Genomic DNA, 72,089 nt, shown 5'->3' on the forward strand with positions numbered 1-72,089 from the left:
AATCCATGACTGTTTCTTCTTCTAAAACAACACCAGACCCTTATTCCTTTCTTGACTGGATCTCTATTATTCCTTCTGATTCATCTGTCTCACCCAACCATTCTCATACTACTTCACCAAATCAATCTCATACTGCTTTACCATCACCGTCTACAACTTCAGGTATTCATTTTGATCTTTCTTCATAGGATACTTCTGATTTTGATTTTTCTCTTAATTCCACACCTCATAGTAACAATACTGACAATGTTATTGTCCCATCTTTACCACCTAGACAATCTTCTAGACAAATAAATAGACCCGGTGTTAGAAAAATGGATTTTAGATCATAATTTTTATTATATTCTTGATGATAATCCTAAAATCTAATGATTGAAAGTTGTTCCATAATATGTGAACTTAAACTTTTATATATGGATCTAATTATTTTCTTAGTGAAATCCATAGAGAAATGGAGTTGAAACTAGCAGCTTGTAAAAGTTTGAAATGGAGAATGTGTCATTTGTTCAACATTGAAAATAAATAAAGTGAGGATTTTATTTATTTGTGATTTAATTTTTTAATTAGAATTAATTTATCAGTCGGGCTGGGTTATTGTCTCTGTTGGGCTTGGTCACTTTGTAACTGGGCTAAGTCCAGATTTAATGAATCTGGGCATGTAACTGATAATATATATTCATAATTGAAAACGTTAAAACTGAGTTAATGTGTGGATTAAATACAAAAGCTGTTACATTTTATTTAAATTAAAAATCAGCGGTTTTGATTTATGTATTAAATGAGCAGTTTTGATTTCTGATATTAAAGTCTATTAAAGTCTATTAATGTTAGGGTGGTCAGTTACACTTAGCCTCTACTATAAATAGAGGCCTAAGTTGTTGATGAAAATACACCACACCTATATTACCATCTTCTCCTCTCTGCTTTCTTTTCTCTCCCAAAACACAAGTTCTGAGCTGCTGATTTTTCCGGTGACTGAGGTGTTAGTCGAAGTTGAATTTGTTGTTGCTGTGAACATCAAGTCCGAAGCTGTTTTATCCTGAAGAAGGCATTGCAAGCATCCCAACACAGCAGGTGGGGGCAATTATCTCTTCAAGAGCAGTCAGGGCTTCGAGCAAGGCCTGACGACTCAACTGGTTTTATTTTGGTTTCTTATTGCATTGTACCTATTGGCTACCACTGCTTTTCTGTTTGTTTATCACTGTCTTAAAGCTATGGTTACTGGTACGCTTTCGTTTCTTTCTTTGTTCTTTCAGTTTCTGATATGCATGTTGTTTACCTACATGTTTTGTTTCGTTAATTGTTATCTTGGCCTTGGCTTGCTAAATATGTTATATAACTGCCTCTATGTTGCTATAATAGTGAATATTTCCAACATTCTTGAAGAGATAACTAGTTATATATTATTTAGCATAATAATGGTTAGCGAAACTGAGGTTCCCGTAGGTGGTGGTAGTTTTGGTGCAACTGTTGGGGTCATTGATTGGACCACTTATAGCTTTCCATAAGCTGTTGAATTAACTGGTTTACCGGAGAAATTCAACGGTGGCATCGGCTTTTCTCGCTGGCAGAAAATGATGAAATTGTGGTTGACTATAAAGGGTTTGTGGCCGGTTGTGGAGTATGAGAAACCGGTTGTAGATCAAGAAAAGGCTGACATGGTTAAGGCTTTTGCGAAGTGGGCTGAGAAGGATGGGGTTGCTAGGGCGGCCATTTTGGCTGCTCTAACAAACACTTTGTTTGATGTCTATTCTTCTGATGCCTACTCCGCAAAACTCTTATGGCAGAAGCTAGACCAAACACATAATACTGACTCACAAGGTCTGGAAAAGTATTCAGTGGCAAGGTTCCTTGAGTTCAAGCTGGTGGACAATAAGTCCATGATTGAGCAAGTGCATAAGTTCGAGATGATAGTGCATGCTTTGAAGGAGTCTGGAATGGACCTCCCTGAGAAGTTCAAGGTTATGAGCGTGATTGAGAAGCTCCCAAAGTCTTGGGAAGAGTTCTCACTCTCCCTGAAAAGACAGAAAGGAGAGATCACCTGGACCAACCTTATGTTGGACATCTCGGTCCAAGAACAACACAAGTCAAAACAGGGACATGTGATGCCAACTGAGCACGGTACCTCGAAGGTAAACGTAGCAACTGTAGGACAGAAAAGGAAGGTTGTTGCTAAGAAAGTGAATAGTAATAAACCTAAGAGTGACAAGGACAAGGCCAAGAAACCCAAGGCAAACAAACCATGTTGGTCTTGTGGTCAGGTTGGGCACTGGAGTAAGGACTGCCCTACAAAGAAAGCAAAGAAAACCGAGGTGGTAGCGCAAGCGAATGCTGTGCTTGGAACCGCAAGTGGGCCCGTAGTGAACATGGTCGTTGGTGAGGGTACAGCTTCTGAAACCGACGTTGACCGGTATGTATCCTACAACCCTATAATATTTTCTACCTATCTGTCAAATGAATGGTTGATAGATACTGGAGCTAATGTGCATATTTTTGCTGATATTAGTTTATTTGTATCTATCAACAGAGTCATAGCTTGATTGTAAAGATGGGGAATGCTAGTGCCACTCAAGTACTTGGAATAGGAAACATGGATCTGAAGTTCCCTTTCAGGACATATACTATCTCTGACTAGAGTGCATCATGTTCCCGACATGCGTAGAAATATAAAGTGGAAGTTGGTTAGTTTCTAGTGGTTTTGAAATTTCTTTCAAGTGTAATAAAGTAGTTATTCTTTATACTGGTACATTTTTTGGCAAGGGTTACTTGTCAAATGGTTTATTTGTCATTAATGTTGAACCCGTTTTGGGGAATTTGAATAATAATATTATTCCTTCTGTTAACTATGTTGAATCCTCGGATATATGGCATGCTAGACTAGGTCAGTTAAACTTTGGTGCTCTTAAGAATATGATGAACTTAGAGTTGATTCCAAAATATACCATAGAAAAGAATTCTAAATGTCAAGTATGTGTGTCTGCTAAACAAATAAGGAAACCTTTTTATAACATTGTTAGGGATTCAGACTTGTTAGATTTAGTACACACTGATATTTGTGAATTTGGTGGTGTGTTGACCAAGGACAAGTTTAGATACTTCATTACTTTTATAGATGATAGTAGTAGATATTGTTATGTTTATTTACTTAGACATAAGGATGAAGCACTTAGTAAATTCATTATATATAAAACTGAACTAGAAAAGCAAACTAGTAAGTTACTTAAAGGATTGAGATCTGATAGAGGTGGTGAGTATACTAGTAACGTTTTTAATGAATTTTGTGCAAACAATGGTATAGTTGTTAGGCACAAAACACGCGCTAATAATTCACGCAAGTATACGCGTTCGCAAGTAATATAGAATAATTTCTAGTTCATTCCCACAGAGACTCAGACTAATTATGTTCAATTAACACTTACTCACCAATGTATGAGTACTTCTCATTTTGAGCTGCATTTATATTAGGAGGCATTATATTGCTGATAAGATAGATCACAATATCTGCGAACCATGGCTCTTCCTCCTGAACTGCGAACAACTACTCATCCGAAAAAGATTCGTTGATCAATGTCTTATCATGTGAAGTAGAATCAAGATTCTACAATCTAGAGAGATGGTCAGCTACTTGATTCTCAGTACCTTTTCGATCCTTGATCTCTAACTCAAATTCCTGTAGCAAGAGCACCCAACGAATAAGTCTAGGCTTCTAATCCTTCTTTGAGACCAAATAGCGAATGGCAGCATGATCAGTGAATACTGTCACTTTTGTCCCAAGCAGATAAGATCGAAATTTTTCAAAACCAAAGACTATAGCCAAGAGCTCTTTCTCAGTAGTGGGTAGTTCATTTAGTTCATTTGAGCTCCGTTTAGAGTCTTACTAGCATAGTAGACCACATGAAAAAGATTATTCTTGTGCTGCCCAAGAACTGCTCCCACCGCATAATCACTCGCATCACACATCATCTCAAAAGGTTCTGTCCAATCAGGTGCCGTAATAACTTGTGCAGTTACCAAACTCTTCTTGAGAGTCTCGAATGCTGCCAATCATTCATCATCAAATTTGAAAGGCACATCTTTCTTGAGCAAGTTGCACAATGGATTAGATATCTTCGAGAAGTCTTTGATGAAACGCCTATAAAAACCCGCATGACCAAGAAAACTACGGATTCCTTTCACATAAATAGGTGGTGAAAGATTTTCAATGACTCTCACCTTGGCTTTGTCCACCTCAAGACCCTTGCTAGAGACCTTATGCCCAAGAATAATGCCTTCACGCACCATAAAGTGACATTTTTCCCAATTGAGCACCAAATTAGTTTCCATACACCTTTTGAGCACCGAACGAAGATTATTCAAACATTTATCATACGAATGTCCAAAGACGGAGAAGTCGTCCGTGAACACTTCGACATTGTTTCCAATTATATCAGAGAATATAGCCATCATAAATCTCTAAAAAGTGGTCGGCGCACCACATAAGCCAAACGATACTCTCCGAAAAGCAAACGTGCCGAATGGACAAGTGAAAGTAGTCTTTTCTTAATCTTCTGGTGCAATGCAAATCTGATTATACCCCGAATAGCCATCCAGAAGACAATAATACTCATGACCGGCCATCCTGTCAAGCATATGATCAATAAATGGAAGAGGGAAGTGATCCTTCCTTGTGGCTTTGTTCAACATTAGGTAATCCATGCATACCCTCCATCATGTGACTGTTCGAGTGAGGATGAGCTCGTTCTTCTTATTTGCTACCACAGTAATACCTCATTTCTTAGGTACACATTGCACGGGGCTCACCCAAGAACTGTCAGAAATAGGATATATGATTCCTGCATCCAGCCACTTCAGAATTTCTTTCTTCACCACTTCTTTCATGATAGGATTAAGTTGTCGTTGTTGCTCAACAGTCGGCTTACTACCTTCCTCTAGCAGAATTTTATGCATGCAGTACGAAGGGCTGATCCCTTTGATATCTGTTATAGTCCATCCGATAGCCGATTTGAATTCTCTCAAGATCCTCAAGAGCTTGTCCTCCTCACTACCTGAAAGGTCAGATGCAATAATAACAGGTAAAGTAGATGCATCACCTAAAAAGTCATACATCAAGTGTTCTGGCAATGGTTTAAGCTCCAAAGTAGGTGTTTCCTCAATAGATGGTTTGAGCTTTTCTTCAGCATTCTTGAGATTAGAAGTACCAAGAGATTCAAATGGCATGTATAGATTTCGCCTCCAAGGAGAAGCATTTAGATATTGTAGTTGCTCACTGCCATCCTCATAGTCAGTGTCAAACTCCCCCACTAAGGCCTTTTCTAAGGCATCAGACATTAGCATATGATCAAGTTCTGAAGTGACCGCAGAATCAATCAAATCCACCTTTAAGCACTCCTTGTCTTATGTAGGGAATTTCATCGCTTTGAATACATTGAATGTCATATCCTGATCCTGCACCCTCATAGTTAGTTCACCTTTCTGCACATCTGTCAAGGTACGGCCTGTAGCCAAGAAAGGTCTTCCCAAGATTATTGGAATCTTCTTATCTTCCTCGAAATCCAAAATGATAAAGTCTGCAGGGAAGAAGAGCTTATCCACCTTTACTAACACGTCTTCCACTATGCCTCGTGGGTATGTAATAGAACGATAAGCCAATTGTAAAGATATGTAGGTGGGCTTTGGATCAGGAAAATTCAACTTTTTGAAGATAGAAAATGGTATCAGATTGATGCTTGCTCCTAAATCGCACAGGCATTTGTCGAAAGACAACTTGCCAATGGTGCAAGGAATGGTAAAGTTACCTGGATCTTTAAGCTTTGGAGGTAAATTTTGTTGCAACACAGCACTGCACTCTTCCGTTAGAGCAACAGTCTCAAGGTCATCCAGTTTCACCTTCCTTGAAAGAATACTCTTTATGAATTTTGCATAACTAGGCATTTGCTCCAGAGCCTCGGCGAAAGGTATGTTGATGTGAAGTTTCTTGAACACCTCCGGAAACTTACCGAACTGCTTATCCAGCTTTTGTTGTTGCAATCTCTTAGGGAAAGGTGGTGGAGGATAGAGTTGTTTCTCCCCTGTATTACCTTCAGGCAGAGTGTGTTCAACAGTAGTCTTCCTTGGTTCCGCCGCTTTCTCCTTTTGCTTCTCTTCTTCATGAACAACTTCAGCTTCTCCGTCTTTCGCTTTTTCAGCATCAATAACTTTTCTAGACCTTAAGGTAATAGCCTTGACTTGCTCTTTAGCTTCCTTCCTACCCGGCACTTCAGTATCACTGGGAAGTATGCCAGGTTGACGGTTGAGCACTGCATTGGCTATTTGACCGATTTGATTTTCCAAGGTCTTGATAGAAACAGCCTGACTTTTGCACAACAGCTTGAGTTCCTCAAAATCAGCACTAGAAGGTGGAGCAGCACCTCCTTGTTGAGGATATGATTGCCTTTGAGCATAATGTTGTGGTTGCTGGAATCCAGGTGGATTAAACTGTTTACTCATGCCTTGCTGATATGGTTGTTGAATAGCATTCTGAGTATTGCTCCAGCTGAAATTGGGATGATTTCTGTTGTTAGGATGATAGGTAGCTGGCACAGGCTACTGCGGTTGTTGATAATTGTTCACATACTGAACAGATTCATTCACAAGTGAACACTGATCCGTAGCATGAGAACATGTACAAAGCTCACATACCATAGCTATCTGATTGACTTCATAGGTGGCTAAAGAATCGACCTTCAAAGACAGCGCTTGGAGCTGCGCTGCAATAGTTGTGGTTGCATCAACTTCCAGAATACCTCCTACCTTCCCAGGCATCATCCTTTGAGTTGGGTTTTGATGCTCATTTGCAGCCATAGTTTCAATAAGATTATAAGCCTCAGTATAGCTTTTGGCCCACAAGGCGCCTCCAGCTGCTGCATCGAGTATTGGCCGAGATTGGGCCCCCAAACTATTATAGAAACCAGTGGTCACCATCCAGTCAGGCATACCATGATGTGGACACTTTCTCAACATCTCCTTGTAGCGCTCCCAAGCTTCGCACATAGATTCTGTTGGTTGTTGCGCAAACTGAGTAAGTGCACTCCTCATAGTTGCAGTCTTCACCATTGGATAGAAATTCACTAGAAACTTATGCGCAAGATCTTGCCAAGTAGTGATGGACCCAGCTGGTTCAGAATGTAACCAGTCCTTAGCTTTATCCCTCAGAGAGAATGGGAAAAGCCTCAGCTTGATAGCCTCATCAGTCATACCATTATATTTGAAAGTACTACAGATCTCGACAAAATTCCTGATGTGCATGTTGGGGTCTTCAGTCGCAGCACCTCCGAAAGAAACAGAATTCTGCACCATTTGAATAGTGCCCGGCTTGATTTCAAAAGTGTTGGCCTAAATAGCCGGATGAAGGATGCTTGACTAAATGTCATCAATTTTAGGCCGAGAAAAGCCCATAAGAGCTGGATCTGGCGGAACTATACGATCACCCATGATTATTGGTTCTTTCTGCTCACTCTCTTTATCCGAATCTTCAAAATCTATCTTCTCCGGAATATCAAGAACTGAGTCTGTCTCCTCAGCCGTATCTAAAGTCCTCTTGCGAGTACGAGAACGTGTTTGCATAAACGTTCTCTAAAGTACCTGAAACACAATCGGAAACAATAAGTAACACGTCTTAATCAATGAGTCCTAATGACCACTGATGGTAAGTACATAAACTAAACAAATACGCCGAGTCCCCGGCAGCGGCGCCAAAAACTTGTTAGGCACAAAACACGCGCTAATAATTCACGCAAGTATACGCGTTCGCAAGTAATATAGAATAATTTCTAGTTCGTTCCCACAGAGACTCGGACTAATTATGTTCAATTAACATTTACTCACCAATGTATGATTACTTCTCAATGTCAAGACAATAACACGTAGATTTGATTAACTAATTATTAACTATAATTAACTACGAGAATTAAACACTTAATTGACACTTGAATTAACAATATTAACACACATGAGATCATAACTTCATTACTACTTCTTTCAATAGTTATTGTTATTACCCTTAGCATGTGACGGTGATGATATTAATCGAACAACACGAAACTGATAAAAGCCAACTTTCATTGTACTAATACCATTCTACAAAATATCCACAATTAAGATAGAAGTTGAATAGTCATCAATTATGTTGAGACCCTATATGTCTACAGAATTTGACAACATAACGATTTAAGCACAAGTTATTCCTTATGATTACACAGGGAAAGTAAAACGGTTAGAGTTACCTACTAATCATGCATACACATACATGAACCTATGCTAGCATGGCAAGTTCTAAACCTCAAGATCCACCGTCGCTTCACAAGAGACACCATATCTTATATGTTCGCAACGCACATAAGACGAATAAGTGCAACCTATACTAGATATCATACAATCATCACACACTAAGATATTAAACAACTAACTAAAGAATTCCATAGTAAATCCATTACGACCCCATGATCACGATTAGCCCATGATAGAACTCATCGTCACCATAAGTTCATATGAAAACATGATAATAACACATAAGATAAACTAATAAAAAATACTTATTAAAACCAGAGTACGTCACAAGAGTAATAAGGTTCAAAGTAAAGAAAACTAGCATCCACTGATACAACGAATAAAAGAATCACAAGAAAACGTATGCTTCCTCTTCTTCGTTGCAATGTGCTAAAACAGTCTTCTTCCTTCTCTCCTTGCTCCTTGATTGATACCACGATTCATATGTGAAACGTCTTTGAAAACTACTTATATAGAAGCCCCACAAGACCCAACCATCTCAGAAGTCAGAAGTCCAACAGAATCAGGAGTCTAAAAATCAGTATTTTAATTTATACCCCTGAGCGGCCGCCCAACAATCTTGAGCGGGCGCCCAGCTTCCTGAGCGGCCGCCCAGCCAGGCTGACGGGCACCCATCACCTTACTGGAAAATTCTTCAATCTACTCCCGTTTTCTGCTGCGTTCTGCTCCTAACTTCCCACATTCAATGCCAAACACTCCCCTAGGTTTATTCCTAATGAAATCTCCCTAGAAACGCAAGTTATACCCTGAAATGCACAAACACTAGAAAAATGCATCAAATACACAAAATACTTGATTTCAAGACATCAATTCAAGCCATTATAGGACGTTCTAAGTGGTATAAAATGCCACTTATCAATAGTTCATGAAGTTACTCCACCATACACACCTGAGTCTAATGGGGTTGCTGAGCGAAAGAACGGAATATTTAAAGATATGATTAATAGTATGCTGATTAACTCTGGGTTGCCTAGATACATGTGGGGAGAGGCTCTAAATACGGCTTGCCATATTTTGAATAGAGTCCCTCTGAAACACATGGATAAGACACCCTTGAAGTTATGGAAAGGCAGGATGACTAGTCTTAAGTATCTTCGTGTGTGGGGGTGCCTTGCTAAGGTACTTGTTCCTGAACACAAGAGAAAGAAACTAGATCCGAAAACTGTTGACTATATATTTCTGGACTATCTTGAAACCACTACAGCTATGAGATTTTTAGTATTAAAATCTGACATAGATGGCATAGTGGCAAACCCGATAGTTGAATTTCGAGATGTTACATTCTTTGAGGATGTCTACCCTATAAAAACTAAAATACCTGAAATGACTTCTGAGGAAGATCCTACTCACACCTCAAGTTCTATTCCTGATCATGTGGAAAAGATGACAAATATAGGGGCGGAACCTAGTAGTAGCTCTATTCCTAAGGAAGTAGAGGAACCAAGGAGAAGTAAGCGTGCAAAGGTAGTTAAGGATTTTGGAGGTGATTTTATCACTTACGATGTCGAGGACGAACCTTTAACTTTCCGGCAAGCTATGGATTCTTTAGAGTCTAGGCATTGGAAGGGCGCGGTGAAGAGTGAAATTGAATCTATTATTTCTAATGGAATATGTGAGTTGGTTGATCTCCCTCCTGGGTGTTCTACTATTGGGTGTAAATGGGTCTTTAAGAGGAAGTTGAACCCTGACGGCTCAATAGATAAGTACAAAGCTAGACTGGTAGCTAAGGATTTTAAGCAGAGGGAAGGAATTGATTACTTTGATACATACTCTCTAGTTGCTAGGATGGTAACAATCTGAATGCTTGTAGCATTGGCTTCCGTCCATGGTCTTATCATCCATCAGATGGATGTAAAGACCACTTTTCTTCATGGTGAACTTGAAGAAGAGATTTATATGGACCAGCCTGAGGGATTTGTTGCATCTAGCAATGAAAGGAAAGTATGTAAGTTGATCAAGTCCATCTATGGCTTGAAACAAGCTCCCAGAGATTGGCATAAAAAGTGTGATGAAACTATATTGCCATTCAGTTATAAGATTAATGAAAGTGACAAGTGTGTCTACACTAAAGTTAAAGGTAGTGAGTGTGTTATCATGTGCCTATATGTGGATGACATCTTACTATTTGAAACCAATATTGAGATTATTAACGAGAAAAAAAGAATTTTTGAAAAGGCACTTTGAAATGAAGGATATGGGTGAGGCTAGTGTGATTTATGGAATCAAACTGATTCAGTCAGCTGAAGGAATAAACTTGACTCAATTTTATTATATAGAGAAATCTATACTTGAGAAATATGGTTATTCACAGTGTAGAATCGCTAGTACACCTTATGATTCTAAAGTTGCCCTTGTCAAGAATACTTCAGGAGTGCTTGTGTCTCAGTTAAGGTATTCTCAGATTATTGGGAGTTTGCAGTATCTAGCTAACTGTACTAGACCAGATATTTTATATTTTTTGTCTAAGTTGGCTAGATATACAAGCTGTCCAAACAGAACTCATTGGGATGCTCTTGATATAGTACTTAGATATCTAAAAGGCACAATGTACCTTAGTTTACACTACAGGATATTTCCTGGTGTACTTGAAGGGTACAGTGATGCAAGTTGGATAGCTAAGAAGTCTGGTTTCAATGGAGTGACTGGATATGTGTTCACCTTGGCAGGTGGAGCAATATCCTGGAAGTCAAGCAGATAGACTATAGTGACTCGGTCTACATTTGAGGCTGAGTTGTGTACACTAGATGCCACAGAGACGGAGGCTGAATGGTTACACGGACTTATGTCTGCGATACCTATAGTAAGCAGACCGCTTCCTGCTATTTCTATACATTGTGATAGTCGAACAACTATTGACAAGATTAGCAGTAAAAAACATAATGCTAAAACAAAGAGACACATCCAAGTCAGACTCAAGTCTATAAGGGGTTTAGTGTCTGATAGGATTATAGCTATAGAGTTCATAGGAACTCAGAATAATATAGCTGATCCTTTGACTAAGGGACTGGAACCTGCAGTGGTCCTCAAGTCAATATTGGGGATGGGACTGTCAACCCATCATAATTCATCAACAGTAGGAACCCAATACACATGAGAGGAGATCCCTCGAAGTATATTCAATATGGTAATAACAAGATGTAAGGATGAATTGGTAGTACCTTTGCTACATAGATGATACTACAGTATCTGAATCTATCCCCTGTAAACCTAGAAGGTACTGACACTGCTAGAAAAGTAAGAATGTTCAAACTCTGAATGGGATCAAGTCATTTGACGAGATAGAGGCAGTATATCTATGGAGATGCCCAGCTAAGTGAATGTAATTGTGTGGTCGCAATTAGAGGAAAGGGTTATTCCTTGAAGCATTTGACGAACAGGATCGAGACAAGACCATTAATGTCTCAAAGCCGTAGTTTGGCACCAGAGCCGTTAACTTGTCGTCGTCTATGGAACATGGTTATACTGAACGGATTAAGATTCAAGGTGAAACATTCCATCTGAATCCGGTAGCCATTGAAGTAGAGGACTTAGGAGGGTTCAAACCCGGAAGGGTACCTACTCTGAAAAATAAGTCATGATGAAAAACCTGATCGCAATTCTGTATGGATTTGTGGGGGATTATTAGAAAAATGGATTTTAGATCATAATTTTTATTATGTTCTTGATGATAATCCTAAAATCTAATGATTGGAAGTTGTTCCATGATATGTGAACTCAAACTTTTATATATGGATTTAAGTATTTTCTTAGTGAAATCCATAGAGAAATAGAGTTGAAACTAGTAGCTTGTAAAAACTTGGAATGGAAAATGTGTCATTTATCCCACATTAAAAATAAATAAAGTGAGGATTTTATTTATTTGTGATTTAATTTTTTAATTAGAATTAATTTATCAGTCGGGCTGGGTTATTGTCTTTGTTGGGATTGGTCACTTTGTAAGTGGGCTAAGTCAGATTCAATGAATCTGGACATGTAATTGATAATATATATTCATAATTGAAAACATTAAAACTGAGTTAATGTGTGGATTAAATACAAAAGATGTTACATTTTATTTAAATTAAAAATCAGCGGTTTTGATTTATCTATTAAATGAGAAATTTTGATTTCTGATATTAAAGTCTATTAATGTCAGGGTGGTCAGTTACACTTAGCCTCTACTATAAATAGAGGCCTAAGTTGTTGATGAAAATAAACCACACCTACATTCTCTTCTTCTCCTCTCTGCTCTCTTTTCTCTCCCAAAACACAAGTTCTGAGATGCTGATTTTTCCGGCGACTGAGGTGTTAGTCGAAGTTGAATTTGTTGTTGCTGTGAACATCAAGTCCGGAGCTGTTTTATCCTGGAGGAGGCATTGCAAGCATCCCAACGCAACAGGTGGGGGCAATTATCTCTTCAAGAGTAGTCAGGGCTTCGAGCAAGGCCAGACGACTCAGCTGGTTTTATTTTGGTTTCTTATTGCATTGTACCTGTTGGCTACCACTGCTTTTCTGTTTGTTTATCACTGTGTTAAAGCTATGGTTACTGGTACGCTTTCGTTTCTTTCTTTGTTCTTTCAGTTAATGATATGTATGTTATTTACCTACATTTTTTATTTCGTTAATTGTTATCTTGGCCTTGACTTGCTAAATATGTTATATAACTGCCCCTATGTTGCTGTAATAGTGAATATTTCCAACACCTGGTTGGTGGAAAGATTATGTAGCTTCCCATGTTTCTCAAGATCCTAATACCTCATCTTCTGTTAATCAGACTTTATTTCCCTATAAACATTCAACTTCTTTTTTATATCCTCGGGTCTTTACAGCCATTGTTCAACCTGTTTATGAACCTAAACATTTTTATCAGGCTATTCATGATCCTAAATGGATTGAGGCAATGCAGAAAGAATTGTCAGCTCTAGAACAGAATAATACATGAGTCCTTATACCTTTACCAGCTGGGAAAAAGGCTATTAGATGTAGATGGGTATATAAAGTCAAATATCATGCTAATGGTCAAATAGAGAGGTATAAAGCCAGACTTGTGGCTAAAGGATATACTCAAACAGCTGGAATTGATTATCATGATACCTTTTCACCTGTAGTTAAGATGGTTAATGTGAGATGTTTGTTGGCTATTGCTGCTGCTCGAAATTGGGTAGTTGAACAACTGGATGTGAATAATGTTTTTTTGCATGGAGAATTAAAATAAGAGGTTTATATGCAACTTCATTTGGGATATCTCAGTAATGCTACCACTAGAACTTTGGTGTGTAAGCTTATCAAGTCAATTTATGGGTTGAAACAAGCATCTCGAGAATGGTTTAATAAATTGACTGTTTGTTTGATAGATGCTGGAAATAAACAGTCTATGTCTGATTATTCTCTCTTCACTTACAATAAAGATTATGTTTTCATTACTGTGGTTATTTATGTAGATGACATATTAATCACAGGCAGCAGTTTTGTACATATTGATACTTTGAAAGTACTTCTGGACAACAAATTTGGTATTAAAAATTTAGGGGAAATTAAATACTATCTATGTCTTAAAGTATCCAGAAGTGATCAGGGGATCTTGGTTACTCAACAAAAGTGTATTGTTGATCTTCTTAAAGCAGCTGATATTATGGATTGTAAACCCTTATCAGTGCCATTAGATCCACATTTGAAATTATATGATGATAACAGATCTGGGGAATTAATTGATGATCCCACCAGTTATAGAGCTTGGGTTGGTAAATTGCTTTATCTCAATTCTTACAGACCTGACATATCATTTTCAGTACATTTGTTGAGTCAGTTCATGCATACTCCTAGGGTTAAACATGTGCAAACAGCCATCCGAGTTCTCAGATATCTCAAATATACTATGGGGCATGGTTTGTTGTTTCCTTCAGATAATTCTTTAGAATTGAAAATGTTTAGTGACAATGATTGGCGAGGAAATCCTAATGATAGGAGATATGTTTGTGGTTACTGTTTTTTCTTAGGACCTGTTGTTGTTTCATGGCGATCAAAAAAATAACATGTCAGCAGAAGCGGAGTACAGAGCTCTTGCAGATGCTTCATATGAAGTACCTTGGATTTTTAATTTGCTAAAGGAATTTATTTTGGTACCTTTAGGACCTTTGCCTATTTACTGTGATAATAAAGCATCCATAAATCTAACTACAAATCCTGTATATCATGCTCAAACTAAACATGTTGAGCTTGATTGTCATTTTATCCGTGAGAAGATTCATTTTGGATTGACTACGTTGCATAAAGTTTATACCAGAGACAATGTTGATGATATCTTAACAAAAGGACTTGGCAAGATGCTGTATTGGCCTTTCTTGTCCAAATTGGGACTTTGTTCCTCTCTGTCTCTGATTTGTGAAGGGGATATCTCAGTATCATCGAAAGGAGGGCTGATGATAATATAGAATCAATACATATGGCTTATATTAAGAGAGAGTTATCACATAAGCACATGATAGGATATAAATGTTGGAAAATATGGGTATAAGTCCCATATTGGTAAGTCATATTTTTGAGCATTATGACTAAAAGATGTGTGAGATATGATGATATTCTCTTAATAATGGAAATTATTATTTTCCATTAGAATTTGGCCCAAATATTATGGCATAAATTAATTTGATTTTGTTTCAGATTAATTGATATGGTGTATGTCTTGATATATTTAATCTGATTCTGTTTCAGATTATTTATGGAATAGAGTAGCTTGCAAGTATTACACCGATTCCATAATTAATGATATTTAATTATGGAAAAGAGTAGCGCACAAGTCTATCTACACCTATATAAACACCTCTAAGGTGTTAGGGTTAGAAACACCAAAAATATATTCGCCTTTAAACACAAAACTCTCTCTCTCTCTCTCTCTCGGTGATAGTTTCGTACCCGTTCAAGCTCGTTGAAGGTGCTCGTTATCCGTAACGCCGCCACTACCTCGTTTTATCCTGGGAGGCTATCGACTCGCACATACGGTGAGAGGCGAAATAGCTTTAAGGAGACAGTTTCAACTGGACTCGAGGATCTCTCTTCTGTTTATATCTTTTCTTCCTCCGTTTGATTTCGTTTACTCACGCACATATTTGTTTGATTATATGTATTAATCGCAGATTGTATTCACAATCTTAAAGCTATTTATTTTATATACATCTGTGACTGATACATCTGTATTTGCTTGTTTTGTTGAGTAACAGATCGATGGAGAACCAAACTGTGAACGATTCGATGAACATGACGGCTGATCCCAACGCACAGATCACTGGATCTGATGGGGTTCACCAGCAGCCGATTAACCCTAACGCACGGATCGTACGATCTGATGGGGGTCAAACGCCTGTTGGACATGTGCCTTCGGGACATGTGCCTGTGGGACACACTGTCATTGGACAGTTTAGTGTTCCTCTTGGACAGATATCGGCAGGATTCACTCCTCCGATCATACCTGCGGTGCCTACTGGTGTGCATACACCTGTAGTATAGACGCACGTACCATCTGTTCCACCTGTGGTGCCTGCTACACCTGTTATGCCAACTGTGCCTGCTGCACATGCTGAAAAACCTGAGAAGTTCAACGGAACGAACTTCAAACGTTGGCAACAAAAGATGCACTTTTATCTGACCACGTTGCATATGGATCGCTTCCTTAAGGAAGAACCACCGTTGCTCACTGCTGAGAGTAACATGCAGACTGTGTATGCTGCTGATGCTTGGAAGCACTCCGACTACATCTGTCGGAACTATGTGTTAAATTGTTTGTCTGACCCGTTGTATAACGTATACAGCGCGAAGCCAACAGCTAAGGTCTTATGGGAGTCACTTGACCATAAGTATAAAACCGAGGACGCTGGGGCAAAGAAGTGGATTGTTGGCCGTTTTCTTGATTATAAGATGGCAGACTCTAACACTGTGGTCAGTCAGGTGCAGGAACTGCAGGTGATCATTCATGACATTCATGCTGAGGGAATGGTCATAAGTGAGTCTTTCCAAGTTGCTGCTGTTATTGAAAAGCTTCCACCTGGATGGAAAGATTTCAAGAACTACCTTAAGCACAAGCGAAAGGAGATGTCTATGGAGGATCTTATTGTTAGACTTCGTATTGAAGAAGGCAACAGAGGGTCCGAGAAGAAAGTTAATGTTGCCACTGAGAAGGCAAACATGGTGGAGCATGCTCAAAGCTCCAAGCCCAAGAAGACTAATTCTAGTAAAGGGGCAAAGCTGGCACCCAAAGGAGGGATTTCGAAGTCGAAATTTCAGGGGAAGTGCTACAACTGTGATAAAGTTGGTCATAGGTCTTCTGACTGCAAGAAGCCCAAGAAGCCCAACAAGAAGAAAGAAGCAAACATGGTAGAGAATATCTCCAAGGATATGGGTGATATAGACCTCTGTGCTACGGTCTCTGAAGTGAACCTGGTCGGTTCTAATCCACGTGAATGGTGGCTTGATACTGGTGCTACTAGGCATGTTTGCTCAGACAAGGCGATTTTCTCTAGCCTCAAAGCTTCTGATGCTGGTGAGAAGCTCTACATGGGGAATTCAGCAACTTCTACCATTGAGGGTGAAGGCACGGTGATCCTGAAGATGACCTCTGGGAAGAATCTGACTTTGAAGAATGTACTTTATGTGCCTGATATTCGCAAGAACCTTGTGTCTGGTTCTCTGTTGAGTAAGCATGGCTTTCGTATTGTAATAGAGTCAGATAAAGTAATTTTGTCTAAGAGTGGTATGTTTGTAGGCAAGGGTTATTTAACCGATGGGCTTTTTAAGCTCAATGTAATGTCCGTTAAGGACGATAATGAAATGAAGAATTCTTCTGCTTACTTGCTTGAGTCTCCTAATTTATGGCATGCTAGATTAGGACATGTAAATTATGACACTTTACGATGTTTAAGTGCAAAAGAATACATACCTAAACTTACTATCGATTCAAAACATAAGTGTGAGACTTGTGTTGAGGCAAAATTAACGAGATCATCATTTAAACGTGTGGAAAGGAACACCAAAGTGCTAGACCTAATACATAGCGACATATGTGATTTAAAATTCGCTCCAACAAGAGGAGGAAACAAGTATTTTATTACATTCATTGATGATTGTACAAAATACTGCTATGTATATTTATTGAAAAGCAAAGACGAAGCTATAGATAAATTTAAAATCTATAAGGAAGAAGTTGAGACACAACAGACTGAGAAAATCAAAGCGATACGAAGTGATCGTGGAGGTGAATATGTTGAACCATTTGGAGAATTCTATTCACAACATGGTATAATCCATGAGGTCACTGCACCATACTCCCCTCAGTCAAATGGTGTGGCTGAAAGGAAGAATCGCACTCTGAAAGAAATGATGAATGCGATGTTGTTAAGCTCTGGGCTTCCACAATCGATGTGGGGAGAAGCCATCTGAAGCGCAAATAATATTTTAAATATTACGATGCGCAAGAATAAGGATGTAAGTCCTTATGAAATGTGGAAGAAAAAGAAACCAAGTTACCAACACCTGAAAGTATGGGGGTGCCTTGCAAAGGTACTGATCCCTACACCGAAGAAGGTGAAGATAGGTCCTAAGACTGTGGATTGTATTTTCATCGGATATCCTCCACATAGTACTGCATATCGGTTTCTTGTTCATGAATCCAAGATTCCTGATATTCAAAAGAATACCATTATGGAATCAAGGAATGCCTCATTCTTTGAGACGATGTTTCCCTGTAATCCAGGAAACCAACAACCTATGACGTCTAAACGATCTCATGAGTCTGTAGATGACGATAATGAGAGTGACGAAAGTGAAGACGAAAATGTGGGGGTAGTGAGAAGGAGCAAAAGACATCGAACGGAGAAATCCTATGGGTTTGATTTTATGACCTATTTGCTCGAAGAAGGTGACCCAAAAACCTATAAGGAGGCGGTTACCTCACCTGATGGACCTATGTGGAAAGAGGCCATCAAGAATGAAGTTGATTCAATTATGCAAAATCATACTTGGGAATTAGTGGACTTGCCAACTGGTTGCAAACCATTAGGTAGCAAGTGGGTTTTCAAGAAGAAGTTGAAAACTGATGGCACTATTGATAAGTATAAGGCCAGACTTGTAATTAAAGGATACAAGCAACAAAAAGGCCTTGATTACTTTGATACATATTCTCCTGTAACGAGAATAACGTCCATAAGGATGATGTTTGCTATTGCTGCAATGCGTAATCTAACTGTACATCAAATGGATGTGAAAACAGCCTTCCTAAATGGGGACATAGATGAGGAAATCTATATGGAACAACCCGAAGGGTTTGTTATCCCAGGACAAGAAAGGAAAGTTTGTAGATTGGTGAAATCATTGTATGGTTTGAAACAAGCGCCTATGAAATGGCATGAAAAATTTGATGAGATCGTGCTGGCCAATGGCTTCAAAATCAATGAATGTGATAGTTGTGCCTATTACAAGGATAATGAGAACAGCTATGTCAAGGAGAATGACAATGGCTATGTCATGATGACGCTATATGTAGATGATCTACTTATTGCCGGAAGCAATGATAAAGTGATCAAATCTACCAAGGACATGTTGAAATCAAGATTCGACATGAAAGACATGGGACTAGCAAATGTAATTCTGGGAATTCAAATTTCTAGAACATCAGAGGGTCTCGCATTAAGTCAACCACATTATGTTGACAAGATCCTTGAGAAGTTTCTTAAGGATGACTTTGAGAAAGCTAGGACACCTGTGGATATGACTTTGCACCTATCCAAGAACAAAGGTGTAGATGTTTCCCAATTGGAATACTCGAGGATAATTGGTAGTCAGATGTACCTCATGAGTTGTACAAGACCAGACATTGCATACTCAATTAGCAAGTTGAGTAGGTTTACGAGTAATCCGGGAGCTGATCACTGGAAAGCGATCATAAGGATACTAAGGTACTTGAGGGGAACTCGAGACTATGGACTGCACTATGGCAGATACCCAGTAGTATTAGAAGGATATACTGACGCAAATTGGATATCTAGCAAGAAAGCACTTAAGTCTACGAGTGGCTATGTGTTTACATTAGCTGGAGCGGCAATATCATGGAAATCCTCAAAACAAACGGTGATAACTCATTCCACGATGGAAGCTGAGTTTGTGGCACTAGATAAATGCGCCGAAGAGGCTGAATATCTACGTCAGTTTCTGGAGGATATTCCAAGATGGCCAAAGCCTGTAACTGCAATAGGGATTCACTGTGATAGTCAATCCGCTATTGGCAGAGCACAGAGCACGATGTATAATGGAAAGTCTCGTCATATACGACGACGACACAGTTCCATTAGACAATTGATCTCAACCGGAATTATCACTGTTGACTATATACCGTCAAAAGATAATATCGCGGATCCACTAACCAAATGGTTATCAAGAGAAGTGGTTAAGAAATCATCGAGAGGGATGGGTCTTAAGCCTATTGCTTAACGGCATCATGGTGGACACCCAAACATTGCTGACTGGAGATCCCAAGAACTTGGTTCAATGGGACAACTAAATCATGATGACCAAATCACTGTGGGGGTAACCCCTGGCCTGTTCCTATGATGAGGAAACAGTGAGACCCGTAAGGTACGAGGTTAAGCTTTGAGTTTTTAATGATCTTTGATGAATACATGGAGCTCAGGAGTGAACGCATGGAATTCAGTTGAGTAAACGCGGGTTACTCTATAAGATAAAGATCACCTATGTGGGAGAGAAGTGGGGCCGCTTCAAAGGAGAATTGCGAGGCACAATTCTTTAGAAACTTCTGCAGAACCAGGACGATGTTCCATGGCCAAAATGGACATACTCATGAGAGCTGAACGAGTCAGAAACGATATAGTGATAAGTATATCATCGTTTACACAAACGGTCGAACAGTTCAAGGAAAAGCACATCTACTGTCTACCAGTAAAGTCGGTATGCTTACTCGAGCGAAGGTTCAAGGAGCATTCTCTACCTATCGTATGCTATATCTGATCGAAGAAACTATCACCAAGTCAAACTCCGTGTCTGTCTGTCTGTCTGGTGTGTGCTACTAAGATCACCAATCTCACCCATGTGGGGGATTGTTGGAAAATATGGGTATAAGTCCCATATTGGTAAGTCATATTTTTGAGCATTATGACTAAAAGATGTGTGAGATATGATGATATTCTCTTAATAATGGAAATTATTATTTTCCATTAGAATTTGGCTCAAATATTATGGTATAAATTAATTTGATTTTGTTTCAGATTAATTGATATGGTGTATGTCTTGATATATTTAATCTGATTCTGTTTCAGATTATTTATGGAATAGAGTAGTTTGCAAGTATTACACCGATTCCATAATTAATGATATTTAATTATGGAAAAGAGTAGCGCACAAGTCTATCTACACCTATATAAACACCTCTAAGGCGTTAGGGTTAGACACACCAAAAACATATTCGCCTTTAAACACAAAACTCTCTCTCTCGGTGATAGTTTCGTACCCGTTCAAGCTCGCTGAAGGTGCTCGTTATCCGTAACGTCGCCGCTACCTCGTTTTATCCTTGGAGGCTATCGACTCGCACATACGATGAGAGGCGAAATAGTTTTAAGGAGACAGTTTCAACTGGACTCGAGGATCTCTCTTCTGTTTATATCTTTTCTTCCTCCGTTTGATTTCGTTTACTCAGGCATACATTTGTTTGATTATATGTATTAATCGCAGATTGTATTCACAATAGCTTATATCAAAATGATAGTTGTTAGTTAGAATAATTAGATATAGCATTCTGTATATAATGTTTTTGTAGATTAATATAAATACTCTTGTAACAGACTTACTTCATGATTAAGTCATTTTAATATATTCAGATCTATTCTCATCTATCGTGTCTTCTTCATTTCTTCCCAATACATAGTTTTACATACTATTCTGTTCATCATGAACGTAATAAATACTTTTAGTAAATTTATTATTTTATGAGAAGTAAAATAAACCATGTCCATTGTGTTGATAGCAAAAATAATATTATTTTAACGAGTTTATTATTTTAACAAATATTAATTCATCGAGTTTCAACTGTATTTTGATTCCGTAACTTTAATTCATATTAAAATTACACTATTTATTCTTTTATTCAAATTATTCACAGAACATTCTCTCCATCAATTTTTCACGTTCTAGCCATCATTTTGGTAAATATTCAAAATCGTATTTGGACTATTATCTACTCGAATTCAAGCTGAGAGCTCCAACCATAATTCTATTAAATTTTTACATGTAGACATATTAATAGTCGCAAAAAGATATGACTCAAATTTTCACAATATCATAGTATGTACCAATCTGAAAACTTTACAATGCAATATGTTGAGCATTCTGAATTCAGGTTGTGGCGAAAAAGGGGACAACAAACACCCTTTTACTTTGTAATGTTTGGAACAAACACCGCCACCTTGCGAAACAATTGGAAACATCCATTACCAATAATGTTGAAGCCGGGTATAAATAATGGTACAACAATCTAATTTTTAACGGCCAAAAGCTTTGACCATCCTTCCAAGAAAGTTAGCCGAACATTTTTTAGGCAATAGAGTGAAGAGTTACTGTTTGAGGAGTAAAAAGGAAAAGCTCGCAGCTGTGAGCATCTACTCGAGTAGCGAATGATGTCATCACGTTCTCCAAGACATCCTGGTGCTGAAACCAAACTAAAAGATATTAGGCCACGTCTTCTAAAGCACCAAAAGATCAAATCTAATTAGTACAACATATGAGCTATGTACCCAATATAAATGTAAATATGTATTTATTTAGATGCAAGGTTACCACACCCTTAAACTTGAGAAATCATACTGTTTCAACTTCAAATTTCAGGAATCTCTTAAAACAAAACTAAAACCTGAGAGTGATGTATCGAGATGTCTTATGTACACCCCAAAAAAAACTTCTAGTTTGTAATTATATCAAATGATCAACTCACGGAGAATTCCCATGTCGAGGGAAGTTGGAAATAAGTTTTTTTTGTCTTCTAAATTTACTTGTGTACTGGAATCTAAAATTATTCCATAGAACAAATTTATGATGCACAGTCTAGGTTACTCACCCTCCACAAGTCCCTTACTGACATGCTGATAAATGATTGGATTCCAAGCACATCCCATGTAACTTTAATAGTATGAGCTCTCGAGCACCGATTCCAAAGGGCAACCACCACTCGATTACCAGATAGAGGACCAGCCCATACCTAAATCATAGATAGTTAGGTTTCTTTGTAAGTCGGAGGAAGTGTCTTGCCTGTATTCATATGTTGGTATAAATACAACTATGTCGTTTATCACTCCAGCTAGGAGTTCACGCCACCTTAATACGTTTACTAAATTGTCTCTCTATCAAGGAAAAGGAAAACATCACTTTTCCAATATACTAAACAGACCCGAACATCACGAAAAGAGTTTTTCCCTGATAGTTAAAAAACAACTTGCTCCACAAACAGTTCCATAACCTCCCCAAAGATCATAATGAATTTATTGAGAAAGTTCAACTACTCTAGCGTGTTTCGCTCAGTATTAACATTAATTAAAGATCACACAGTTTCACTATTTTATTTAAAGGGCACATGCAATCTTATATGATCTTGCTGATCTTATGCGATCTTAAGGCCAGCCCCATCAATCAGTATCCTTGAGGCTGGAATTACAATCACATAGGATCAGCAAGATTATAGTATCATATCTCAACATAATGATGACAGATGATGCCTTGAAACTTTTATTCATAAATGAAAGCAGTCAACTGCAAAAAACTAATCTAGAATCCGCCTAAAATCATTTCACAATCATAAAAATTTTCTGTATTCTGTTTTCAATGTTTATATTGCAAATGAGATCCCTTTCTTATTAATATTTACAACTATTATTTACTTTATTATTTTGGGTTAGGTACCTTTTCGTATTGTTTCTTAAATAAATTTATTACTATATAGAAAATTTATCAACACAGGTACCCTGGAAGATTAGTTCAAAAGATATAAATTTGGGCAACACATATAAACTGTATGTTATCTACAGTAACAAACTTAAGTATATTAGAATTTTTGCTGAAATTTCAATTGAAGTGACATAGATAAGATCACAATAGAAGAACCTGTTGGCAATCATCTATTCCAGTAACATTAACTTTCCTTCCTTGAACCCCAAGTTCATCTGGAAAATACATATTTTCACTTGGTAAGCAGGCATGCATATAACCATTAACACACAAATAATAGCATAGTAGACTACGACTCGTAATATCTTAAGTTGTTTAAGGGAGCACTCTAAACTAAACTGGTATGAGACTCAAACCAAATTCTGGGCAGTGTACCAACTCTCATGTCTGATAGAGATACGGATTGCCATGCTCAATGTTTAATCAGAAGTTAACATTTGAACAAGGAGCTATGTTAACACACATAATATACATATCACACCTTGCTCCTTAAATCTGTTCTTGAGGTGTTAAAAGAGTGGAAAATTACAACGGACTAGATGGAAAGAAATACTACACAAAAAACATGCCTGCGCACAGACACTCTAAGTCATTAACCCATTGAGGTATGGAGGAAATCTTATTACCTTGGTTTACTGCAATGACTTCCCTGTTGGATAAAATTTCTAACGTTTCTCGATCCATGTTTCTTACATCACATCCAATTAGAAGGGGAGCCTGCAAAGTTGGTCGATACAGTGTCATAACTTAAACGTCTCTATTGGATGGAAAGAAAGTGGTCCTGGACAAATAATAGATATAGTTGGCAACCAAATACAAGGTCATAACCTAAACTAACATAAACTGGAAAGTGCGAGCATGACAAATATGTGATAAAGAGAAATAGTTTAAAGTAAACACATAAACATAGAAGGTTGAGCACATATTAGATGACTAAGGTAAAAGGATATAGGATGATTATAAAAAATGTGGCATAAACGGCAATATATGGAGGAAAAATACAAAATTGACTTAAATAAAATAATAATACGTACTATAAGCTCTAGTTTAATTAAAAATTGAGTTCTTCATTTATTCATCATACTATTGAAATGTATTAGTATACAATCCCACAAAAGTAAGGCTAGTGCTATATATAATAATAATATCATTTTATCGCATCCCTGAGACTTTCAAAATCTCCTATCTGAAAGCAACATAGAAACAGTTGCAGCAAGTAAGAAACTATTTCTCCTCTGCTAGTTCTTATGCTGTATAGGCCATTACTTAAAAGATTTGGAAGTCTCAATTTCGACAAGGTTGATCAAAACTTAAAATTGCAAAAAAAAAAAAAAAAATTAGTCAGTGGATATGAGCAAGCTATAAACATATAAAGAACATAGCTGTTACGGGTAAAAGTAAAACAGAGAGAAATTTAAAGAAAACACCTTCATCAAAGCCCAAATGCTAAAATGAGCTCGATACTCCTGGTAAGTCATACCGCCATTACCAACTTCTAGCATATCCGGATCTGTCAGAACAGTACAGATGAAGAATTCATAAATCCTTTAAAAGATTAGATATATGGACATGATGTTGTGCACAATTAAGAGATCCCTGCCATTCCATCCTCCAGGTCCCGAATACGCAGCCCACTTGTCATTCATATCAGCAATAGCAGTCATGCTACAAATGAGTAACAGTAAGACAAATACATGATTGATCAGCAACATGAATACCGTGCCTGAACAAATATAATATGACATAAGCAAACACATATATTACATATATTTAATACTACTTTCGTACACCTGGGTTAGTATACGTAACTGGGTATTAGTCAAGAACTCCAAAACACTAATAACCCCTGGTATAGTATTTTGTCAGTTATATACCAAGCTTAAACACTTCCATGCCAGTTGTAGGTCCTTGGGATTTAGAAATGGACATCTCGGTGTTAATTTTGTTTGGAACAAGATACACAGTACACCATATTTTTATTTACAAATAAAAATAAGGTTGCTTAACAGTATATGACACAACTAATTGTAAACAAATTGTAGTAAACAGCTGGATGCACGACAGTAGGTAAGTGTTCTATTTTGAATTTCTTTTCACAATTTTTTGTGTTCTTTTTACACTTATATGATAACCAGCAGTACGACATAAGCTAAAGTGTTTTATTAATCATTGATGAGATTCTACTATTATTTGATATAACACTATAAATGGTATTAACACTTGAATTTGATAATAAATGTGGTTTATAATTTCATACTGTTACCTTTGAAAATATATTTATTGTTTTTTTGAGGTGACAAGAAATTGCATTTAACAAAAAATCAACTTCCTTTCCAAGCACCAAAGCTATATCCCAGTAGTTAGTTCCTTTAATCTTGGGAAGGATAAATCCCAACTTGTTCCATTAGGTCAAATTAAGCCAGGGGATGTTTTAAATAAGTGTAAATCGAAATTAAAAAGCTGCCTATGTGATTAATCATACACATTATTAATTAATATCCCCAGTCAATGGTTGTCAAGGCATTGTATCCCAACTTTTTTTACTAGGTCAGATCAAGCAAAGGAATGATTTAAATTTTAAATTAAAATAAACAAGCTGCCAATATGTGATTGATCATATCATCATACACAATTTTAACTAATTAGCTCAGTCAATGGTTGTCAAGGCATCGCCTAGATGGACAGGCGAGGTTAATGAATTAGTGGTTGGACGTCTTTGGCGCCTTGGTCAGGTCAAGGCAAAGTCTTGCAACAAGGAAGACGCTCAGGAGTTCCTCCTAATTGACCAGGTCAAACCCCGCCAAGAAAACAAAGATAAACAAGCAGAGCTAAGCTTTTCAGCAAACAATTCGAGTTGAGCCAAGGCCAAAACCAAGCTGTTCAGAAACGAATATAAAAAGAACATATCTCCACAGGATTCCATTCTAAGCAAGTTAACTTGATTGACCTAATATCAAATTAATCCAACATAGATTACTCACACTTTCAGTACATTAGTTCTTCATTCTTATAGGTTATTACAGCCGTTTTTAGTTCCATAGAATGAAGTTGTTTATATTATTTATTATGATTCTAATACCATACAAGATAAATTAGTAATAAAACATGAAAAGGTTTGCACTAAAACACAGCTACTTTCACTAACAAACGGCTGCAGGCTATAAGAGACTAAATAGATCGGCGAGAAAGTTATAAACCTTTTCCATGAATCACTAATATCATCTGTTGTTCGCCAACTATTCCCCACCTCACCCGCCCACAACGCGGGGTCATCAACACCCCTGTCAATGATCAAAATGATAGGAATTTTTTTAATTTAATTAAATCTCAATAAAGCAGAGAGTATACTAGATATCTGACTTGCAAAGTAATTAATTCACATTACCATTCACAAATGGAATAGAAAATGTTACGCCCAGTGGCTTGTAGAGCATCGCGCATCACAGGATATCTAGAAAAATGTTAATTAAAGAAAATAAGAAGTGTTTTGCCTAAATTTTATTTTATGTCATTAACATTAGAAAAAGGCTAAAAGTAAAAGAACCTGTTCTCTGCTTTGATGCCAAGATTAAAACAGTTGTCATACTTCAAGTAATCCACTCCCTGAATAAAATGACATCAAACATAAATGGGAGAGTCAAGCAAGAGCACAATTTAATTTAGTCTGCTGTTCCCCAAGCCCCTAGGGGCTATATGTCAAAATAATATTCTAACAGCATAGTCTAACAGGGTCACAATCTGTCATAACTCTATCTACAAATTTCATAAATTGTATGATACACAGTTGTAGGACATCGATGATATTAATCGCACAATATATTTTCAAGTAACACCATGCATTACCCAAGTAAAATCTTTTCAGAAAAAATATCATCTGGAAATAGGGGGATGGGGCTGGGGGAGGGGAAGAGAAGATGGTAAAGTAATGACAAGGAATTCACTCATTAAGAGTAAGAAGAAATGGTACACTATAAACAGCTCCTACAGCTATAAGGTTTAAACAGAAATAAATAATAGCCTCCTTGGGCCATGACAGCTGATCACAAGCAAGCTAGGAAATATCTGTCTTTCACCAAGTAGGAAACCCATTATTATTATTACATAATAAGCACAAGGTCACCAAAGAGGAAAGTCAGAGAATCATAACTCGGAATATGGCAAGCAGATGGAACCACTAAAGATTTCTAAATTGTTACACAAAATCAAGTCTATATTAGGCACGGGTTCTAATTTTGGGTCTGAGATGTTCATTTGACAATACATTGCAGTCTATACTCCATATATTGACTTCTAATTCTTCTTTTTAGGCTATGCATATTTGCATATTTTGGTTATGCATAGTTGCATACCAGTTAACATACAAATATTCCTTTAACATATAAATAACCTATAGGCTATATCCAAGGTCCAATCCATAGGACCAACATACTCTAACCAATCTATACACCCTAAAAGATTCAGTACTTCTGAATAATTTTAGATTTTAATCTAATTTTCATTCAGAAATTAGAGCAATTACGGATATTTGACAACTATTCAATACATAGTGCAGATACTCCCTGAGTGATGCATTCTGTGTATATTCGGGAAAAAATAATTGCTTTTATTGGAAGGGGAGATGCCCAAAGGGTTTTATCTCCTATTCTCTGGGATTCAATAGAAACCGAAGATAATCAAGGGATGCCTTAAAAAGTCATATTAAGGTATAATACATTTCTTGCTAAGGCTTGCTTATGTTACTGGGGTAAGTGAGGCTTGCTTATATATATATATATATAGAGAGAGAGAGAGAGAGAGAGTTAATTGCACTTTGCAACCCCCACCTTTCATTTAAGATCAAAACAGTATACCTACTTTGCAAAATACAGTTTGCAACCTTTAACTTTCAATATCAACTACAACATGCATCCCTTTCGGTTTTAAAATTGAAATTAAGATGTTAATATTAATAAGTAAAATTTCAAATTAATTAAAATATTTATTTTAATACATTTTTAACATGAAAAAAATTATACCTATATTCTATTAGTAATACTCTAAATTAATCATAATGCTAAATACTTAAAATATATTTATTAAGCAAAATATATGTTTATATATATAATCATAAAGTTTCTACATATATCTATATTTTAAAATTTTAAAAATTATACTGAGTAATAAAATAATTGACATTAATATTATTTTTATAATTTGAAATTCTAAATTTTAGTTTAATTTAAAAAAATTAAAATTATTATTTAAATATTTTGCTGAATTTCAATTTTACCATCCACAATATAAATTTTTTTAACAAAATGGTTAAAGGGATGCATATTGTATTTGATGTCTAAAGTTAGGGGTTGCAAACTGTATTTTTGAAAGTAAGTATATAGTTTTGTTATTCAATGAAAGGTAGGGGTTGCAAAATGCAATTAACTCATATGTATATATATCAACAATTATGCACATATCAGTGTGAAGTACATCAGTTCCTAGTTGAGTAATAGTAATTCTCTTTCTTTATAGTTAACTGTCTTTCCCTGGACCTGGAGGCATTCCTCCTTACATAGATTCACCAAAAGAAATCAAATACCAAAACTTACCCAAGAAGCAAAAAGGTTCGCATCGTCAATTTCATGGAAAAGAGATCCAGGTCGAACTTGACATGTAAAAGCCCTACAAAACATAATTAGGTCTATTAAAAGAAAAAAAGATACATAATCGCATTTGCAGTTGTTAATGTCGAGAAAAATGATAATCCTACCCGGCATCAGAGTAGATACCAAGTTTGAGACCCTTTTCATGTATATAGTCAGCAAGAACTTTAATTCCAGATGGAAAGATTCTTGGATCAGGGACTAATAGACCCTGAACAATTAATTAAGTCACAAAAGTATTTAGCACAGATACTGATGTAGAAAATTGTTTTATGAAGATCATGAAGAAGGAAGGAAAAGGGTAGAAGAAGAGAATAGACAATTTCCGCAGAGAATTGGCAAAGAATAGATTTTATCCCAAAATTTACTATTAAACACTCATCAATTCATAATATTCAACTAATAAATAATACTGTAAATTTTATGACTGTTTAAATAAGATCTTGAATCCTAGAAATTATCAAGTAAAAGCTTAACAGTTCTAAAATTTGGATTTTGATTTTTAACTTATTCACACAGATCCGCTTATCAAGTGGTTCCTATTTTACATGCCACCAAAGGATCGTGGTGTGCCTGCCTGCTGTGCACATGTGTGAGATGGGAATTAGGAATTTAGCCCCAGAGAACAAACATGTCCCTAACAAACAGCATTTATTAATAAACACTATACAATTCTAGAAACAACTTCCGCAGTTCTGCCTTACAGGGCGATGACGGGGAGGTGGGGAAAGTACAATAAACGTACCTCCGTATTCCGCTTCATAGAAGACCAACAATCATCTGTAAGAAGAGATGTGTTTAGTCCTATTATCAATCTTTTGATGAAAAGTAACGATACTAGCAGAAAATACCTATGTTTACATATACAAAGCCAAGCTCCGCCAAACCAGTAGTAATAAGTGCATCAGCTGCAAAAACATTAACAAATTAGTTCTTGAAAGGATTCTGAGTACCTGACGAAGGAATGAAGTACCATTTGAAAAGGCAAATAAGAGAGTGAGTGCACGTCTATGCAATATATGAATATATGAGGAATAGTGCTACGCTCAAAAAACAAGTCAGCTGTCAGCATACAATAGGCATACAAAAGTGTTTTGGACTTTCCCTGATGTATTGAGTAAATGATATGAAGTGTCAAGTGTGTTGAAGAGATAAATAAGTCAAGACATTAGTATTATTAGTACCAACACAGGTACTGATATTATTATTTCTTACTTATTTAACGGAAAGGGGCAGCAGATCCTAGTTTTTAGTTGGATTGCTCTACAAATATTGAAAGGTTTTGTTTTTACAAGAAATACATATAAATGAATCAGAAATATTTAGTATAATATTACTACAAAAATCTGAAGAGTGAACTAAAATCAGTTAAAATCCATGCATCCGCACCAGAAATAATTGGCCGTTCATCGTCATAGAGCGGTTGAGTCGGCTCGACCATATAGCACAATTTTACAAGAGGGCCAAGGGGCGCATTTCAGGAACCACACAAAATAATTCTATAATTTAATTTATAATGTTGGTTGTGAATTGTGATCACCTAATAAGGCAGGCATAGTATTCCAATTTTGACAACCACATGTAATAACAATTCAGTTATTAAATAAACAATATTATGTCATTATATTTTATACATATCATATCCAACTTACAATTTCGACAATAAAATAAGGGCTAGTGATCTTTGTTGTTATTGTGCTGTTAAAAAAAGTTAAATTTCCAACTTACCTAATAAATTCAATATATAATAAGGATTTTCTCGATGCTATTATGCTACCCTTCTACTTTTGACTTTTCAAAATGGTGCCTTTTCCATTTCTGACTTCCGAGCCTTACCCGCTATATTTTAAGTTTCATGTAAATCATGCCCTTCCTTTAATGAAAAGTTAAAAACGGTAAAATTTAAGTAATGACTTCGTTAGTCATTTAAAAACCTTTAAAAATAATTAAAAATTTTGAGATAATTATAGGAGTTGTTCTTTAATAAAAAGTTATTTAAAGTTTTTACTAAAATATTTAATAGAACTACTATAGACGTAAGTGTAAGATGCACACAATCTTACTCTGTTCCAGAAAATGCACGCACGTTCTGTCATTGGGTAGAAATATAAACTTTTAATAAAAGAATCAAATGTAACATATGATACAACTTGCTATCTTATTTACATGTAACCATATTATGTTTAGTCCTAATTTATTTTAATTTCTGATTAAATTTGATTTTTATTCATAAAAAAATTGCTATTGTTTTTAAAATTAGACTGTGAATGACATTTAATGTAAGATTCTATTATCTTCCTTGCTGTTGTTTTTAATGGAGGTATGACCTTTATAAATGTCACTTAATGTGCCGGCAAGGCTCATTGTAGCAGATCCTAATACTAAATGTCCTTAACTACACGAGGATTGGAGGCAAGCGTGGAAACTTAAATCTCAAATTTCCGGTAAAATAACAAAAAACAACAAATATAACAAGAGTTAATATAAATCCTATCCATTGAAATTTTTTTAAAAAAAATAATGAGGAAGTAAGGGGGGGGGGGCAAGGGAGTAGAAAAAGGAAGGGGGCACCTGCCTGTTTCCTTGATAACAGTCTCATTGATGTTGCAAGCGAAGAAATTCCAGCTATTCCATCTATAAATAAACCAATCAAATCAATAATATAAAAAACTAAAAATGGAAAGAAATAGGATGTATATCATTAAAATGGTGGTAGAAGGGTAGTATAGAATAAAACAGTAAACAGACAGACATAGACATACCCCATTTGAGGAGTTTTAGCAAGGCCGTTGTTGAGGCCCAGCTTGGTGGAGTTGGAGGATGGATCAAACAATGGGGGAGCAGTAGTACTAGTACTAGTACTAGTAATTGGCAACAGCAGCCTTGTTGCTGCTACGCAACTCATTAGCCCCCACGCGATCACCAAGTAGAGGAGTACGATTGCTCTCTTCTTCATTTCTCTGGATTGTTCCCGGGGTCCACTTGATGTTTAGTCAAATACTATATCAGGGCGAGTTGGTGTCTCCTCCTTTATCCTCCACTAATAATGGCTAGGGTGTGTACTGTGTATGTGATGTTCCCAATATTACCTCATTATTATCTCACCTTTATAAATTCACACCCAAATTACTAAATTTTAACGGATATTCCAACCAATTCGTGTTCTCAACGCAATTTCCTGTCGTTATTTGGGGTACTGTTATATCTTATACTCCCTCCGTCTCTGTATACTTTTCTCGCTTGTGTTAAACAAATTTATCAATACACATTTTTTATTATTAATATGTTTACTTTTGTATTAGTATTAAATATAAAAATTTTATTGTATTAAAATACTCAAAAATACGAATTCAAAAATATCACTCAAGACTGTATTTAATCTTATAGATTAGATATAAATTAGTAGTTAATCGTTTACCCTGAATAGTATAAAAAATCAAAACATGACACGTTTATTTGGGACGGAGGGAGTATTTCATTATTAAAAAAGTTATAGTATTTTTTCCGTTTTTAAATGCATATTTATTTTAATTTTTAATCGGTCAATTTAATTAAACTTTGACCAAAATTTAGATCTATAATAAAATTAAAATAATAATTAAAAATTATATATTAATCTTTTTTATTTTTTAATGTAACTTTTAAATTTTAAAAATAATCAATAGAAAATTTTTAATATTATATCAAAAATTAGTCAATTTAAATTTAAAAAAAAAATAAAATGAACATTTAATTAGGGACAAAAGAAGTATTACACTTCCACATTAGAGTTTGGAATCGGTTTTGAACGCGGACGCTCACATTTCTCCTGTTATACAGGCACATTTTCATTTATTTTCGCTTATTACCTTTAACCAAAATGGGATTAAAATTAATTTTATGACTGTAAAAATTAATAAATATTAACTAATTTTAACTAGGTGATCACTACAACTATGTCTAAAGTTTAGACAAATTTTGGAGCAACTCTAAACTTGCATTAGTTAGGAAACTCCTGTTCAATTTACACTTCATTTGACCTTTTGACGTGTAATTCTGAATGTGTAATACTTTAATTTAGAAGAAACATTTAAAAAAATCTGTTCTTAGTTAAATAATTAACTTTACTATTAGCGTGAAAAAAAAATTCAACTTACTAGCTGTATGTTTAAAACTCTTGAGAAAGGCTTTGACAAAAAAAACACTTGTGAACGGGCCTATAAATAGGATCAACTGCTCATTAGATCACAAGTGCCCTCAATTATGTACAAGATTAACCAAAAAAAAATTGACAAAGACAATCCAGACGATACAAGCCTTCTTTCAGTACCCTAGATAACATGTCATAAAAGTCTACCAGAAGAAAATTCTTTCAAGATCTGCATAATTCACCAAATAAAAAACATCCCATCTAATGCCCAATTACTATCTTTGGTTTTGACCTCTCACGTCTCAGCCTCTCCATTTCCATTACCATTTGCCAGTGTTCTAAAGACAAGCAAGTTTCACCAAAGCTGATTGACACTAGACGCGACATAGTTAGCAATCTGTTCAGAAAAAAAAATCTCAAATAGCTGAAAAAGGAAATCAAATAACTAGATGATACATTAATTAATTTATTTAATAACCAACCTGCTAAAGTCCGAGCTGCCTAAGCTTCTATCTGATTGCCTAGCTGCGACCAGGTCATCTTCTACAATCTGCATACATAATATACTAAACTTAGATGCAATTCCCAGTTCATATCTTATTCAACAAAGAAACCTTGCTTTTCCAACACAAACAGACGAGCTTATGCAAACTATTTCAAAAGGCAGGGTCTACTGCAAATTAATGGAAGTCACTGTATGGGGAGGATAAAGTGCTTCTACTGCCACCAAGTATTTTGTTTGCAAATGACGTTGCTAATTAGAATACAGTTTTTATCAGTTCAATTACTGATTAGTGCTAAAGCAAGTAAGGAAGCTTCCCTGTATATAAACATAACTTGTAATTCAAATATTAAAGCTACAAAATATAAATTAAAAAAATTACTTGTAAAACAGATGAGAATTCTCTTGAGAAGGATTAGCCTATTTTAACTCACCAGCTAATACCACTTCAGTATAAGAATTATAGGGTAACATAACAAATTAGCTCATACCTTCTGCATTTCTGAATCGATAGAATGCTGCAATGATCTAAAAGTTGCCAAGTAGCATCTCCAAGCTTTCAGTGCTTCCATATCCACATACTCAGAAACACCAGGAGCTTGTGGATGAAAAGGTAGAATGACATCAGCTGGCAAAATATTTGATTTTCCCTCTGATAAAATTAACACTTGAGCATCTGCTGCCATCTCCATTTTATAGTACTTAAAATCATAATCCACCTGAGAAAAGGAGTACCAGGAATATGAGGAACATTATTAGAGATGCAAACTTTGACACAATATTACTGGTTTAAATTTCACATACATAGATATAAACTAGTCTAGCTTATAGTTTAAGATCATGAAATTAAAGAACTTACACACTTGGGCATTATGCAAATATATATCAACCTTAGTAGGAATGCAGGATCACTTAGGTACATATATCTATAAGCCTGCATAGTACATACACATAAACGTACTTTGCCTTTACCTTTTGAGACTCTAATAGGGTTTTCAGCAATCTTACATTCTCAACCCCAACAGAGTTGAGAGTACCGGTCTGCAATTCAGTCGCGTCTACTATTAAGTGGGTACCTTCACTTAGCTGCAAAGGCCCGGACACCAGTCTGAAGCATAACAAATGAATTGAAATGAAATATTTCCCTGTCAGACAGAAGACACAAGAGATACTAATTTTATATAATTGCAAGAGTTGTACCTGTTTGTTTGGTAATCCTTAGCTGGCGCAAGCGAAGCACTGTTCAGATGATCTATTGTGAGAGGCATACACATAGTGAAGGGAACAAGATTCGCAACTGCAACTTTAATGCGATTTCCAAACACAGTCAAAATTTCTTTACTAAAGCAAGTTAGATTCAGCGACAACTTGCCAATAGCTACCAATCCAAACCTAGTATGAACCTGAATTAATAAATTGTTTTACATTAGGTTAAAAAAATCCAGAACTTTACTATGATCGTCTTGTATAATGTAAGGGCGTCCGATAAATGCCAACAAAGGGTTGGTGCATTGGTTGAGCTCTCGTCCCCCTTGCGGGAATCGAGAGTTCGACTCATGGTGTGTGCGTGTGTAATTAAAATTAGCAAAAACAAGAAAAAGAGTGTCCGAGAGAAATATGATTATTATAATTTAAAGCCACCTACCCCAGACAGAAGGTGCATTAACATGAATTGAGCAGCCAAATCATCATTTCCAAGAACAGAAGTAAGATGTTTCAAAAGTGACTCCCGTACTCCTTTCACCAAACTAGATTTTGGCTGTATTTTTACAGTTGCGGAACTCAAATGACAGTATGCAGAAAAATCAAGAAAAACAAAAGGCAGATGAAAAATAAGTTACACGAGTAATTGAAATAAAATTTAATTACCTCCAACGTTAGTGAAGCAGAAAGAAAGTCATGAATAGCAAGTTTCCGGTGTACAATGCAATGAAGACGAGGAACCTGCAAAATTACATAGTCAAATCTATTCTCTTTTTACTTTTTGCTAGAAAAATTAAATACCATTTTACTTCCAGTTTTTCTTCTTTGTATTCTATCAAAACAAAAGCAATTAGACACATGACTAAACTAGTCTATTTAGTAGACTATACTCAGACTTGATACACAACTACTGATTCAAAACACCAAGGCCTTAATATAAGTTTAGTACCTGGATATATGCTACAGATACATAACCTAGATACAGAATGTGAAGCCAGTGGTAACCATGTTATTTAAATTTCAGATTTTAACATTTAGTTGCTTAAACAAACAAAACTAATTTGTTTCAGTGTAAGGCATTATATATCCATAATCCAAGACAAGTTCCAGATTTCGTTTTTTTAACAGTTGTTCCGCTAATACCCAACTCTACTAACAGAATAAGCCAAGTTATTCGTACACCCATACCAAGCTAATCCCTATTGTTACTTAAGTTACCTTGCGGACATGCCATCTCTTATTTTAAACATGTCCTAATATATTCACAGGAAACTCGTCATTATTGTTGACATTTTTAACTACAATTTTTTCCGTAACATTATTTTAATCGTCTTCATAATTACTATAATATGAAGAAATATATTATGAATATTGTTATGTACAACTATTAGACTCATTAAATAGTTCTATTTAAATATAATATTATTAGCATGTTCAAGCCATGCACATAAAACTACATATATAATTTTGTATTTCAAGAATTAAACAATAGTGTTATTCTTTTTCAAATGTTCTAACAAATCAGCAATAAAATGTTGTTTTCACTTTGTGATTATTTTCTTTAAGAGAATAATTCATCCAGCTCATGCAGCTGATTTATCATTCAGCATTTTCCTTTATTTCAACAAACCGTAAGACTTTTAAACTCAATCCGTTAAAAGGTAATGCGTCTAGAAACTGGCCAGACAACATTTAGAAAATAAAAACAAACAACAAAACTTCTTACCGTAATACACCTTGAGCTTGAAAAACTACCAAAGAATTGAGCTTATCTCATTGAACATATGATCATTACAAAAACTCAAGGTATTAACACCAAAGAAAGAAAAGACAAAAAAGACGGATCTAGACCTTGCGAGGGGGTAGATGAACCAATTCATCCTCACACAACTCATCACAAGTATCATCCTCTGCGGCAAGCTTTGTATCAAAAGTAAGAAGACCAACAAACTCAAAAACATCATTCAGCTTCAGTTCTGACTCTAGAGTGTCATATATCTGCATTTCATTTTCAATACAGAAATATATATTGCTAAAATTTTCATCATTTGAACCACAAGAAAACTTTAATGTAAGTGTAGCTATTAAAAAACAAAGTGCTAAACAAATATTACTGACCTTAACTAAACAAGACAGAGATTTTATATCAAAAGGCACCATATCTGAATTAGAAGTAGATCCGTGCAGAATATGCTCTTCAGAACGTAATAGCAGGGGACAATGCATATTCTCTCTCTGAAAAAATATATATCAAGTCTAGGTTTAGGTACCAAAAGATAACTTGAAATATATTCAGCAAAAAGGAGGACAACAAACTTTGCATCTACATAGTGATTTGGATACAAATTTTTGTAATCATCAAACAAATAAAACTTTGTCCATATATTTTATATTCATGGTCTACGGCTACTTTTGATACCACATTGTAAAAAGAATATGAAATCCTAACTATAAGGATACTTTTTAATGTGCCATTATCATGTACAAGACAGTCATAGTAGATATACAGAGCAGCTATAAAATATAAAAATAAATGTAGCCAAGGAGATCATTAGCTTCTTACCATCTTTTTTGCACTAGTAGAACCCTGAAAGTCTTGATCAGATGCCTGAAATTTTTGTTAGAATTGACAATTAGCATAATGAGAAAAAAAAACATGAAGGAATTATGAGAGTTTGCATGTACAAGCTTATTAATGCAAATATGGGTAGATAATCACTGTAAAATTTAAGATCCTATTCCTAGCATTGTTGTGATGTTAAGAAAATAAATGAATTGCAATTACTGCTATCCTGACACGGTAATTAGAACTATGAGATATATTTGGATTACTAAAAATTACTTGGAAATCCATGTCTTCACAATCATCCCTCGAACGCTTTTCCCCATGCGGAGACATTACATTAGAACAGGGACTTGTCACAGATTCAGAATACGATTCAGCCCATAAATTCTGTCCCGGTACCTATAATGAAAGTTCAACTGCGTATTAATAACAAAGCCTGTTTGCAATATGACTGAACATCAATAGCAGAAACTGAAACAGGTCTTGAAGAATAAGATGTTACTACTTATAAAATAATCAGGAATGTTGAAATAAAATTATAAAAAGAATTTAAACCGACCTTCAGAGAAAGTTGTCACAAATAATTCATGTCCGTCAAATTGAAAGAAGTAAATAAAACCACAGAAAAAATAATTTTTAAACTCGCCTGACAAGAAATGGAACTAGAAGAAAAATGTCATACAAATAATAATGTTACCATTACTAGAGCATATTATCAGTTTGTAAGTTCTATTAATATGGTATCGCTTCTCACACTTTTCATATATGTGGATACATTCAATTAGGCTTGTCTTGTATTAAGTCTCCTCTATAAAGAATCTGCTTCTGTTGAGTAACATTATTACCACAAAAAAGGGAACACATTGTATCAGTCAAAGGAGTATTGTCTAACCTATAGGCCTATCATACTTAGAGCAGGGGAGTACACATGCTCGATATTGAGGCCAGGAGAATGAGGCAAATCTCAAGGAAAAAGACAAAACAGTACATGACCGTCTGCCTATGTTTTCCAACAATAAATAAATAAATCAGAGCAGCTAAACACAACACGTGACTATTGTCTAGTCCTCATATGCCCAAGCTTCTCAGAACTCAGAACCATCTTCACACATAAGATTGACACGCCTTGTGATAAAAAGCACCTTAACAGCACTTACTCGTAGCCTAAAAAGAATTTGTGTGCAATGTTACTTTGGATACTCAGCCTTGATATTTACGTGAAGTGCCAGTTAAGGCAGAGCCCTTTTTCTTTTTTCTATGAAGTCTATCAAGAAGCCAGCCAGCATTCTGAGGTAAAGTCTTATTACTATATATATTAATTGGACAAAGAGATATTACATAGTAGCACTTCAAGAACCTTTTAATTTGAGACACCTCCTTTACCTCTGTAGATAAATTAGTTGCAAAGCAAGCTAAACAATCTTTTTCAATATTAGTAGAGCATCAATACTTTTATTATCCAAATCATAATGAAGAAGAGCAGTTTCTAAATTTGCATAAACGACTCTTTATACAACATTGAATTTCTATTTCGTAATAACCTTTCTCAGTTCACACTGCAAGTACTCAAGCTCTTCTTCTAACAATCTAGAATCATAATGTATTTGGCGATACATAGTACAATATGAATGTTTGAGTTCCATCAATAATAAAACACGTATAATAATGAAATCTTGATATTTTAGAATAAAAAGCACTCTAGATTGAAGGGTCTTTGTTTTTAGGGTCCAGACTTTAATTGAGAATTTTAAATTCTATAAACTTCTAGCCTTCTAGGGCCAAAACTGCATTATGCAGACATTAGGCTTGTAATCGGGTGTTAAGTATAAGGTAATGAATTGCAGTCTAATGTAAATAAAAACATGAGTAAACCCCGCAATTTATCAAATTTATTAAGTGCTAAATAATTTCACCAATTCACGCAAAAATAACAAAATTTATCAGAGATAGACATAATACAGGAAATAGCCAGTAGGAAACAGATGATAGTAGGATAAGAACTCACGGGAACGCAGTAGAGCAATCGACGTTCCCAAATGCGAGTATTTTCCGACAAAGTCCCGAGAGGAAGATGGGAAACATCAGTGAACTTATTGGTAGTCCAACTTCCTTCACCGTTCTTATGAACGCCAACATAGAACTCATTACCCAGCATATCTTGAACCATGCCTCTATAACGAACCAGTGTATTTGGTTGAAGATGAGGAAGACTTGTACGGTCAAGTATAGGTATCTGAGAAATGAATATTAAATATGAATTATATTGTCAAACAATAATAACAATAATAATATAATGAAAATTGGGGATACCTGAGATAGAGCGGATGGTTGGTCGAGGAGGAATTGATGAAAGAGTTGAGTAGCTCCCCAGTCTTTTCCATCAATTAAAAATGAGGGCTCAGGGTTTGAACCACCCGCCTCAATTGCTTTTTCGAACGTCGACCGCACTGCTCCCAGTGGGTTGCCTACCAAATCGTACTCTCTTCCTACCATCTCTCTCGATCTCCCACCTCTCTCTCTCTCTCTCTCTCTTTTGATCTATCCTCTCTCTCTCTCCTGATCTCTCTCTCTCTCTCTATACCTCCCTCTCTATTAAACCCTAATTACTCGGATTGAATAGCAGCATTTTATTATCCACTCGCCCTTCCCGCCAATTTCCCAATCCCCACTTTCCCGCCACATTTCTTTATAAATATAATAAATAAATTAACTACTTTAAAAACAAGTGGTGGTGAATTAAAAAATGGTAATCTAACTATCTTCTAAACTAGGATACTAAATCGCGTTTCGCGGCAGCATTATAAAAAATATTCTAAAGATAATATCAAATATTTTTTGTTAAATATAATAATATTTACTTGTATATGCACTATGTTGAAAATAAAATAAATATTTTATAATTACAATGTTAAAATACATATGAAAATGCACTAATTAATATATAAAATTATTGAACTTTTTCATTGTTGTACTTGTTTTTTTTCTAATATATGCCAAATTTATATTTATTGTGCTCTACTGTATCTTTTAGAGTAAAGAGTAAAATGTGTACCTATCTCTTTTATATATAATAGGAGAACTCATTGAAAAAACTAAATTACCACTGTTTTTTATTGTGAGAATAGAATTTAAGCTATTTCATTCAACTATACAACCTCTTACCACTATAACATATTATCATATGTGATTTTTATCATACACATAACATGTAAGTGTGTTAAATGAATTTTTTATTTAAATTTAAAGATAATTACTTGAATTTCAAAAAAAAATGATCGTTAGTTGAATATTTATACAGTTAATTTTAAAGAATTGAATTACAGATATAAAATGAGGTATAGTACATACATGGATTATTATCTTATTTATTAATCATTTTTTAGTATGAAAATATATCTCATATATTTTTAACATATTTTTTATTATAAAAAGTAATTAAAATGTACATATATAAATTTTTAAAAAATATTGAAAATAGAATCACTTATATGTAAATAATCTATATTTGTATTACATATTTAGATAAATTCGAATTATAATTAGTTAATGAATTTTAGAGCTTGGCCCGTTGTTCACAAAATACTCAAAATTTGACTATATGACCCGGCCGAAAAACATAGTCACAATCTACGTTTAATAAATTTAAATTAAAAACTCGGCGAGAATATCTTACTAATAATGTGAAATTTTTTAATATCTTATGTTAATATAAATCAATGTGTTTGAAGTCTTTATGAAATCAAGTCAATTGATTATTTATATTAAAATTACAAACTTCATGGGTAACGCATTATTATTTTTGGGATTTGTCCCAATTTTAAAAATATTTGAAATTTGAAATGAGATCTCACTAGATTTGTTAAAACAACGATGAATATTAAATCGATTTATTTTTCATTTTTTACTTTAAAAACTAACTTTTTTAAAAGAATTCTTTTAGATCAACAATATTCATTGATGAAGATAATATTGTACAAATATTTTGAATTATTTTAATATTTTGAATTATTCAAATAAAAGTTATATCTATACTATATTATAGCATTTGATTCAATGTATTTTATATTATGTAAGGAAAAAATATATTTTGTTCACTAATTTGAAGAAATTAACTAGTTCAACTGATATTTATAAAATTTTGTCGAACTGAAATTTTTTAATTTTAGAAGAATAGTATAAAATGTTATCAAATTATTATATGAAGAAATATTATAGTCGTAATAAAAGAAACTTAAAAATGGTTTAAATAACGATATAAATACATTTTTTTCGAATTCTTGAAAAAAATCATGAATATAAATAATAAGTTTGAAAAATATATAATTCATTTTTATGTTACAACCATAATTGATACCCGGTTGCGTAAATAATATATATGGATTGTTTGTCAGTGATAATGTGAATATCATATATAAATTATGGCAATTTATTTATTACATAATTTTAATTTTTGAGTAATTATAAATACATGTTATTTAGGTAATCAATTATCTCACTAGATGTCAATAATAATTATACATGTAAATAAATCAGATATTTAGCATATAAATAATTGAAACCATCATAATTTACTAAGAGATGTAACATACAATAATTTACATGCTAACACACATACATATAACTTAATTTTACTTTGTTAACAGTAGTGTAAATAAAAAACTAACATTTTCTCATACATATGTATGTATGAATTTCAAAAACTAATATTTTTCATTAAAATAAATTTTAATATTAACAATAATGTAAATTGTACATTATTGTATATTATGATTGTAAGTCATTATGACTCCAGTTATGCATTTTTTATCTTTTTAAATTGAGTAAGTTAATTGTAAGTTAGTAGTGAACTCGGTAATAATATAGAGCAGTACATATAGTTTATTTAAATAAAATTAAAGATATTGGTCAACTCTGTATTCAACATATATGTTAATTTGTAACTTTTTATTTGTAAAATACTAAAGGCATTCTACATATTAAATTTAATCATTTCGTTTTAAACGCACAATTACTACCCTGTTTGTATTCATTCATTAAATATAAAATAACGGATAAGAAAAATATAATATAATAATAGTTGAGAGGATATTCACTCCTAAAAGTGAGGAAGTATTCGAAACTCCTAATGTTATAGACGGGGTCATGGAACTTGTTGGAGAGAAATTTTATTTCTATTTCTTCAAAATTTGACTAAAGGGCTCTACAAACATTATAATTACATAATTTATAAAAAAAACTTTAAAATATGACTCATGTCTCACACATGTTATTATACTAGTTATATTATGACGGTGCAATTTATGTAGGTGCAATTTATGTATCTTAAAATTCACTTATAGCAACTTGTGTATCTCAAATTAGCAAAGTTATGTAAATAGTGTACTTTTGACCAATTTGACAAAGCCAATGTTATAACTGAGGGCTTAAGCTAGTGAGCCCAGCCTAAAACACACGTGTGTTTTAATATACATGTTTATGTCTTTTTTTTTATTTAATATTTTAATATACATATTTATGTCTTTTTTTAATTTAGCAATTTATAAATAGGCTTTTACGGTGTCACAAACTCAATTATTTAAATATTGATAATTTGAGACTTAGAGTTTATATTTTAAGTTCTTGTCTACTTATTATCTAGATTAGCAAATGTGTTTTAATAAACTAGATAATATGTAGACACAAACTTAAAATATAAACTCTAAATCTCAAATTACAATTATTTAAATAAATGAGTTTGTGACACCTTAAAAGCCTGTTTATAGATCACTAAATTGAAAAAAAACAAGACATACACATGTATATTAAAACACTAAATTGAAAAAACATAAGATATACACGTGTGTTTTAGGGAGGGGTCAGGAACTTCACATTCGGTTATGAGGCCTCTCCAAGAGTGGCCTATTTGCCAAAATTTGGACCGATTTCGTTTTAAATCTACCTAAAAGTGGTCTATTGCCCCGTTCCAATTTAGGCCGGTAAATATTGTTATCCTAAATTTAGGTCGGCACTATTCACCGGCCTAAATCTTTTTAATAATAAAATATTAACTTTTTATGTTTTATATATTTATTAATTTGTTGATTGAATATTATTATATATATATATGTATTAAGTAGTTATTAATTATATTTCTTAATTTTCACTTATATATAATAGTTATTTAACAAAAATATATTAATTGAAGATGAACGTGATTTGAGTGCTCCAATTCAAGAGCCGATCGAAATTCCAGAGATCCAGAAGTTGAGACGGTTGAAAATGTTGTAAAATCTCACTAACAAATATAGCAACATAGAAGCAAGTGTATAAAGAATTTAACAAGTGTAGGCCAAGACCACAGTTAACAAAACAAAACATGCAGGTAAACAAAATCAGTAACTGAAATAACGTAGAGAGAAAGAAAGATGTAACAGAAACCATAGCTTTTAACAGTGACTGAAATACAGGTTCACAGATACAAAATGCCAAGAAAAATGATCACAGCTGAGTCACCAGGCCTTGCTCGAAGTCCTGGCTGCTCTTGAAGAGAATATTGCCCCTACCTGCTGCGTTTGGGATGCGCACAATATCTCCACCAGGATAAAACAGCTCGGAGTTTATGTTAACAGCAGCAACAAAAGCTCCACTTCGACCAGCACCTTAGTCGCCGGAAAATATCAGCACTTCAGGACTTGTGGGAGAGAAATGCAGAGAGGTTGAAGAGAAGAGAAGAGAATGTAGTGTGTTCTTTTTTTATTCATTCAGTTTAGCCTCTATTTATAGGAGAGGAAAAATGAAACTGTACACACACTTAATGTCTGAATTAAACTGCTTTATTAATGAAAAAATCAAAACTGATCAGATTTTGAATTCATTAATGAAAAAATCAAAACTGATCAGCTTTTGAATTTAAATTATTTGTAATAGCTTTTCACATTAACACCCACATTATTATCAGAACTTGTTACAGATCAGATTATTTGCAGGTTCAATATATTTAGACTAAGCCCACTAACAAAGTGACTTAGCCTATTTCAGTACCCAGCCCATAATCCAGTCACCGATAAATAAATTCGAATTAAAATAATTCTCAAATAAATAAAATCCTCGCCCAGGTCGCCTCGCGTACGCGAGACATTCGCCCAAATCGCCCTTCGACCCGACCCGGTCCAGTGCGGTGCGGTGCGGTGCGTGGCGGGGCGGGGCGCGCGCGTGTGTGTGTGCGCGCGTGAAGCACATAACAACACAATGGACCATCACACACCTTAGTAGTTGTATACTACTTATGTGGGTAATACCATATAAAGCACACACCCTCCTTTATTTATTTCAATGTGGGACAAACATTCTCAAATTTTTTCAAGCTTTTCCAAGTTACTTTCAACTCTCATTTCATATGGATTTCATTAAGAAAAATCTTAAAACCATACATGAAAATTTAAGTTCAAATATCATTGAACAATTTCCAATCATTAGATTTTAGGATTAACATCAAGAACATAATTAAATTAAACTCTAAAATCCTAATTTTCTAACAGAAAATGATGAAAATGCTCGATTTCAACAATTTCTTGGACGATATCGAAAAAGAAAAAATAAAAAACTCATATTATTCTTCGATATGCACTAATCGAGCATTTGTGGAAACAATATACTAATTCAGAGTAGTTTAATATTTGTTTTTTTAGTTAATTAAATATAATATTAATTTTTCTTCATTTTTATTGTTTAAGTGTAATGTTTTTTTTAATTTAATAAATTTATTAAGTTTAAAATTAAGATGATCTTATTCGTTTGGCATCCAATTGAATTAATATGTATGTGAATTAATATCAATACATTAAAATAACAATATATTAATAGTTGAAAGAATTAAATATTGATATATAAATTAAGACCAAAATTTAGACCGAATTGTTAGAGAGTTGTCTCGGTCCAAATTTATGTCAAGATTTAGGCTAAAAAACATGGCCACTCTTGGAGTTGCCTGACATTAGCTTTGCCAAATTGCTTTGCCAAATTGCTCAAAAGTTATATACTCTTAACTCCCATTGTGAAAGGAGTTAACGGACTTAACGCATATTTGACGGTTGTACACTATTTGCACAATTTTGCTAATTTGAGATACACAAGTTGCTAAAAATGAAATTTAAGCTACACAAATTACACAATTATGAAACAATATGTATACATTTTGCCCTTTACTCTATCTTTTAACTACATCAAAATTACTTAGGGGGCGTTTGGTTTAGGGTAATTAACAAAGGGAAAGGGAATCAGTTTGACTAATTCCCTTTGTTGATGTTTGTTTAGTAAATATTGTCATTCTCTTTCTCTCTTTTACGCTGTGTCTGGTTCAACGGTGGGGAGTGAAGTGGAGGAATTTTAATAGAGGGAAGGGAAGGGAAGGGGAGGGAAATGATATAATATTAATTCTATTTGGTTGAAGGAAGGGAGGAGAGGGGAATTAACTCATTTTTATGTTTGGTACAGGAGGGGAAGGGAGAGGTTTATAATTAAGATTACATATAAGTCCTTTAGGATATATGTAAGTATTAAGAATGTATTAAGAATGTGTAAGGTCATTTTTGTCAATAAAATTTCTCCTCTCCAAAAAACCCCAAATTGGGAGGAAACAAAATAAGTCCCATAATGGATTTTGGGCCCTTCATTTCCCTCACCTCCTCTCTAAAAATATGAACCAAACACATTTTTTTATTGTAGGAACCCTCCCCTCTCCTCCTCTCTATTTTCTTCCAACCAAACAGGGCTTAAGTTTTAGGTTTACCCCAAATCCCACCATGCTCATTCCCCATCTCCCCCTAAGTATTTGCTTTCCCTTTCCAACTTAATTTTTTTCACTTTATTTATATTTTAAATTTTGCAACCCAAAAAATAGATAAATATGTAAATTATTTTTCAAAAATAACAAATAATTTTTATTTAGTTTTATAAATTCAAAATAATTTTGATATATAATTTATATGTTAATTTTTTTCAAAAAAAATAAAATGTTATAAATTAATTTTTTTAATTTATTTTAATGTAAATAAATTATATTGTTATAAATACAAAATAAATTGAATCCTTTTACATTATATGATGTTAAAAAAATCAAATATCAATATATCAAGTAATTTTTCATTCCATTTTCGAATCAGAACCAAACAAGTAAACCAATTGAGGATTATTCATTTCCTTTCTCTTCCTTTCCCTTTCTGTATTCCATTCCGTTTCCCTGACACCAACCAAACACCCCCTTAAATTTGAACATGTATAGTATAAAATGAAATTTTAAGTCTTGTAGCCTTCACATTTCTTTTTTAAATAAACGTTGCACCGTAAAATTATAAAACCAGTCAAACAATTAACACAAGCTTAAGGTTTAATAAAATAAATAGCGAAAAAATTATAATAACATGCAAAATGTAGTTTAAGACTGTAATAAAAAATCTATCTAACGATTTGTTCTTTATTTTTGGAATCAAACAATTGGCACTAATGTATATATAGGATTATTTACTTGCATTTTTACATTACCTAACTTGTTAGTCAAGATTTTACTCAATTAACTTTTAAACTAGCTAATTTGTTGATCAAGGCTTTCCTCAATTATTTATTTTAAAAATGACAAAAATCTTAATGAAATAAGTTGTAGGAACTTTAGGAGAACATTACTATTTAAGTTGTTAGTCCAGGCTTTCCTGAATTATTTATCTTATTTATCTTAAAAATTGCAAAAATATTAATGGAATAAATTGTAGGAATTTTAGAAGAATATTACGAACGATAATAAAATATTTAGGAGTTAATAAGGTAATTGTAGTTTTTGATATTTAGTAATTAAAAAAATTGAGAAAATCAAAAAATAGAATAAGACGATTTAAGAGGTGTCACATAAAGGCCCCCATATTCTCCTTTATATAAGTACCAGTCGACAAAGTCGCGCTGAGCAACGACCCTAAAATTATATATATATATATAAAATCATATTAAGATTATTTAAAAAAACATAAACTATTATGGCTAAACAAAACCAAACCGAAATCGAAAAACCGAACCGAAATCGAAAAATCGAATCGAACCAATAAACTATTATGGTTAAACAAAACCGAACCGAAATCGAAAAACCGAACCGAACCATGCTAATTCGGTTCGATTCGGTCCTTATAGGTAATGTCTAGTTCTTTTGAAAAATATTTTGATCCGGACGGAATAAACCAAATTATAAATGCTATAATTTTATATTATAAATATTTTACATATATCTTAATAATTATAATCATAATTTTTAATTTGTATTGTATTTATATACTTTTAGAACTCTATGTATCACATTACTATATTTATATTTTAGATTTTGTAATTTTTGTTTAGTTTTTAATATGATTTTCTTTTTGAATTTTTTTTGGTCTTTTTGGTTCAAAAACTGACTGGACCGAATCGAATTAGTTCAGTTCGGTTCAGTGTCCATAATACAACTTAGGTCCGGTTCTGTCCAAGATAAAATGGCAATGTGAATTTTCGGTCTATTAACTAAAATAAAATAAATTAATCATATAATTGTTGATACTGATTGTGTGTTATGTTTTGTTAGGCCAACACGTGTTATAATATATATAATAAAATAAAATTAGGTACATGTTTCTTTATCATACCAATTCATATCACATTTTTTTGAAACCGACAACAATCATACTGATTTGTATTATATTTTGTTAGACCGACGCCCGTTGTAATAATAAAATTAAGACTAAAAATATGTATAAATACAGTAATTGCACAAAAAAATTGCATCTCAACATCTACTAATGATATTTTTATAATTATTCTGAATCTATTTCAATTATGTTAAACTAAAGTTTTAATTACTGATTTTGGTATAAAATCTTATTTATTATCAGATACCTTTCATGTTTTAAATATGTATCTTGAATATTTCTTTACCTAAAATTTGAGAACTTAGAAAGAAAATATATTCTTTATTAATTAAATTAGAGAAACTTTAGAAAGAAAATTTAAATTTTTAATTAAATAAAGTATATAATTTTTTATGTAAATTTAATTTAATAATTAAAGTTAATTATTCTTAAAAATAAGTGTTCCATCTCTTTTTCTTGGTATGTATAGTAATTTATAAACTCTATTTTCCCGACAAATTCTTGTTTTATATAAATTACTTTTCATGTATTTTTTATTAGAAAGAAAGACAATTATAAATATACTATAATGTTTACGTTATATACATTTAAAACTTTAACAACACCACAAAGTTCATATACAATATTTCATAAAAAAAATTGTAAAGAAATAATCACGAAAATAAAATATGTTAATGTATTTAACTTGACGTGATAATACTTTATTCTATAAAATTATAGAACTAGTCAAATAGTTACAAAAGTTGATTAGATTTTTCCGTTATGATCAATTAATTATAGAATTTGATAAGATTTGTAATTCTTAGAGCACTTGTCTTTGATAAGTATCTAAAGATTGGAGAAAATTTAGTTTTTAAAATTTAAAAATAGAGAAGTTCAAGAAAAAATGATAAATCTGATTCAAATTTAAAAATTACGATTTAAGTTGGTTAGGAAATGGTATTTTTTTTAAAATATAATCTAAATAAGTTTGACTTCTAAATATTTATTATCTTCAATATTAATCTAATTAAAAAAAATTATAAATAGGATTGTGTTAGATATTGAATGCAACACGCGGGGAAGTGAATGCGTTTCTTAGATTTTTGGCCTTTTTAAACTTGTTTGGATTTTAGGTGAACACGACAGTTTAGATTTTGCAGAGATATTGTGTTTACAGAAATAAATTAACAAGCAAATTATTTCAAAACTCACTTAATTTGTATTAATTAAGTTTGTCTTGCTACAAATTATGTGTTCTTAAGAATATAAGACCTCGGACTCTATCTTGAGAGAATACAAGAAAATTTTAATCTGTTTGTTACTTGTAAACTAAGGACCAGTGCATGCTTTATAGACTAGCAGCACAGATTTACAAGACTTGCACTAAAATGTACTAAACTACTTTCTAAAGCAATCTTTTTTTTCTTATTTCCAATTCTAGCTTAACAAATATGTGCAAAATCTTGCAGGTCTGTGACCACCCTTTGTCCAGTTAATCTTGGCCCTTGATCTTGTATTCTTCCAGCTACTTTGTAGACTTTTTAATCTAGTGACTAGATCGTTTGTTGACTGATAATCTTGAATCTTGAACTTGTCTGCATTCTGTATTTGAGAAGTATGTCGAGATCTTCAGTTTGTTCTATAGAGAAGTGACATGTTGATAAGTATAATAACTTATCGAGATCTCTTAGTTCTTTATAGGTATACTAGACTTGTCGAGGTCTCTAGATCCTTGCATATGAAATGACTTGTCGATATGTCTGATATCTCTACATGTAGATATGACTTGTCGATATCTCTTAGATCTTTATATACACATTTTGACTTATCGATATCTCTGAGATGTCTATATGCAGAAATGACATGTCCATATCTCCAATTCTCTACATTTTCATTTGACTTATCGATATCTCTGATACTTCTCTATAAGCCATTTTGGACTTCTTGATAAGTTATTCTGGACTTCTTGAATGACTTCTCTATATAACTAGATATATGACTTGTCGATATCTTGACTTAGAACATTTTTCATAAAAAGTTTTATCAAACTCCAAGCTTCTACACTTTTCTTTGAGACATGATCATGGCTTGATTTTCTTCTAGAGTTTATTCCTTAGCTTGAATTTGTTCAAAGAAAAATCCTCCAGTATAATATTTTAACCTTTTTACAGACTTAAGAAATATAACACATGATACAAAATTGATTACCAAATAAATAAATATCAGGGTTGTCAATGTGACCTAGTCTTGTTATTAATCAGGCATGTCTTGCATAACAATCTCCCCCAATTTGTGAGAAGATTGCTTATCACAAATTCATGCTTGATAACAAGATTAAACCCTAGCTAAAATTAAATACATAAAAGTTGACAAATTAACAACTACAAATTTATACATTTAGTAGTTACATCAGTTCAAACAATTACAACCATCAAGTGAATTTTTCATAGTCTGGTTCTTTCTTAATAAGGTCCTTGAGATTTACTAGTACTTGGAGTTCCTCTATAATTTTTTGTCCCTCTTAAGGCTTCTACCAACTTGAGCCATTCATCCAATGAGTAACCGTTGAGATAACCAACTCTGAATCTTGAAAATTTGCCAACTTAGATATTGAGAAAATGTCCATCGTTAGAGATTTTAGTCAGCCCCTTGCCTTGTGTTCATTTGATCTTTGCTCAAACATCTCTATCTCCCTGGCATACTGCCTTTCACTTTCCTCTTTCTTAGCCTTTATCCTAGCATGTCTTTCATTTCCTTCTCTCAGCCTTTCAAATATCACAACCTTCCACATCATTTTACTTGTATCCTTGTCCTTCATCAAACTAATCACCCTCTTCATTTCCGTGGTTGAGAATGTTTCCATTACTTCTCTGCTAAGCAAAATGAAGGAATCATCCAAATAGTAGATTCTTACTTCTGACAAAGAGACAACCCAAACTTTGACTATTTTTCAGATAGTTGTTGAAAGTAATCATCATCTGTTATGCTCATGTTTAGAGGTTGAAAATCAACTTTATTGAAGTAGTTCCATATGACACTAGCATCAGCTTGCATTTTATTAGGTTTTCTCCGAACAGTCTTGAAGTGAGTTTTGGTTGGAGGCTTGAATGAAGGTAGGTTTGTGATTTTCTTAAGTATGATTTTGATGGATCTGATTGGTATCTTGAGTAAGGTGTTTGCAGTTTGTTTGACTAAGAATTTTAACTTTTAAGGTAGGATTGGTTGAGATTGTGTTTGGCTTGGCTCGGTGGTTTGAGTAGGTTTGATTTGTGACACTTTTGCTTCATGGACATTCTGTTTCTTTGACTCCCCTTTACGATCTTTTCTACTTTTTTTTCCATCCTCTTTCCTTTCTTTCGTTCCCCTTTCTCTTCTCATATACCTTGCCGCCTGTTTCTTTAGAAGATTAACTTGGATTTAATCCAGAAGATTTGTGTTCATCCTTCTTCTGTTCGTTATCATCCAAATCATATTTGGTGTTGAATTGATATTTTGGCATCAAGTTTCAGCATTTCTTGAGTATCTTCCCGATATCTTTATCATCTCCTCATCTTCTACAGTCTTGATCCTTTTGTGCTTCAAATCAACTTCTATTGTCATGATCAACCTCAAATTCCCCATGACACATTGCTTTGGAATCACGAAATGTTTGCACTTTTTGGTTGATGAACATATGTAGGTCACTTCCTTGCTAGGTTGGAGATATGCTTCTGGAAAAGCAGCTATTTGAGCCTTTTTGAGTTTATTTAGCAAGAGAATGTCCTGTGAAATCACCCTGTTGACTTTATTGATGAGGATGTCCAGCTCATATGCTCTTTTAAATATAAGATAATTGAGAGACACCTGCATACATTTGTCCACACCAGAGTCATTTATGTTGGCCATAATATTCCTTTCCTGAAAGCTGTATACAGTCACCATTATTACCCTTAGAAAATTTATATTTCTGTTCAAAGTCTTTTTGTAGGTGAAGAAGTTGTTGGTTAGAGAAACTATGATAGCCCTGAGCAATTCATCAAACTCTTTGTCCAAATAGGGTCCCTTGGCTACTTTCTGTAGTCTTTCTTTCCCAACATCAACTTGACTTGTTTGAACTGTGGTTGTGGCTTGGCTGGATGATTTTCGCAATCTGGCTTCTATCTTCCCCTAAGTCTTGGTAGTAGGCAAGATTAGAGGAGTAGGAATTTTAGGTCTAACTACTTATGGCAATGCAGGAAGAGGAATATTCAAAGCACCCATAAAAGCTCCCAGAGTGACATAATTTTGCATTTGGAGATATTTGTGGGAGTCTACTAGGGTCTTGATATCTTGTTGTTGACTCTGAACCAAAGCTGTCAACTGAGAAACTTGAGTTTTTAAATAAGCATTTGAAGATTGTAGGGAAGAGATTTGAGCTTGCAAATTTTGGATTTGTAGGAGTGTTGATGTAGAAAAGGATTGTTGTGGGCTTGATGCTGCCAAAGAACCAACATAATTCTGAATAACATGCTTCACCTCCTCCATGACCAAGACTGAAGGTCAAAACTAGCTTGGTAAAGTTTATCCAACTTGACCTTTGAGTCATTATATTGAGTGATTTGCTTCTGGATAACTTCATGTAGAGCTATGAAAGATTTATTGAGCCTGAACATCTCTTCTACGGGAGTGAGAGAGAGGGCTTGAAGTCTATCTGAGAATCTGTTGATCTTGGTCTTGATGTCTTGAAATATTGGCATCGGCTCATCAATCCTTTCATTTACCAACATTTTCACTTTATTTTGATGCTCGAACATAGTGCTTTCCATGGCTCTTTCAATATGATTAAAGGCTTTTAATTGTGTTTTGTACACCTCTGTCACAACATCATACACCTCCTGAGGAGTGAGAACCTTAGCATTACTACTCAAAATTGTGACATATTCTTCTCTGAATTTTTCCAAGGCCTCCTCCATAGTTGTTATGAAATCCTTTGAGAGCCATGCATCCGCATTACCATCTGCTTCATCTGCAATTTTCTCATGCTGCTCTTTAACATCCTTATTGTATGAGAGTAGAATATCTTGATAGTCTTGGTTTGACATATCTGTGGTAAGAAGTCGTTGGGAGATATTGGCTAGGCCTGCAAGTTGTTTAACCAAAAGATCATCAACTGTAGTAGGTTGGGCTTGAGCATCCTGCAGCCATTGAGATAGAAGGTGGGAAGGTTGTGGTGTAGTGTTTGAGGTGGATGGGATATATGTTTGGTTTGAGGTAGAGGGTATGGAGGTAGTAGATAACCCTGTGACTGGAGTCACAGTTGAACTCACAATATGAACTATGGTATTGACCGTGTGTTGTTCACCAATTATGGGAACCTCCATTTGAATTTGAGGGGATTTGACCAGGTTACTGTCATGTACCATGGCCTCAAACCCTTGTTCTTCTTACAAAGAACTGGAACTTTAATGTGTTGTGCTTGCCTCCCCAATATTTGGATCATTGACAGTTTGACTCCCATCTTTTATTGACAAAGCAATTTCATCCAGGGTTTTGAGGGGAGTTGTCCCTGCCTGAGGAACCTTCAATTGAATTGGAGAGGATTTAGATAGCTCTCCCTTAGGAGTACTACCCTCAAACCTTTTAATCTGTGAAGATTGTTTAGCACATGAAGGTGCTTGAGAAACATCCATAGGGTCTTCAGTTAAAACTGATGAAACCCCTGTGGTTTTGATGGTATCATCAAAGTCTACCCCATCTAGTAGCCTCTCAACATCTAAATATAGTTCCTGGGTGGTGAACACAGTCTCTTGAACTGTGTCGCTTGATTTTGACAACACTTAAGAAGTGGATTCAAGTGTTTCATTATATGTAGAAGAAATTTGAGATATGAGATTAGTGATGTTAACATTGAGTGTTGGAAGCTCCCCCTGAATAGATAAGGGAGCTTCAATTGATGTGCTCTCAATGTGTGTGCCATCCTTATTTCTTCTTTCATTAACTTGAGAGTGCTCAAGTTGGGGTGCAGACTCTTTACAAATTGCACTAGGGAGAGTGCTTTGTTCAATAGAGATGCCCTGTTGAGAGGATGCCTCTAGAGTCTGTTTAATTCCCTCTTTTACAACTGCATCCTTTTGGGAGGATACAGAGGTAGATCCGTGAGTGGTCAACTCAGTTTTCTTAATCTTCTTTGGCTTTTTGACCAAGATGGACTCTAGTTGGATTTGGTCCTCACCACTCTCATTTACAACAATTAAGGGTGCTTGCTTTCTCTTCTTTTTATTCACTCCAACCTATTGAGAGGATGAAGTGGTTGGTTTCCTAGCTTCTAGTGGTAGTGAAGGAAGGGTCTTAGTTGTGAAAGGCCCATATTGGGTTTCCTGTGTTTGTACTTCCACATGTACAGGAGCCATAACTTTATTATATATAACACTTGACCTCATGTCATGCATAGGGTAAAGGTAGGTCATGAATCTTTCTAACATGAAGTTAGTGATTCTCAAAGCTACAAGTACCTAATTCTTTGTAATTAGTGAACCAAATAAAGTTTGGACACTTGTTTTGCCTATTTTAGTCCTATAAATACCATTAAGTATATGTATGTCTGCAACTTTATGATTTAATGTAGACATAATAAACCTAGAAAAGAAAATTTCCTTACCTCTTGTGGCCAAAGGCATTGTGAGCCTTGTGCTGAGTTCTTGCAGGATCAATAGCCCCACATTAATATGCCTGTTGTGAGCCATGGAGAACACCGGATTTTGAACCACACTGGATATATTGTCATACACAGTCTTCCTGTAGGTGAAGGCCCTCACTATTGAGTCAAACAAGAATGACAATTATTAGATACTTCATGTTCAACCTGGCAAGGTTGATCTTCTCACTGTAATTTATGAAGTCCATAAATTCAGCTAACTCTATTAAGTTGGTACCTCTACCATGCTGTTAGTAGGGATTCCCAATGCTTTGTTGACATCATTTTCATCAAATTCCACTTATTGGCCTTGGATTGAGTAGTTCACCACTAAAGATACATCCCGAGTCTCATGCACAACTGTCCTAACCACAACTGAGTTCTAGAATTCATTGAGAACATCCATGTACAGAACAGAATTAGCAGTCAAGGCACCTGCAAAGTATGTCTCAGACAAAAACTTAACAAAGCTCTTGAAACTGTAAGGAGCTTGGTTAACATCTATGAAAGCTAGGTAGTTGGTACCATCTTTAGGGATAACAACTCTAAGAGTGTTTGATGCCATTGTAAGTGTTTGAATTTGAGTGGGTAAGAAATTTGAAAGAGAAAGAGCTCAAAATGAGATAGAATGGTTAAGGTTTGCAAAAACTAGGTCAATTGAGATCTCGAAAGCGTAAATAGGGGTTATGTCGAGATGTCTGGATATTTATAGAAAAAGGTAAGTGACTTGTCGAGAAGTAGGAATAAACGTTTGGGATTTGCTTATCGAGAAGTCACATGAGAGAATAGATACATATCGATATGTCACTTTCCTGACTCTTGTCGAGAACTAGATAATGACTTATCGATATGTCAAATATATACCCAGTTTGTCCTGAATGTACTGAATTTTTTCAATTTTTATTTGAATAAATCAAAATAAAATTAGAATGATTTTATATCAAAAGTACTTTAATAAAAGAATTTATTAAATTAAATTATTTCAGTTCTAAGTTATTGAGAAGTCAAAAATGGATACTTGTAGAGAACTCTATCAATCAATATATGTCGAGATCTCTACAAGACTTATCGAGAAGTCATAATGAGTCTTGTCGAGAAGTCCTTTGAGAAGTCAAGAGAAAGACTTATTGAGAACTCTATCGAGATGTCTCAAAATGACTTGTCGAGAAGTCAGTTAGACTTATCGAGAACTCGGTTCTTTATATACTTTTGTTCTTTTTGGTTCTGTCTTATATTAGTTTCACATATTGAAAATGCAAATTAACATTTAGACATTTTTTCTTAGAATTTGAAAAATTCCAAGTTGAATTTTGAATTTTGAAAAATATATATACAAAGAATTCTGAAATATTTATAAATCATATTCCAGTTAATTTCTAATTAAATCAAATTAATTTGATTTATTAGAAATTAATTTGCTGCAACATATTAGCCGAGTTCTTGCCTTTAGGATGAAGAATTTAATATTCCAATTTCACCAACAAGTCTAGTGAAAGTTGCTTTATCCAAAGGTTTAGTGAAAATATTAGCTAATTATTTTTCTGTTGGAACAAAAATGAGCTCAATAGTACCATTTGCAGCATGTTCTCTAATAAAATAGTACCTTACATCAATGTGCTTAGTTCTAGAATGATTAACTGGATTAACAACAATAGATATAGCACTAGTATTGTCATACATAATTGGAATTTTGTGTAACATTAGGCCATAGTCCATTAATTGATTTCTAATCCAAAGCATTTGAGCACAATAACTTCCAGCAACTATGTATTCGGCTTCAGTTGTGGAAGTTGACACAAATTGTTGTTTCTCACTGTACCAAGATACAAATCTTTGACCAAGAAATTTACAGCTTCCACTAGTACTCTTTCGGTCAACCCTGCATCCAACAAAATCTGCATCTGTGTATCCAACAGCTTCAAATCCAGATTTCTTTGGATACCAAAATCCCAAGTTTGGTGTTCAATTTAAGTATCTGGAGATTTTCTTCACAGCCATCAAATGTGATTCCTTTGGATTGGCTTGAAATCTTGCACACAGACATGTTGGAAACATAATGTCTGGTCTACTAGCAGTTAGGTACAACAAAGATCCAATCAGTCCTCTATAACCTAAAATATCTACATTTTTCCTTTCTTATCTTCATCCAACTTTGTAGCCGTAGACATAGGTTTTGATGCAGGTGAACAGTCAACCATTCTAAATTCCTTTATAAATCTTTAACATACTTGGTTTGACTGATGAATATTCCATCACTTCTTTGGCTAACTTGGAGTCCAAGAAAACAACTTAATTATCCATCATGCTCATCTCATATTCACTCTGCATGAGTCTTGAGAATCTGACATAATTTTTCATTTAAGAACCAAATATGGTATCATCCATATAGATTTGAACTATGATCATATCACTACAATGTTGCTTGTAGAATAGAGTCTTGTCAATTGTTCCTCTAGCGAATCCATGTTTAAGCAAAAATTTTGACATTGTATCATACCTAGCTCTAGGTGCTTGCTTTAATCTATAAAGAGCCTTTAACAATTGATAAACAAAATCTAGAAATTCAGGATCTTCAAAGCCAGGTGGTTGTTGCACATAAACCTCTTCTTCCAACTCACCATTAAGGAATGCACTCTTTACATCCATTTGATACACTTTAAAATTTGAGTGTGCAATAAATGCAAGAAAGATCCTTATGGCTTCAAGTCTTGCAACTTAAGCAAAAGTTTCATCATAATCAATTCCTTCTTCTTCTGAGTAGCCTTTTGCAACCAACCTTACTTTGTTTCTTGTTACAATTCCATTTTCATCCATTTTGTTCATGTACAACCACTGTGTTCCAATTATGCTTCTGTTCTTTGGGGCAGGAACCAACTTCGAAACTTTATCACTCAAATTGATTTAGCTCTTCTTGTATGGCAGATATCCAGTCAGGATCAAGTAGAGCTTCCTCAGTATTTTTAGGCTCAATTTGTGAAAGAAAGCATGTATGTAGACATTCATTTACAGTTGCACTTCTAGTCCTCACTCCAATATTTGGATCACCAATAATTGCATCTCTTGTGTGACTCCTATCCCATTTTCTGTTGTGATTTTGCTGACTTAAATTTCTGCATTTTCTTCACCATTGGCATGACTTGCAGAACTTTCTCCTCTTTCTCCCCTTGAGTTTATGCTATCAAATTCAGGTGTATGAGATGAGTTTTCAGTCTCATAATTCACTTGCTCAGTTGACTCTTCATTTACTCTGTTGCTTGTGTTGATCTCAGCTTCATCTTCGGAATCACTATCAATGTTTAAATTTTCAAACTTAAGAGCTTCAGCTTCATTCTCATGAAGTCATTCTAAGCCTGGACACTTGTCATCATCAAAAATCACATATGTGCTTTCCATAATTTTCTTTTGTTCAGCACATAAACTCTGTAGGAAGTTCTTTCAAATGAATATCCCATAAAAATTACTTCAAAAACTTTAGTGTCAAATTTTCCTACATATTCAGAGTTATCTTTTAGAACAAAAAACTTGCTTCCAAACACATGCAGATGTTTCACAGTAAGCTTTCTTTTTGACAAGATTGAGTATGATGACTTGCCAAGATTTTTGTTGATGAAATATCTGTTTTGAGTGTAGCATGCAATGTTGACAACTTCTTCCCAAAAACTTGTTGGCAAATTGGCATCCTGCAGCATTGTTCTAGCAGCCTCGACTTGAGTTCTATTCTTCCTTTCAACTACCCCATTTTGCTGAGGTGTCCTTGCAGCCGAGAACTCTTGAATAACACCCCTGTCTTTGCAAAATTCAGTTAAGATTGCATTCCTGAATTCTGTGTCATTGCCACTCCTCAATCTTTTCATACAATTTTGATCTTCAGCCTGCTTCTCAATCTTCTTGATATGTTCAATAATGATGTGTGGAGTTTCATCCTTTGAATGTATAAACTCTATCCATGTATACCTTGAGTAGTCATCCACCATAACAAGTGCATATTTCTTTCTTGAAATATATAAGACATTAACTGGTCCCAATAGATCCATGTGAATAAGTTACAGTGGTGCACTTATGGAATTTAGTATTTTTCTTTTATGACTGGACCTTTTCATTTTGCCTTTTTGACAAGGCTCACAAACTTCATTTTGAGCAAATTCTAGATTTGGCATGTCTCCCACTAATTCCTTTTTCATCAAGGTATTAATTGCTTTGTAATTCAGGTGAGAGAGTTTCTTGTGCCATAGTTTGCTTTGCTCAATAGATGCCTTGGTGTAGAAGTAACATATACCATCCTTATTAGCCGATTATAATTCTACAACAAATAAGCTTCCATTTCTTGCTCCTTTCAAAGCAACTTCACCAGTCTTTTGCTGATAATTGATCAGTCTCCTTTATCAAATGAAGCCTTGAATCCTTTATCTGTGAATTGTCTAACACTCATGAGATTCACCTCAAGACCAGCTACCAGTGCTACATCTTCAATGACAACATTTCCAGGAATTAAATTTCCATATCCCATTGTGAATCCTTTGCTGTTGTCTCAAAAAGTCACCAATGGGCCATCCATCTCTCCAAATTATGATAGCAAGGCCTTATTACCTGTCATATGTCTGGAGCATTTACTGTCAATGATCCATATGACTCTCTTCATTTTGCCCTGCACACAATGAGGATTAAGTGTGTTTAGCTACCCAAGCAGTGTTGGGTACTTTTTTTTAACAGAAGTTGTAGAAGTAGAATTTGATGACTCAGAAAGAACAGTGTTCAATGATTGATTTGCATTTTCCTTTTTAGCTGTAGATCCAGTTTTAACTTTTTTGAGATCTACTCTCAGTCTATGACAGCTTGTCATCACTTTTATATTACAAGGAATGTAATCAATTTTTTCACAGAAGGAATAGGGATCTTCAACTTTGGTTCATTGTATTTGCATTCTCCCACTTTTGTCTCACTAACAACCTTTTTACAAAGGTGAGTTAGGTTATTTGTAGAGTCACTCTTTTGACATTATTTCCTGGGAGCATCTGCAACAAATGCAAAGTTGTTGCTCTTGTTCAGTCCAATTTTCCCATTCCTGTTCTTCTTTTTCTTTCCTGCATTCTCAGTCTTGATTGGTGTCTTAACTTGATTGACCATATGCTTCTTCTTAATTTCAGCAGTAAGAGTGGTTTCTTCATTTTTCTTTTCATTGTCTTCATATGCAAGTTCTTTCTTGATGACCAACTCAACTTCACTGAAATTGACTTCACATGCCTTGTGTTGTGTATATGTTGTGTACTTGATGATTTCATGAATAAAATACCTTGGTAGATTTTACTTAGTGAAACTATGTAGCACTCGATGGATAAGGTTTATAGTCCCGACGGATGACTCATTATAGTCCCGACGGATGATGACTTATTATCCATCGAGTGAGTAGCTTATGTAACAATAAGTCTGTAGCACATTTCTACATTCACATTGTTTAGAATCTGTAATAGTACTTAAGTCATGTTGACTTTAGTTAGATATGCAGAATAGGTTGATCAATTGTACATAGAAGATGTCTTGTAACCCTGCATAAGTGAAATGAAGACAAGTGCCTGATTGCTACCCGATGGATAAACAACAATGAATTCGACGGATGATCAATAACTCGACGGATGATCATGAACCTGACGGATAAAGAATTCAAATATCTGTTGACAGTGACAACACAGTCACATACGTCGAGTGGATGCAAATGGAATATGGTAGCCTATTTAACTGGGTTTTTGAGAACAAAGAAGCATTGCCATTTCCATGCTATTATGAAGATATTCAAAGATGCTGGAATAGAGTAATGAAGTAGCATTGTTATAGACTAGATAGTTTTTGTTTTATTATCCTGTCTCATTACTTTATAATTTTGGTGATATATAAACCAAGAAGCAACTAAGAAAAAATCTGAAACAGAAGCAGAGAAACATTTGTAAGCAGAATTCTTAGCATTTCTCTGCATTCTTAGTTGTTCAATATTTGTAAGCAGCTGTGAGCATTTTGCACACAGGGTTCTCTCGATATATATTATATATCTCTGGTGGAATCATTCAAATCCACCAGAAAATTTTTAAAGACTCTTGTTTTTAATTACTTGTGTTTTGATTCATTTAAGTAACTATTCCGCATTGTGCTAATCAATTCACACTTATATATATATATATATATATATATATATATTCGAGTTAGAACAATTTTTTTTCAAGAAAAAGTTTCAAAAATTCCATTCAACCCCCCTTTCTGTAATTCTTGTCATATTGTTAAGGGACTAACAATTGGTATCAGAGCAGACTCTTAACTTACGAAGAGTTTAAAGATCAAACAATACAGCAAGATGAACAAGAAGGATGTTGGAGTCAAGATCCCTTTTCTGGATAAAGATAATTACCATCATTGGAAGGTAAAGATGCATCTTCATTTGCTTTCTCAAGATGAGGCCTATGTTGACTGCATAGAAAAAGGCCCTCATGTTCCAATGAGAGCTGCAACAGGAAACGAGCCATCAATCCCCAAGCCAAGGCATGAATGGTCTGATCCTGACATTGAACAAGTCAGGAAGGATAAAAAGGCCATGAATATCTTGTTTAATGGAGTTGATGGTGATATGTTTAACAACATTATCAACTGCAAAACTGCCAAGGATGTTTGGGATACAATACAGATCATCTGTGATGGCACTGAGCAAGTTAGAGAAAACAAGATGCAACTCCTGATTCAGCAATATGAGCATTTTCATAATGAAGAAAGTGAGTCTCTCACTGACATTTTTAGTAGGTTTCAAAAACTACTAAATGCTCTAAAGTTGCATGGAAGAGTCTATCAGACAAAAGACTCCAATCTGAAATTCCTTAGATCTCTTCCAAAGGAATGGAAACCAATGACAGTCTCATTGAGAAACTCACAAGATTATAAGGAGTTTACTTTGGAGAGACTGTATGGCATCCTGAAAACATATGAGCTTGAAATAGAGCAAGATGAGAGGATGGAGAGAGGAAAGAAGAAAGGAGGGTCCATTGCACTAGTTGCTGAGTTAGAGAAAGAGAAGGAAGTGAAGATGAAAGCTGTTGAGTCAACTTCAAGGGTCTGTAAAAGCAAGGGCAAGGGGCTTGCAGTAGAAAGTGAAGATTCTTTGAGTCAAGATGACATGGAAGACATTGATGAACATTTAGCATTTCTTTCCAGAAGATTTTCCAAGCTCAAGCTCAAAAAGAACTTTGGAGCAGCCAAGCCAAATAGAAATATGGTGGATAAATAAAAATTCAAATATTTCAAATGTGGCTTGGCAGGGCACTTTCTCAGTGAGTGTAGGAAGTCAAATTCCAGCAAGAAAAAGTTTGAGCCTGTGGATTATAAGCAAAAATACTTTGAGTTGCTCAAACAAAAGGAAAGGGCTTTCATAACACAAGAAAATGACTGGGCAGCAGATGGTCTGGATGAAGATGAAGATGTCAGCTATGTTAATCTAGCCCTAATGGCCAAGCCTGATGAAACAGAAACAGGTTCTTCAAGTAATCATGTAATTACTACAAACCTTGCACATTTACCTAAAGCTGAGTGTAATGATGCTATAAATGACATGTCTATAGAATTATATCATTTGCGTGTTACGCTTAAGTCTCTTACCAAAGAAAAATGCTAAAATCAAAGAAAACAATTTGTTTTTGAGTGAGAGAAATAATGTGCTTGAGTCTCAGTTCATTGATTTTGAAAAGTTAAAAATTGAGTGTAAGATTGCCAAGGAGTAATTAACTGAATCCTTGAAGAAAGAAGAAATTTTGAAGAAGCAGCTCGAGCGTGAACAGTTAAGGCATGGAAAACATATATGGATGTCCATGCTCAAATCACCAAAGTTTAAGGAATTGAGTCTTTCTGTGATGCAGCCTGGAAAAAGAACAAAGAGAAACTAGAACCAAATTTGGTGGATGGAGTGCTAACAGATGTAGACTCGATGAAAATCCTCATCCGTCGGCTGTAAGCAAGCCCATCAGTAAAGCCAAACTTGTTAAGCTAAATGAAAAGTATGGATCTGTTTCCAAGAACTTTGTTTCAGGAGAATCGAGTCAAGTTAAGAAAGGGAAAAAGGCTAATGTTGGTCACATGACTGTCAAACAGTTAAGTGACAGACTTGAAAAGATTGAGGTAAAAACATAGGCTAAAAAGAAAAACAATAGAAATGGTAAAGTAGGGATTAACAAACACAATAACTACACACCTGATAAATATGCTCCTAGAAAAATCTGTATCAAGTGTGGTAGTGTAAATCATCTATCTGTTAATTGCAAATCTGCCATGCCTACTTCCATGTCTGTGCCACCTCACTTTCCTAACATGAATGCCATGCCTCCCATGCCTATGAATGTTATGTCTGCACAGAATATGAATGCACAGTTTGCTAATATGCCATTTGCACCTATTCCTTATTATGCTGTGTTTAGTATGCCACAAATGCCAATTAGCATGCCTTACTGGAATAACATGTTTACTAATAGCATGCCATTTCCTGTTGATTATAATAAGCATGATAATTATGTTGCAATGAATGGTTTCAAAGGCCCAACTCAAATGACCAAGGATGAATCTAATATCCCCAAGTCAAATGAGATAAAGCCTAAGAAACAGAAAAAGAAAGCTAACAAGGCAGGACCCAAGGAAACTTGGGTACCAAAATTAACTTGATTTGATTTTGATGTGTGCAGGGAAACAGAAAGAATCTTTGGTACTTGGAAAGTGGTTGTTCAAGACACATGACTGGTGATTCTACCTTGCTCACAGAGTTTAAGGAAAGAGCTGGCCCAAGTATTACTTTTGGAGATGACAACAAGGATTATACTGTGGGATATGGCTTGATTTCAAAAGACAATGTCATCATTGAGGAGGTTGCCTTAGTGGATGGTCTCAAACACAATTTGTTGAGTATCAGCCAGCTTTGTGATAAAGGCAACTCAATAACTTTCAACTCAGAAGCCTGTGTTGTGACTAATAAAAGGAGTAACAAAGTGGTTCTCACTGGTGTGAGAAAAGGAAATGTGTACCTAGCTGATTTCAACTCATCTAATGCATAATCTGTTACTTGTCTTCTCAGTAAAGCAAGTCAGGATGAAAGTTGGCTATGGCACAAGAAGCTATCCCATTTAAACTTCAAGACCATGAATGAGCTAGTAAAGAAAGAATTGGTTAGAGGCATTCCTCTAGTGGAGTTTTCTAAGGATGAATTGTGTGATGCCTGCCAAAAAGGGAAGCAGATTAAAGCATCATTCTGGAAGAAACTTGATTCAACAATTGAAGAACCTTTGCAGCTGCTACACATGGATTTGTTTGGACCAGTCAATGTGTTGTCTATCTCAAGGAAAAGATTTTGCCTAGTAATTGTAGATGATTTCTCAAAGTTCTCTTGAACATATTTCCTAAAGTCTAAATATGAGGCTAGTGAAATCATCATCAATCACATAAGGCAAGTCAATAATCATCCTGATTTCAAGGTTAGAAGAATCAGGAGTGACAATGGAACTGAGTTCAAGAATTCTGTCATGAGAATATTCTGTGAGGAAAATGGGATTTTGCATGAGTTTTCAGAAGCAAGAACTCCACAACAGAATGGAGTAGTGGAAAGTAAGAACATATCACTTATTAAAGCTGCAAGGACAATGCTTGAAGAATCTAAACTGCCAACATATTTCTGGGCTGAAACTGTAAACATTGCATGTTATACTCAGAATATTTCCCTGGTTAATCAAGCAAGATGCATGACTCCCTATCAATTGTAAAAGAATAAGAAGCCAACTCTAAATTTTCTTCATGTCTTTGGCTGCAAATGCTATATTATGAGAAATAAAACTGATCAAAATGGAAAGTTTGATGCTAAAGCAGATGAAGGAATTTTTGTTGGATATGATGTTGGTAAAGCATATAGAGTTTACAATCTAAGAACCAACATTGTTGTGGAATCAATACATGTTGTGTTTGATGATAAAAAGATTGAAGGACTGAAAGATGGAGATTAACATGAGAGTCTCAAAGTCGACAATGTGGAGATGGTTAGTGAAGATAGTGATGATGAAAGTAATCAAGAAACTGTATCTAAGGATAATGCAGAAAAGTCTACTACCAATGAAGCACAAAACTCAACATCTGCCGAGTTGCATAATGCTTTATCCGTCGGGAGGCAATCTGCGTTATCCGTCGGGAGACAACCAGCTTCATCCGTCGGTACTCAAAATTCACCATCCGTCGGGTTATCAAAAGGAGCAGGAAGTCAAGATAGATCACCTACAGAAAGTTCCCCTTTCTCAAATCAAAGATCTACAAACTCAGGGGGAGTTTCTAACAGTCAAAACTCAATCACACATCAAGACAACAATGAGGCCTCTTCATCTAGAGCTAATCTACCTCAACAAAGAAAATGGACAAAAGATCACCCCTTTGAGCTCATAATTGGTGATGTATCTTCTAGAGTTCAAACAAGGAGAGCAACTCAAGAAGAATGTCTGTACAACAACTTTCTTTCCAAGGAAAAACCAAAGAAGGTAGAAGAAGCTTTGTTGGATCCTGATTGGATTTTAGCTATGCAGGAGGAGCTAAACCAATTTGAAAGGAATAATGTATGGAAGCTGGTGCCCAAGCCTAAATGAAAGAATCCAATAGACACCAAATGGGTATTCAGAAACAAGATGGATGAAAATAGCATAGTAGTCAGGAACAAAGCTAGATTGGTTGCTAAGAGCTATTGTCAACAAGAAGGAATAAATTTTGATGTAATATTTGCTCCTGTTGCAGGACTTGAAGCCATCAGAATCTTTTTAGCCTATGCAGCTCATGCCAATTTCAAGGTCTATCAAATGGATGTCAAAAGTGCCTTTCTAAATGGAGATTTGGAGGAGGAAGTCTATGTCAGTCAACCTCCTGGTTTTGAAGATCTAAATTTTGCAGAACATGTCTATTATCTTTTGAAAGCACTTTATGGACTGAAGCAAGCACCTAGAGCCCGGTATGACACTTTATCAAAGTTCCTTTTGGAAAATCACTTCACAAGAGGTACTGTAGATAAAACTTTATTTTTCAGAAATGTTAATGGCTCTAGTATACTTGTTCAAATTTATGTAGATGATATTATTTTTGGCTCTACAGATGAGAAACTTTGCAAAAAGTTTGCCAAATTGATGCAAAATAAGTATGAAATGAGTATGCTGGGAGAATTGACTTACTTTCTTGGTTTACAAGTTAAGCAAGTTAGTGATGGAATATTCATTAGTCAAACTAAATACATTTTTGATCTTTTAAAGAAGTTTGATCTAGTGGATTGCACATCTGCAAAAACTCCCATGGCTACTGCAACTAAGCTTGAATTAAACACTACTGAAAAGTCTGTGGATATTTCAAGTTATAGGGGCATGGTTGGCTCACTTCTGTACTTAACATCTAGTAGGCCAGATATAATGTTTGCTACATGTTTATGTGTTAGATTTCAGGCTGATCCTAGAGAATCTCACTTGATAGCTATTAAGAGAATTTTCAGATATCTCAAGGGAACACCAAAACTTGGCATTTGGTACCCTAGAGATTCTGGTTTTGATCTAACTGGTTATTCAGATGCAGATTATGCAGGTTGTAGAATTGATAGAAAAAGTACAATAGGAACCTGTCAATTTCTGGGAAACAAGCTTGTGTCCTGGTTCAGTAAAAAACAAAATTCAGTTTCTACTTCTACAGCTGAAGTTGAATATATTGCTGCTGGAAGTTGCTGTGCACAGATTTTATGGATGAAAAATCAATTGCTAGACTATGGTTTGCAAGTTGAGAGGATTCCTATTTTCTGTGATAACACAAGTGCAATTGCCATCACAGAAAATCCAGTACAACATTCAAGGACAAAGCATATAGACATCAAGTACCACTTCATAAGGGAACATGGAATGAATGGTACTGTAGAACTACATTTTGTTCCAAGTGAGAAGCAGCTTGCCGATATCTTTACCAAGCCACTGGATGAATCCACCTTTTCAAGGTTGGTAAGTGAGTTAGGTATGCTTAATTATTCCTAAATCTATATGAGTTAATTTGCAAGTTGAAATGCAGCCAGAAATTTAATTGATTTTTTCAGTCTTGGATGATATTTTGGCTAAGTCAAAATTTACATCTCGACGGATGATCTTTATCCATCGAGTTTGATCATCCGTCGGAATACTATTTGCTAATAAAAATCAATTATTTTTCTGGAATATTTTATGACTCGACGGATAACCATTTATCCTCATCCGTTGAATTGTCTTAATCTTAGCCGTTAATTTCCTGAACACGACGGATAATGGGTGGAATTTTTATAGTTTATTTTTAAATGGCTATTTTAGGCAATTTCTATTGGTTATTTTATTTTACTTTATTATTTTTAACAGTTATTTTTGAGATAGTATAAAAGCTTATTTCATTTCAATCGCTTTTCTTTTATCATTCTCAATTCAACTGCTCAAATTTCATTCCCTCTCAAAGCACTTACTCTCTTTCTCTTCAAGCTCTTATTCTCTAACAATGGCACCTGTTGTAAAGATTATGTCTCAAACTGGGTTCATTTATGAGAAGAACAATTTCACTGCACCGGTGAACAAGGGTATTCAGCAATCTGGTGACTATCACAAGATGATGGACTTTGTGAAGAATTACAAGCTCAGCTATGCCATGCTGGAATCACCCACAATCTTCTGTGAAGTTGTTGAAGAGATGTGGACCACTGCTACCTACAACTCAACAGATAAGACAATCACACTCACCATTAAAGGTAAAGAGTTCTGTATCAATAGTGATGTTATAAAAACATGTTTCAAGATTCCTGATAACACTGTGACTTCACCACACACTGACACTGATATAATCAATATGCTTAATTCCATGAACTATGCTCTTTCTACTTCTAAGTTAAGTGACATTACAAGAATGGGTCTTAGGAAAAAATGGAGTTTTATGTGTGATGTTGTGATAAAGGTCTTTTCAGGTAAAGTCAGTAATTTTGATTCAGTCAATATCTCAATGCTTAATATGCTAGTTACAGATAAATTATATTATTTCAGTGACCTTGTCTTGTTAGAGTTAGGTTTTAAATTAGGAGAGTTAAATAAAAGAGGTAAAAATGTGTATTATGCTAGATTCTTTATGATGTTAGCTAACCACCTCTGTGAAGAGATTGTGCTTGAGAACCCTAAAAACAAACTAGATTGTTGGGTTCAAGAGAGAAGACTCATTGCAGACTTGAACATGGCCAATCATCACTAGGATGTGCCATTGTTCTATTTTCCTGTAATGCAAGCACCTCAGGTAAGTGAGGTAAGTTCATCTATCCCTACCACTATTCCAACCTCACTAATTTCTTTGAGTTCTAGTGTGGCTATGGAAACTGTGTCATTGACCAAATAGTTGCCTACCCAAGCTACCAAAACTGCAAAAATTATCAAACCCAAATCAAAGAAAGCCCCCTCTGGTATCTCCCAAAAGATGCCACTTGAAAAATCCCCTAAAACCAAAGAGGGGAGTGTGAAGGAGGGCAAGATGGGTGAGGGAAGGGGTGAACATAAAAGAAACCCCAAGAATAAGGTTGGAGAGTTGAGTGGATCCCAGCCTAGCCACACTGCAGTTTTCCAACAAACTGTAGTGCTTAAAAAGGATAAAAGCTCATTTCTAGCTGCATCCTCCCAAAAGGATGTAGTTATTGAACAAAGCTCTCAACCAAGAGTACATGCCAAGAGGGTTAGGGACACAAGCTCACCCCAAACTTATGCCAGAAAGAAGAAATCTAAAACCCTTGGGGATGCACAGGGTATACACACTGTGCAAACTGGTGCTAAGGACATAGTCACTGCACCTTCACAAATTCAGTTTGATGTGGCTCCAACAAATGTGGAGTCACAGCCAAAATCTCTAGTCATAGAAGCACCTCAAACACCAAACTCACCAACAAATTCTCTGGATGTGGATATGATAAACACATCAATTCCTGATTCCCCTTCTTTAACTCTATTGGGGAAGCCAAAATCTAGTGCAAGTGAGCATCATCTTTTAGATGACTTGTTGGCTCACTTGCCAATTCTTTCAGGAACTGTTGTACCATCTGTACCCAAAATATCTTTAATTAACACAGAGTCAACAATAGCTTCTTTTCCCAGTTCATTCATTTCTACTCTCTCGATATATATTGCTCATCCGTCGAGTAGTGATTGTATCCCGACGGATAAGCTTAACAGTAGTTATCCGTCAGATAGCAAAACCACTCACTCGATGGATATCACTCATCCATCGAGTATCTCTGCACAACCTCAAACTTCATTTATTTCAAGTGCAGAAGATTTAGTGGTTGTACAGTCACTCTTAGGATTGAGAGAGAAGAGTGTTTTGAGTGAGAGTCTGGGTTGCTCCCAGGAAAAATGAGAGGAAATGAGTGAAACTATGCAATCCATTTCTTCAGGATTAGCAAAAGAAAGTGAGAGGAGTCCCACCTTAGTAGGTGAAGGTGAGGGTGTGAGGGTGGGGAGCCAGGGTGAGACCCTGATGCAACAAAAGAGAGAAAATGAGAGAAATGCAGGTACTGGAGCTATAAGGATGGATGTCATTGCTAGTGAGTCAATGAATGTCCAGGATGCAGACATGGAGGGACTATCTCAGCATCCTAAAGCTGTTATAGATTCCACCTCCCTTGACATTGTATCATACCTAGCTCTAGGTGCTTGCTTTAATCTATAAAGAGCCTTTAACAATTGATAAACAAAATCTAGAAATTCAGGATCTTCAAAGCCAGGTGGTTGTTGCACATAAACCTCTTCTTCCAACTCACCATTAAGGAATGCACTCTTTACATCCATTTGATACACTTTAAAATTTGAGTGTGCAACAAATGCAAGAAAGATCTTTATGGCTTCAAGTCTTGCAACTTAAGCAAAAGTTTCATCATAATCAATTCCTTCTTCTTCTGAGTAGCGTTTTGCAACCAACCTTACTTTGTTTCTTGTTACAATTCCATTTTCATCCATTTTGTTCATGTACAACCACTGTGTTCCAATTATGCTTCTGTTCTTTGGGGCAGGAACCAACTTCGAAACTTTATCACTCAAATTGATTTAGCTCTTCTTGCATGGCAGATATCCAGTCAGGATCAAGTAGAGCTTCCTCAGTATTTTTAGGCTCAATTTGTGAAAGAAAGCATGTATGTAGACATTCATTTACAGTTGCACTTCTAGTCCTCACTCCAATATTTGGATCACCAATAATTGCATCTCTTGTGTGACTCCTATCCCATTTTCTGTTGTGATTTTGTTGACTTAAATTTCTGCATTTTCTTCACCATTGGCATGACTTGCAGAACTTTCTCCTCTTTCTCCCCTTGAGTTTATGCTATCAAATTCAGGTGTATGAGATGAGTTTTCAGTCTCATAATTCACTTGCTCAGTTGACTCTTCATTTACTCTGTTGCTTGTGTTGATCTCAGCTTCATCTTCGGAATCACTATCAATGTTTAAATTTTCAAACTTAAGAGCTTCAGCTTCATTCTCATGAAGTCATTCTAAGCCTGGACACTTGTCATCATAAAAAATCACATATGTGCTTTCCATAATTTTCTTTTGTTCAAGCACATAAACTCTGTAGGAAGTTCTTTCAAATGAATATCCCATAAAAATTACTTCAAAAACTTTAGTGTCAAATTTTCCTACATATTCAGAGATATCTTTTAGAACAAAAAACTTGCTTCCAAACACATGCAGATGTTTCACAGTAAGCTTTCTTTTTGACAAGATTGAGTATGATGACTTGCCAAGATTTTTGTTGATGAAATATCTGTTTTGAGTGTAGCATGCAATGTTGACAACTTCTTCCCAAAAACTTGTTGGCAAATTGGCATCCTGCAGCATTGTTCTAGCAGCCTCGACTTGAGTTCTATTCTTCCTTTCAACTACCCCATTTTGCTGAGGTGTCCTTGCAGCCGAGAACTCTTGAATAACACCCCTGTCTTTGCAAAATTCAGTTAAGATTGCATTCCTGAATTCTGTGTCATTGCCACTCCTCAATCTTTTCATACAATTTTGATCTTCAGCCTGCTTCTCAATCTTCTTGATATGTTCAATAATGATGTGTGGAGTTTCATCCTTTGAATGTATAAACTCTATCCATGTATACCTTGAGTAGTCATCCACCATAACAAGTGCATATTTCTTTCTTGAAATATATAAGACATTAACTGGTCCCAATAGATCCATGTGAATAAGTTACAGTGGTGCACTTATGGAATTTAGTATTTTTCTATTATGACTGGACCTTTTCATTTTGCCTTTTTGACAAGGCTCACAAACTTCATTTTGAGCAAATTCTAGATTTGGCATGTCTCCCACTAATTCCTTTTTCATCAAGGTATTAATTGCTTTGTAATTCAGGTGAGAGAGTTTCTTGTGCCATAGTTTGCTTTGCTCAATAGATGCCTTGGTGTAGAAGTAACATATACCATCCTTATTAGCCGATTATAATTCTACAACAAATAAGCTTCCATTTCTTGCTCCTTTCAAAGCAACTTCACCAGTCTTTTGCTGATAATTGATCAGTCTCCTTTATCAAATGAAGCCTTGAATCCTTTATCTGTGAATTGTCTAACACTCATGAGATTCACCTCAAGACCAGCTACCAGTGCTACATCTTCAATGACAACATTTCCAGGAATTAAATTTCCATATCCCATTGTGAATCCTTTACTGTTGTCTCAAAAAGTCACCAATGGGCCATCCATCTCTCCAAATTATGATAGAAAGGCCTTATTACCTGTCATATGTCTGGAGCATTTACTGTCAATGATCCATATGACTCTCTTCATTTTTCCCTGCACACAATGAGGATTAAGTGTGTTTAGCTACCCAAGCAGTGTTGGGTACTTTTTTTTAACAGAAGTTGTAGAAGTAGAATTTGATGACTCGGAAAGAACAGTGTTCAATGATTGATTTGCATTTTCCTTTTTAGCTGTAGATCCAGTTTTAACTTTTTTGAGATCTACTCTCAGTCTATGACATCTTGTCATCACTTTTATATTACAAGGAATGTAATCAAATTTTTCACAGAAGGAATAGGGATCTTCAGCTTTGGTTCATTGTATTTGCATTCTCCCACTTTTGTCTCACTAACAACCTTTTTACAAAGGTGAGTTAGGTTATTTGTAGAGTCACTCTTTTGACATTATTTCCTGGGAGCATCTGCAACAAATGCAAAGTTGTTACTCTTGTTCAGTCCAATTTTCCCATTCCTGTTCTTCTTTTTCTTTCCTGCATTCTCAGTCTTGATTGGTGTCTTAACTTGATTGACCATATGCTTCTTCTTAATTTCAGCAGTAAGAGTGGTTTCTTCATTTTTCTTTTCATTGTCTTCATATGCAAGTTCTTTCTTGATGACCAACTCAACTTCACTGAAATTGACTTCACATGCCTTGTGTTGTGTATATGTTGTGTACTTGATGATTTCATG

The 72,089-nt window shown here is 34.8% G+C and overlaps 2 protein-coding genes and 1 non-coding gene across 5 annotated transcripts; 1 reads left to right on the forward strand and 2 right to left on the reverse strand.

Annotated features, from left to right (window-relative positions):
- The first annotated feature begins 6,970 nt into the window (after nucleotides 1–6,970).
- On the forward strand, nucleotides 6,971–7,077 carry LOC141709646 (small nucleolar RNA R71). Its single transcript, XR_012570211.1, has one exon. It is a non-coding gene; the product is annotated as a small nucleolar RNA R71 (small nucleolar RNA).
- Nucleotides 7,078–21,601: 14,524 nt separating this feature from the next.
- LOC141708349 (alpha-galactosidase 3) lies at nucleotides 21,602–32,024 on the reverse strand. The gene is made up of 15 exons (XM_074511931.1): nucleotides 31,697–32,024; nucleotides 31,510–31,568; nucleotides 29,786–29,842; nucleotides 29,680–29,714; nucleotides 29,042–29,145; nucleotides 28,881–28,953; nucleotides 26,840–26,898; nucleotides 26,681–26,746; nucleotides 26,493–26,576; nucleotides 24,896–24,960; nucleotides 24,723–24,805; nucleotides 23,922–24,012; nucleotides 23,452–23,510; nucleotides 22,412–22,552; nucleotides 21,602–22,005 (listed from the first exon to the last, which is right to left on the reverse strand). Exons 1-15 carry the CDS (start codon nucleotides 31,888–31,890, stop codon nucleotides 21,892–21,894), a joined length of 1,284 nt encoding a protein of 427 aa, XP_074368032.1. The 5' UTR covers nucleotides 31,891–32,024; the 3' UTR covers nucleotides 21,602–21,891.
- Nucleotides 32,025–33,133: 1,109 nt separating this feature from the next.
- Nucleotides 33,134–39,929, reverse strand: LOC141708350 (mini-chromosome maintenance complex-binding protein). 3 transcript variants are annotated; one of them, XM_074511933.1, is made up of 13 exons: nucleotides 39,645–39,929; nucleotides 39,340–39,567; nucleotides 37,611–37,733; nucleotides 37,332–37,376; nucleotides 36,887–37,003; nucleotides 36,620–36,766; nucleotides 35,435–35,509; nucleotides 35,211–35,324; nucleotides 34,766–34,968; nucleotides 34,538–34,673; nucleotides 34,057–34,284; nucleotides 33,546–33,613; nucleotides 33,134–33,427 (listed from the first exon to the last, which is right to left on the reverse strand). In XM_074511933.1, exons 1-13 carry the CDS (start codon nucleotides 39,825–39,827, stop codon nucleotides 33,325–33,327), a joined length of 1,770 nt encoding a protein of 589 aa, XP_074368034.1. In that variant the 5' UTR covers nucleotides 39,828–39,929; the 3' UTR covers nucleotides 33,134–33,324. The 3 variants fall into 3 exon arrangements, with proteins under 3 accessions (XP_074368034.1, XP_074368035.1, XP_074368033.1); XM_074511934.1 differs by having other exon boundaries at nucleotides 33,134–33,437; XM_074511932.1 differs by having other exon boundaries at nucleotides 33,134–33,460.
- Between the last annotated feature and the right edge of the window lie 32,160 nt (nucleotides 39,930–72,089).

The sequence above is a fragment of the Apium graveolens genome, chromosome 2 (assembly GCF_009905375.1).
Source record: "Apium graveolens cultivar Ventura chromosome 2, ASM990537v1, whole genome shotgun sequence".
NCBI lineage: Eukaryota > Viridiplantae > Streptophyta > Magnoliopsida > Apiales > Apiaceae > Apium > Apium graveolens.

Coding starts and splice junctions, on each gene's coding strand:
- LOC141708349 (XM_074511931.1), bottom strand. CDS start 31,890: ATGAAGAAGAGAGCAATCGTACTCCTCTACTTGGTGATCGCGTGGGGG. Junction 29,715..29,785: donor CTTTGTATATGTAAACATAG/GTATTTTCTGCT, acceptor CTCTTCTTACAG/ATGATTGTTGGTCTTCTATG. Junction 28,954..29,041: donor GGTATCTACTCTGATGCCGG/GTAGGATTATCA, acceptor TATGTTTTGTAG/GGCTTTTACATGTCAAGTTC.
- LOC141708350 (XM_074511932.1), bottom strand. CDS start 39,827: ATGGTAGGAAGAGAGTACGATTTGGTAGGCAACCCACTGGGAGCAGTG. Junction 37,004..37,331: donor CTACTAGTGCAAAAAAGATG/GTAAGAAGCTAA, acceptor ATATTTTTTCAG/AGAGAGAATATGCATTGTCC. Junction 33,461..33,545: donor GGCAGCTCGGACTTTAGCAG/GTTGGTTATTAA, acceptor TTTTCTGAACAG/ATTGCTAACTATGTCGCGTC.